The sequence below is a fragment of the Chenopodium quinoa genome, unplaced genomic scaffold (assembly GCF_001683475.1).
Source record: "Chenopodium quinoa cultivar QQ74 unplaced genomic scaffold, ASM168347v1, whole genome shotgun sequence".
Lineage (NCBI taxonomy): Eukaryota > Viridiplantae > Streptophyta > Magnoliopsida > Caryophyllales > Amaranthaceae > Chenopodium > Chenopodium quinoa.
Window position 1 is genome coordinate 1,478,085 of NW_018743373.1, and position 65,658 is coordinate 1,543,742.

The 65,658-nt window shown below is 35.3% G+C and overlaps 4 protein-coding genes across 5 annotated transcripts; all 4 read right to left on the minus strand.

The window, feature by feature from the left end:
• Nucleotides 1-26,199: 26,199 nt before the first annotated feature.
• On the minus strand, nucleotides 26,200-28,405 carry LOC110738175. The gene is made up of 5 exons (XM_021918551.1): nucleotides 27,950-28,405; nucleotides 27,170-27,860; nucleotides 26,902-27,077; nucleotides 26,422-26,778; nucleotides 26,200-26,340 (listed from the first exon to the last, which is right to left on the minus strand). Exons 1-5 carry the CDS (start codon nucleotides 28,403-28,405, stop codon nucleotides 26,200-26,202), a joined length of 1,821 nt encoding a protein of 606 aa, XP_021774243.1.
• A 4,766-nt stretch (nucleotides 28,406-33,171) lies between these two features.
• On the minus strand, nucleotides 33,172-42,296 carry LOC110738137. Its single transcript, XM_021918503.1, has 12 exons — nucleotides 41,415-42,296; nucleotides 39,715-39,941; nucleotides 38,877-38,944; nucleotides 38,320-38,373; nucleotides 37,883-38,238; nucleotides 37,667-37,735; nucleotides 37,495-37,583; nucleotides 34,722-36,833; nucleotides 34,486-34,563; nucleotides 34,251-34,356; nucleotides 33,694-33,744; nucleotides 33,172-33,606 (listed from the first exon to the last, which is right to left on the minus strand). The coding sequence occupies exons 1-12, from the start codon at nucleotides 41,769-41,771 to the stop codon at nucleotides 33,550-33,552; spliced, it is 3,624 nt and encodes a 1,207-aa protein (XP_021774195.1). The 5' UTR covers nucleotides 41,772-42,296; the 3' UTR covers nucleotides 33,172-33,549.
• Nucleotides 42,297-45,025: 2,729 nt separating this feature from the next.
• On the minus strand, nucleotides 45,026-49,980 carry LOC110738176. The gene is made up of 3 exons (XM_021918552.1): nucleotides 49,966-49,980; nucleotides 47,512-48,585; nucleotides 45,026-47,173 (listed from the first exon to the last, which is right to left on the minus strand). Exons 1-3 carry the CDS (start codon nucleotides 49,978-49,980, stop codon nucleotides 45,026-45,028), a joined length of 3,237 nt encoding a protein of 1,078 aa, XP_021774244.1.
• A 372-nt stretch (nucleotides 49,981-50,352) lies between these two features.
• LOC110738139 (LAG1 longevity assurance homolog 2-like) lies at nucleotides 50,353-60,323 on the minus strand. Of its 2 annotated transcripts, XM_021918504.1 has the most exons (8): nucleotides 60,058-60,323; nucleotides 59,500-59,601; nucleotides 58,931-59,177; nucleotides 57,309-57,523; nucleotides 55,795-55,950; nucleotides 51,671-51,856; nucleotides 51,408-51,586; nucleotides 50,353-50,745 (listed from the first exon to the last, which is right to left on the minus strand). In XM_021918504.1, exons 3-8 carry the CDS (start codon nucleotides 59,045-59,047, stop codon nucleotides 50,726-50,728), a joined length of 873 nt encoding a protein of 290 aa, XP_021774196.1. In that variant the 5' UTR covers nucleotides 59,048-59,177; nucleotides 59,500-59,601; nucleotides 60,058-60,323; the 3' UTR covers nucleotides 50,353-50,725. The 2 variants fall into 2 exon arrangements, with proteins under 2 accessions (XP_021774196.1, XP_021774197.1); XM_021918505.1 differs by lacking the exon at nucleotides 59,500-59,601.
• Nucleotides 60,324-65,658: the final 5,335 nt, after the last annotated feature.

The window sequence follows — 65,658 nt, forward strand, 5'->3', positions numbered from 1 at the left end:
CCTCTCCACCTCTCCTTCTTCCTCCCCTTTTGTAATGAATAGTTGCTTTCTCGCCTTCAACACACCATCGAGCTCCTCCACTTCCTTTATCCTTCCACGTCTCAGAGATGCTTTATTCCATCTTCCCCACCCCAAATTCTTCTTTTTATTCTCCTTCGATACCACATTGCAGTCACGTTCCGAATGGCCTATAACCCCACAAGCAAAACAAAAGAATGGGAGTCTCTCATAAGCATACTCTATCATTACTTCCCTTCCCCCCTTAGCACGAATTCTCTGGCACCTGCGCAAGGGTTTCGATACATCAAGCATTATCTTCACACGTCGAAATCTATCAAGCCCCAACAAATCTTCTTCAATCTCCACAATTTCACCCATATTAGCCACAATTTCTTTCACATAATTGTCGGATCGACAATTAAACGGAAGATTTTTTATCCTTACCCAAAAAGGTGAATGCATCAACGAAACCTGTTCAGGTTGCTCCTCTCCTACAACCTCTTTGAGCACTAGTTACATGTTATCAAAACACCAGGGTCTACCACTGAGAACCTTCTCCTTATCCCTCCAATGAAAGAACTAGAAAGCATACAGATTCGGTCCAAGAACCCTAATAACAAGTTTATCCGATAAAGACCAAGCCTTCGTCATAGTTGTTTTAAAAGCCTCAACATTATAAGGTCATTCGGTAACGATTCTCCCTATTAGCATTAGGTTAAATCGTTCATTGCTAGAAGAGTTAGAGGATTCCACAACACTTAGATCCACCAAATCCCCTTCATTTTCAGTGAGTCGCAAATTCGCATATCTGGAAACAATGTCGTTCGCCATAATCACCACCAAAACCGCCAGAAACGATAGTGCAAGCCTTCGAAACGGCAGGAAAACCCTAGGAGACTAGAGAGAGCGCACCCTTTCTTTCGAGGGAGTTTTCAAGTTTACTTAATGGGGTGTAATCTACATTACAAACTATTAAGTTTGGTGCAGAAAATGTCATAAATGACATCAAAAATAGTTTTTTTTTTTTTTTTTTTTTTTTTTTTTTTTAAATATTTTTTTTTACCAATTCTCACCCCCCTTTTTTTCCCCTAAATTATTTAGTTACTTTATAATACCTAGCATGTGCTCCCGAATTACTTTTCTTTAACATATTTTATATTCATGATGAATTGCAATAAATGGATTATGTTTGGCAAAATAAAATTTTCTAGTGTATGTAGGGAATAGTTTCAAGCCTTTAAAATCCCACTAACTTGAACCCCACTGTGATCATACATTAAAGTACGGTGGCGTCCAAAAGGGAAGAAGATAGAGCAAAAGATTCACCAACAAGTTTTTAAGGAACTTGTAAACCGTTCACGAGGTGAAGGTTACACCCCTTAACGATCCAAGAGATCGTCAACTCCATAAGGTCATGAACCAAATAAGGGTTCGGGGATGATGGTACAAATCCAACCTAAAAGAGATTGAACCTGCCCTAATAATAGGCCTCTACTTTATTCTGCTCGTATTCATGTGCGCTTTCTGATTAACATGCAATCAATAGGATTAACCCTAAACCTGTTTAATCTATGTTGGTTGAATATAAATGCACAAATAAACTATTATTGGCGATCACTTGAATTATAATCACATTACCTTAAACAAGATTATTAATTATCTTATTAAGCATGATTGCAAATACCAATTCCCTTTAACATGCAATAAAAGGTGATCAAGCAATAACATAAATATCAAGCAACATAATAAATAATCAATATCATGAATAATAATTATAATCATCATCAAAATAATAATAACAATAATATTCATAATCATCATAAATTATAACAATTATAATCATAATCATGTTCATGTTAATATTAAAGCATAATAAAAATAGCAAGATCCTAGGCATGATACTAACAAGATTAATAACAAACCCTAGCATGTCACTAAGCAATAAAAATCAAATCTTTAACCCTAACATGATACTAACATGAATTAATATTAGAAAGAACATAAAAGGCATCATAACAATCATATTTGATATTAAAGTTACCCTAGACATGATACTAGGAATTATAATAACAATCTAAACATGATGTCTACATCATAATATCGATTAATCAATTAAAGTACTTACTTGGATACCTCGTACCTCTTTCTAATAACAAAATACACACGTTAGTAACTTCAAGGAAAAATAATAATCAAAACAATTAAATTAAATAATTGAAAGAGAGATTTGGGACCAAACCCTCAGAAATTAAAACCTTTCACGTCTAGGGCGAAGGCAACTTCGAATATGGCTAGATGTTTCTAGATCTTGCGAATGCGGAATTTTGTATGTGAAAACAAAGTTTAGAAAAGAGAGAGAATAATCAAGAAAATCTTGATAAGAGTTGGTGAATTGAAATAAGAATTGATGAAATCTGGTTATCGAAAACGGAGTTTTAATACGTTATTTATAGAGAAAATCAGCCAAAAAGATAAAATTAACAAAACAGAGTCTGGCGCACGCAAAACGAGGTTGGCGCCAGACGCCAATGGCTAGCACCAGGCGCCAGGCGCCAATGCCTGGAGTCAGGCGCCAGGCCTGGTTCCAGGCGCCAATGCCTGGAGTCAGGCGCTAGGCCCGTTTTTAACGCGTTTTTGTTTTTATCATATCTTTTGATCCGGAAGTCCAAATCAGGAATATAATATGTCGTTGGAAAGATCTTAAAGTCTACTTTTCAACCCAATTAGAATCAGATTAAAATGTTTTGTAGATAAAAAGATATGGTCAAAATAGTGGAAGGATGTCAGTTTTGGATAATGTTTCATGTCTCATTCATATCTTTTTTGTTATAACTCGGATTTATTATTATAATATATCATGGGAAATATAATTTAAAGATCTATCCAACCATATAAAATTTGGATAAATATTATGAGGCACGAAAATAAAATCTGAATATATTCCACTTCGTACAAAACAAAGATTCTTAAAAGGAGTAGTTTTATTCAATTTCAAACTCTTTAAAACACAGTTATCAATCCTAACTCCATTAGGATTTAAAAGAACCTTCTAGAGTATTCTAGAAGACTATAATCAATCCTAATAGCTTTAGGAATGATAATTAATAATAGGCCCTCCTCTAGATCATTGGGCCGCATATTAGGCTCAAACCGGGCCCAGTTTGGTAAATTGGTCATAACTTCCTCAATATTCATCGAAATTGGGCTTATAATATATCGTTGGAAAGGTATTTGCAAGCCCCATCCAACTACACTACTATTGGACCCATATCATGGACCAACCAAACTGTATTGGCTGTTTTCTTAAAATAAGTTTTCAAAAACAGAGAGAAAAGAAAAGAAATTAAAACTATCCGCAACGCTAGACTTTCCACACTTTCACTTCATTCGATTATGATTCGACGCAAAAGGTACTCATCACTGGGTTTGGTTTTGGGGAGACACAAATGGGTGTCTACAGTGTCTTAAATCAAAATCTCATGAAACAAATTATACAAATTCATCCAAAAAACACATCAATTTTAACGAATCTTTATAATTCCAAAGAATACCCTAATTTCATAAAATTATGACAAAAAGAAGAATAGCTAAATGCATGTATTCAACACAAATGTAGAAATTGAGTTTCATAATATACCTAAGTACAATTTAAAGAATGACTTGTGCCAATTGATTGCCTAGAATTTAGGGATTGATGTTAGTCTTGTTCCTCAATTACGTTGGTGTAATTCAAGTAGAAGTATTAATTTTACTAATTGGGGGCAATAAGTGAATGGAAAAATGGAAATTAAAAATCTAAACTTTGCTCGGTCTTCTCTTAAAATCCAACCTTCAGTTAATCTCATAAAAATCCAACCTTTATACCAACCTTAGATTTGATCAAATATAAATCCTAGATTGTGAAATTGGTGTGATGATAACAACAACAAACAACTACTTTAGAAGCTGCTTCGATGGGTGATACAACAACGGAGAACGCTTCAATGAAATAAGGAAATAGGATTGGAGGCCTTAAAAAGCCATGACTCGCCATAGTTATAATATGGGTTAGATCCGTCTCATAAATAAATGGGACGGGTCTTTATATGATCATCTAATTATGAGACTTGTGGGCTTTATAAAGATTTTAAGTAAACATTTTTAAAATATTTTTAAATACTAGAGTGTACATTGAATGCACGGGATAGATTATTCCTGAAAGAAACATGATTTAAAGTTAAAGGTTGGTACTTGGTAGTTATTTGGCCCTTTTTGGTTTGGAGAAAATGGGAGGAAAAAAAAGGAGAAGAAAAATATGGCTTCCAATGTCTCTTGAATGCACGGGTCTTTGAAATGAAATGCATAGAATTTGAGTATTGGGGATTCGGGGGATTGTTTTGAAGTGTTGTAAAATTGACTGTGCAATCATATAAAAGATTTCCATACACTGAATTTTAAATCAATTCTTTGTAACTTTTTTAGATTTTAAAAAAAAAAGACCAACTGAAATTACATTAATAAGACCTTACACAATACCAATTAAGGTCATTAACGATGTTTACCAAGTGAGGACAACGTATATAAAGTTTGTCAATATACATTTTAAAAGTGGATGAAGTACATTAAAAAAAGGTGAGAAGTAGAATCATAGAATAAAGTTAGAGAGAGATGATGGGAAAAAAGTACAAAACATGTGCAAAATTCAAGGGTAAATTAGAAAGTACAATGAATAAAGTTAAAAAAGTGAGGGTATAATAGACTTTACATACTATCCAAAAATAGAAACAAGAACAACATTTTGAATCTCCAAAAGGAAAATAGGAACTATATTATGGGATGGAGGAAGTACTACTCTAATACTGAAATTTTTTCCATGGAGGCAGATGCACAATGCTCCGTGCATCCGTTTTCTTTTTTAAAAGGCGGAATGAACATTTAGTTGTTCAGTAAAGAACATATGGTTATTTTATAAAGAACATCTAGATGTTTTATAAAGAACATCACATATAGTTGAATTGTAATGAACATATAGTTGTTTTGTAAAGAACTAGAACAAACATCAAACTTTATATTCCTTATATATATTTAAAGAAAATCCGTAATATTAATAAAGAACGTGATTATGAGAGGTGGTCAACTTCAGCCCGACTCGAAAATACGGCGGGTTTGGTCAAGTCTAAAAATGCATTTTTTAGTTAAAAATCCAAACCCGACCCAAAAAAGCCCGCTATACTTTCCGGGTTTGGGCACGAGATATTATGTTAAGGTCAAGACCGGCCCGAATTTTTGATCACCTATAATGATAACTAGCATAGTGCCCGTGCGATGCACATTTTATAAATCAAATTATTAAACCCGTATAAAAAATAAAAATAAAAACAGAGGTAATTCATTTACAACTAAAGGACTTGGTTACTAATGGTCAATAAAAAAAAAAATTTAAAGGAACGTTATTTGAATAATATTTTATGTTATTTGAATTTCTTTTAATTTTTTATAATGTTATTCTATTAATTGAAAAATAATTGAATAATACTCCACATAGCTATATAAGAAGTGGACTAATTTATTTATATCTCCTGTTGAGAAAAAACTATAATTTTCTTATCATACCATCCGCATCAGTAGCTACAATCAATCTAATATATACATGTTTTATTTACCCGTTGCACTCATTAAATCTATGAACACAATAATAACCTTATATTTGACCTACCAGAACATATATTTTCCTAAGTTAACCATTGTGCCAAAAACTATATATTATATAATAGTCACATATATAACCAACAAGTCTGGTGTAACTGATTCTCTCTCTAGAATGAGCGCAAACCCTATGCATCCTACCCCCTCTGAAATGGTCGATCAGTTGAATCGATCAAACAAAAAGCCAAAAAGAAAAATTACACATATAATCTTTAATAGAAACAATAACTCTGAGGATTTGCAAGGAAATTCTGCTATGGAAGTTGAAAATGGTGGAGATACACAGAACCATTTAGGTCAATCGAATAACCTTTCCCCTGCTATTCACCAAGCGCTACAACTCCCTCCAAAGCCTGGGGTGAATGCTAAGTCCTTCAGAGATCTCCTTCGAGACACTCAACTGGAGGCTGCTGCTGGCATCGATAACCATATCGATTTAGATGACGATGATGTCTCTGATGATGATGAGATCCCTGAAGGTGTAGAGGATAGTGACAGGTGCCCTGTCATTTTACTCACCAAGGAGGAAAAACGTGCTATGCGTAAACCTTGGAGACACACCTTGATTATTCGAATGTTCGATGGTAGTCTTGGCTACATGGGACTAATGAAAAGATTAAAGAGGAAATGGAAATTAAAGGGAGAATTAATCTTGACGGACATTGGATGCAAGTATTTTATTGCGAGGTTTAATAATGTCGATGATTATAACTATGTCCTTACCCAAGGGCCTTGGTTAATCGATGACAAGTATCTTACCATTCGCAAATGGTCTCCTAATTTTATTCCTGAGGAAGCATTGATCAATGTCCTCACTGCGTGGCTACGCATACCAAATCTATCAGTGGAATACTTTGATAAAGAATTCCTAAAGAAGGTTGGGACAAAAATTGGTAGAGTGATTCGAGTGGACAAGTCCACAGCTTATGCTGAAAGAGGTCAGTTCACACGTTTGAGTGTGGAAATTGACCTCTCGAAACCTCTGTTAGCTAAGTTCTGGCTAAAAGGATGCATCTGGAGAATCCAATATGAAGGGATCAAAATGTTGTGCTATAGGTGTGGAAGACTTGGACATGTAGAAGATCAATGTGCTGCTCGAAATTCAACAGACACAATGATAATTGATCAAGTTAATGACCAATTTAAGGCTATCGAGGTCCATCAAAAAGCACCCCCTGCCAAACCAGTGGAAGTGGATAGCTATGGTAATTGGATGCTCGTCAAGAAACCGGGTCGTAAACGCAGCCCAAGGGTTGAGAAGATGGGTCCGAATCAAGCTAAGGATGCCCAAGAGCAAATTAAGGGGAAAGATCATAACCTTCCTAATCATCAAGCTAAATCTGCTGCGGGTATTGTGGGTACAAGCACAAGTTTTGAAATTCTTGCGGGGCGAGGTGAAGTAGCAAATATCCTCCTAGAAGATTCGATGACCAATGATATAATTCAAGGGGCTATAAATTTGGGAACAGAAGATTCGATAAAAGATTTTAACTTATCTTCACACTCTAGGGAGGTAAATATACCTACTATTAACTTAGGAGATAATTCCCAAAATAATTCCCAAAATATTTTTGGTAATTATCCAAAGGAAAAAGGCTTTAATTCTGGTAAATCTTCCCAAGATAAACGATTGGGGGGCAAGGCAAATATTAAGAAAAAAGATCTTTCCAAAGCTAACAAAACTGCCACACAAAATCACACGCCTCTAGCTCCTATTACAAACTTAGAAAGCTTAAAGGAAGCTACACAATTTTTTAATACCAAAAATAATTTAGGAAAAGAAAATTCGAGTGAAGTATTTGCGAAGACCACAACACAGATTACCAAAGAAGCCAATCGAGAAGTTACAATAGCAGCGCCACAAGATGAATTCTCAAAGGAGCTCACCCATATTTCCCCCACCATCGGATGTTGTCCAACTAAGGATACCAACGGACAAGATTCTTTGTGTGGGCCAACCGATGGAGCAACCATATTTGGGCATAGCCGACCCCCTGACGAATGTGTTGGAGGTGAGAATAGAGTCATGGATGGAACCTGTAAGGAATAATTTCAAGCCTTAAAATCCCACTAGCTTGAACCCCACTGTGATTATACACTAAAGTACGGTGGCGTCCAAAAAGGAAGAATATAGAGCAAAAAAGTCGCCAACAAGTTTTTTTAGGAACTTGTAAACCGTTCATAGGATGAAAGTTACACCCCTTAACGATCCAAGAGATCGTCAACTCCATAAGGTCATGAACCAAATAAGGGTTCGGGGATGAAGGTACAAATCCAACCTAAAAGAGATTGAACCTGCCCTAATAATAGGCCTCTACTTTATTCTGATCGTATTCATGTGCGCTTTCTGATTAACATGCAATCAATAGGTTAACCCTAAACCTGTTTAATCTATGTTGGTTGAATATAATGCACAAATAAACTATTATTGGAGATCACTTGAAATTATAATCATATTAACCCTAAACAAGATTATTAATTATCTTATTAAGCGTGATTACAAGTACCAATTCCCTTTAAACATGCAATAAAAGGTGTGATCAAGAAATAACAATGAATAACAAGCAACATAAATATCATGACAATAAAATTATAATAATAATAATCAAAATAATAATAATAATAATAATAATATTCATAATCATCATAAATTATAACAATTATAATCATAATCATAATCATGTCTATGTTAACATTAAAGCATAATAAAAATAGCAAGATCCTAGGCATGATACTAACAAGATTAATAACAAACCCTAGCATGTCACTAAGCAATAAAAATCAAATCTTTAATCCTAACATGATACTAACAATCACGAATATTAGGAAGAACATAAGAAGCATCATAGCAATCATATTTAATATTAAAATTACCCTAGACATGATACTAGGAATATCATAATAACAATGTAAACATGATGTCTACATCATAATATCAACTAATCAATTAAAGTACTTACTTTGATGCTTCGTACCTCTTTCTAATAACAAAATACACACGTTAGTAACTTCAAGGAAAATAATAATCAAAACAAATTAAATTAAATAATTGAAATAGAGATTTGGGACCAAACCCTCAGAAATTTAAAACCTTTCACGTCTAGGGCGAAGGTAACTTCGAATATGGCTAGGTGTTTCTAAATCTTGCGAATGCGGAATTTTGTATGAGAAAACCAAGTTTAGGAGGAGATGAATGAAAGAATTAAAAGAATGCTAATGAATGTTGAGAATGGTGAGAATTAATGAATCTTGATGAAAATTGGTGAATCTTGGTGCAATTTGGTGAATGAAAACGGAGTTTTTAATACGATATTTATAGAGAAAATCAGCCAAAAAAGATAAATTAACAACACAGAGTCTGACGCTCAGGAAACAGAGCTGGCGCCAGGTACCAGCACTAGCGCCAGGCGCCAATGGCTAGCGCCAGGCGCTAGGCTTGGTTCCAGGCGCCAAGGCCTGGGGTTGGACGCCAAGCTTGATTTTAACACGTTTTCGAAAATCCGATAAGTTTACCGTACTGGAGGATAAAATAATATAATTTCTTCGAAAATGCTATTTGATTTTAATTAAAACTCTAAAAAGTCAACAAAGTCAACTTGTCAATGCTAATTGAATTAGGAATGAAAAGAACCTTCTAGAAGAATCTAGAAAACCAAAACCATTCCTAATTGCATTAGGAATGATAAATCATATTAGGCCCTCCCCTAGATCATTGGGCCGCACATAAAGCTCAAACCGGGCCCAGTTTATTAAATTGGCCATAACTTCCTCAATATTCATCGTAATTGGGCTTATAATATATCGTTGGAAAGGTGTTTGCAAGCCCCATCCAACTACACTACTATTGGACCCATATCATGGACCAACCAAACTGGATTGGTTGTTTTCTTAAAATAAAGTTTTCAAAAACAGAGAGAAGAGAAAGGAAATAAAAACTTTCCGCAACACTAGACTTTCCACACTTTTGCTTCATTCGATTATGATTCGACGTGAAAGGTACTCATCACCGGGTTTGGTTTTGGGGAGACACAAATGGGTGTCTACATAACCGATTCCGGAACCAATGGAGCTAGTGGTGACTTTGACGATTCCCAATGAAGTCAATAGATTGATGAGACTCATCTCCGGAGCTTATGTAAGTTCTTTACCTACTATACCTCTTTTAATGGAAGATACTATCCCAAATTTAGTACCAAACTCCCAGTCTATTTCATGCATGGTATGGAATGTTCAAGGGGCAGGAAGTCGTGCTTTTATTAGTGCTTTACGTGAAGTAGTTAGAAATCATAAACCGAATGTGTTGACTCTAGTTGAAACTCATATGGGGGGTCAACAAGCTGAGCGTATTTCAAATATTCTTGGCTATAGGGGGCACACAAGAGTTGATGCACAAGGTTTTAGTGGTGGTATTTGGGTGTATTGGAAACCTGAATTAGTTACTGTTGAGCCGATTCACCAACATAAGCAGTTTATTACAATGAATATAAGAAGGGTGGGTGAAGAACCGTGGTATTTTACTGCGGTGTATGCAAGCCCAGACCCAGTAAAGTGTAGTGAACTTTGGCGAGAGCTACAAGATTTTGCAAAAACACATAATAAACCATGGATGGTGGCAGGGGATTTCAACGATACAAGATTTGTTCATGAGAGGAGCTCGAGTTGTTCTGACACAAATAGGCGTACTGCTAAATTCAATGAATGGGTTGAAGAGATGGATTTTCTTGAAATTGAGTTTTGTGGCCCAAATCATACTTGGGAAAGAGGTAATTCGATTGAGACTCGAGTTAGTGCACGTCTCAACAGGGCTTTTTGTAATGCTGAGTGGAATTTGCGCTTTGCTAATGCTGCTGGAAAGAACTTACCAGCAGTTCAATCGGACCATTGTCCTATTTTAATCTCACCCAATGGCTTTGCCCCTATAGCTTCGATCAACAAGCCTTTTAAGTTTCAGGCTGCGTGGCTTTCCCATGATCAATTCCGTGAGTTCATCGAAAATAAATGGGATAAAACATGTCCTCTAGTCCCATTATTGAAGAAAGTTGGTGAAGAGTTACAAGATTGGAACAGGGAGGTTTTTCATAATATTTTCAAGAAAAAAAAAATTTTACTTGCTAGAATTTCTGGAGTGCAACGAAACCTTGCTGAACAACGCTCGAGGGATCTGATTAATCTTGAGGCAAAACTTCGAAAGGATCTTGAAGATGTTCTTGAGCAAGAGGAACTCCTTTGGTACCAAAAGTCACGAGTTGAATGGATAAGAGATGGTGACCGGAACACGTCCTTCTTCCACCTGAGCACCATTGCTAGACGCTGGCGCAATAACATAACATCCATAAGAGACCTGGACAGTGGTGAATGGCTTTATGATAAGAATCAGGTTCAGCAGCAAATTGTATCCTATTTTCAAGACTTATTCACAGCAGATGAGCACGAAATTCTTGGACCATTACCATCAGGTATATTCCCAGAATTTTCATCAAGAGATTGGGATATGTTGTCGAAACCTTTTGTTCGATGTGAAGTGGAAAAAGTAGTATTTGAAATGGGGGCAATGAAGGCTCCGGGCCTGGATGGTTTTCAAGCCTTATTTTTTCAGAAACATTGGGATATAGTAGCTGAAAATGTCTACAAAGTTGCTCTTGATGCCTTAAATGGTAAAGGTTTATCGGAAAATTTAAATGAAACCTTTATTGTTCTCATCCCGAAAGTTGACACCCCAGAGCTAGCAACCCAATTTCGCCCAATTGGCTTATGTAATGTTACTTACAAAATAATTACAAAAGCAATTGTGAACAGGATTAAGCCCATGATGCCTCACTTGACTTCTTGTACGCAAACTAGCTTTGTGCCGGGAAGACAAATCATGGATAATATAGTTATTGTACAAGAAGTAATACACACTATGCGCCAAAAGAAAGGAGGGAAAGGTCTTATGGCGATTAAAATTGATTTTGAGAAAGCTTATGATCGGCTTCGTTGGGATTTCATTAGAGATACCTTATATGAAATTCTTTTTCCTCCTTTGATGATAGACCTTATTATGGAGTGCATTACAACTTCATCAATGAAGGTTTTATGGAATGGTGAACCCACGCAGGCTTTTAAACCGGGTCGAGGCATTAGACAAGGAGATCCGCTTTCACCATATATTTTTGTCTTGTGTATGGAACGACTTAATCAATTGATTGAGGAATCAATTATTGAAGATAGATGGAAACCTATATACGCAATCAGGAATGGTCCCAAACTGTCTAACTTGTGTTTTGCAGATGACATTATCTTGTTTGCGGAAGCTACAGTTAAACAAGCAACGGTGATACAGGAATGTCTGGCTCGTTTTTGCAGCGCTTCGGGTCAAAAAGTGAGTTATCCAAAATCGAGGGTTTATTTTTCTCAAAATATGCCTTCGGAAAAAATTATAGAAATATGTCATGCTTTAGGTATTGATGAAACGGATGATTTGGGAATGTATCTTGGTATGCCCACGCTTACTAGTAGGGTTACCCGAGATACTTTTGCATATTTGTGTGAGAAAATTGATCGAAGGCTTGCAGGGTGGAAATCGAAGTATATTTCGATGGCTGGAAGAATTACTTTGGCAAAATCAACTTTGACAACAATGAGCTCCTATGCAATGCAAACGGCTAAAATTCCAAGGTCCATTTGTGATGATATTGATAAAAAAAAGTTAGACGCTTTATTTGGGGAGGTGATGAAGAGCATCGGAAAATTCATTTACTTTCATGGTATTTTCTCCAAAATTCAAAAGATCAAGGAGGATTGGGTATAAGATCGACTCGTCAAACGAATGCAGCTTTCTTGAACAAATTGGGATGGCGTGTGTTGACCGAACCAAATGCTCTTTGGGCTCGGGTTCTTTGTGCAAAATATCGTAAAGGAAGGTGTGACATCGATATGTTTGAGCCAAAAGCTAATATGTCTAATGTGTGGAGAGGAATTTCTGAAAATTCCCCTTTTATCTCGGCTGGCTCAAGGGTGGCAGTAGGGAATGGTGCTTCAACGCTTTTCTGGGATCACAATTGGGCCATGCCCAAACCCCTAAGATCAGCTGCTATTGTTGAGATACCTGATCACGTAGACAGTGCAACAGTGGAGGAGCTTTGGGATGAAGAATCTGGCTGGAAGTGGGATTCCTTCGCTGACTTACTTCCTCGGGAAATTCTAAGGCTGATCGAGGCTCATGCCTTGCGCAAGGACAATGATATGGGTGACTTGCTGTATTGGGGAGGAGGTACGAAGGGTAAATTTTCAATTAAATCTGCCTTACGCATTATAAGGAGAGATGATGACTTGGGTGATGATGGAACTTGGAAACAAATTTGGAAACTTAAAGTTCAACAACGAGCCAAAGTATTTTTTTGGTTAGCAATGCATGACCGTTTAATGACTAATGCCAATCGGTTGAAACGTAATCTCACTACCTCTCCTTGGTGCAAAACTTGTAAAGACTATGAAGAAACCACTCTTCATGTCTTGCGTGATTGCCAAGCTGCTAAGGAAGTCTGGAGGCAGGTCGGGGGGCCCAGCTCTTGCTTCCAATTTCTTTCAAGGATGTTACAGCAATGGATTGGCAACAACATAAAACACCAGGTTCGAAATAATTTATCTACTGAAGTGTGGCCGACTTACTTTGCTATTACTATATGGTGGATATGGAGATGGAGAAATAATGTAGTTTTTGAAAGGACACAAGACATACCTTTCGATATCAATCAATTTTTGCTTGCAAGGTTTGAAGAGGTATGGCGTGTTTTAGGAGAGGACAACCATTCAGAGGTGCAGCACCGTCAACAAAGAAATGAAGTTTTGGTTAAATGGTTAGCTCCCCCACATGGCTGGCTAGCCTTGAACACTGATGGGGCAGCTAGAGGCTCACCAGGTCCAGCTGGAAGTGGAGGTCTTGTTCGAGATTCAACAGGAAGAATGCTCCATGCTTTTGCTCTAAAAATTGGAGATTGTGATGCCTTTATAGCCGAGTTAAAAGCTATCGAGTATGGTTTGGGATTGGCTAAAAGAATGCAAGTTGACAAGCTCCAAGTCCAAATCGATAGTCAACTAGTGGTTTCAGCATTGACGAGTGAAGCTATCAATCGAGGTCAAGGATACCATATTATCCGACACTACAAACATATTATAGATGACCCTAATTGGCAAGTTCAAATTATCCACATTTACCGAGAAGCAAACAAAGCAGCAGATTGGCTAGCGAATCAAGGGGTCACCCAGAACAACAATATCGAGTTGATTCAATTCCCTCCTATCGATTTAGGACGTATTCTCCATGATGATGTTGTTGGTGTGGCCTTGCCACGTTTAATTCCTGTTTAGTTTTCTTTAGTTTGTTTTATTTCCCGAGGCCTAGCCTCTCATTTGCACCAAAAAAAAAACATATATAACCATCAGCTGATTAAATATAGTATATACAACACAAATACTTCGTATATAGGTATGGATACTGATAATTTTATATAAATAAAATATACGGAGTATATATTACTAAGATTTATCCCTACCTTAATTATAAAAAGGTTAACAAAACTCTTATAATAGTGCATGGACATTTATATATCTAAAAATGTTCTTTTTACATATATTTTCCCCCATTTAATTTTAAAAGCCTTAAAATTGTCTCTTGATTTCGCTAAATTGATTTAAAAGGTTATGCTTATTTCAATATTTAAAACCATTTGCTATTTTCATTTCCTTTTGTTTTAACTTTTCTATTTAGAATTGAATTTATTAGACTATTAGGTTTCAAGATCGAAGTCAATATCTTTTTACCGTTCAGTCACTAAATCAAAGTCGCTCAACTAAAGTTTTAGACATTGCATAGCTACACAACATCCAACACATTTAATGATTACATGCAAATAATTTTAATAAAACTACGCATTCGATATAAGTTATTAAACAATTTAACTATATATATATTTTGATAGGTTTATATCTTTCATATTAACAAAAATTTACAAATTTTATTATTATATTTTGAAAAAAATTTAGACTTTGGAGTTTTGTATAAGATAGATAAAGGATAAGTTAATTCCCGTCATATATGCATTGAGTTTTGCGTGTTCTATCCGGTTCACCCTTTGGGTTAATCCAGATTTGAGGATCAGTTCTAAGTTATTAGGTTCCATTCCCCTTCCGATTGTTGTTGTAGGGGAGCGAACATAGGTCCTCCCTACCTAGTGTAGTCTCAGTCACCACTACACCAACAACCAATTGGTGTAGTGATGATTGGGACTACACTTGGTATGGAGGACACGTGTTATAAAATATTATATTATATACATATACTTTTTTATATTATAAAAAATATTATATTATATACACATACTATTATAGTTAAAAGTATTATTATGTATAAAACAACATAAATTATTGCACATGATTATTGTATATCTAGTATAGTATATGAGCAATGCATGATTTTTAAATTCATAAGTAATAACATTGTTATTACGAATATTACAATTTAAACACACAAGTAATAGTTATAATACATTTTATATCTGTCCCTTTTACGTCAAATGTCTAATTCAATTTAACTTTTATTCTTCTTGTTTAGATTGGTTATTGATTCAGTTTTTTTTTATGCAAGAAAAATAAAAGGTCATTGTAAAAGACGATGTATAGAAAATGAAAGGCCGATTAAAACTAAATTTATGTTCAAGATTATGTATTTTTTTTTTCCAAGACAACATTTCGGCTCAGCTTTCAGTATTTGTCAAGGAGTACAACAAACGATAAAAGTAATTTTTACACTATTTTGTATCTTTATCAAAAACTTTTGTATTCATCCGATTACTTGAATTGAATTGAATTTAAGGATAACTTGTAGACTATTTTGGGTAACTTTTATCAATAAAGCATAAATACTTTCATTCATTACATGGTAGATTTTATAATAGGTGCACAATATTTTATTGTACATTTGATTTTTTTAAAAATGTTTGTATTGATTTCATAATTGACGTCAAACTAAATTCTATCGATTTTATTTAATTTTCATAAAAAAAAATATTAGCCTTTCAAAATACGAAATATTTGTTCCTTAATGATGCCACTTTAATCGTATTGCTTCAAATTAGTTATTATTCTTTAAATTGACTATAAAAAATTAAATCAATATTTATGTTAGGAAATCATGAAAATCTTATGCATGTATAGAAACTTGCTTTTATTTTTTGAAGTTTAACAAAAATAACTATGCTTGAATATGTAAATAATAATTATATAGATATATTTTATACATAAGATAAGCCAATGAGAGAGTGACATTTGTCATCCTCACATTGAGGCGCTTGTCTTTTAGTATAATATATAGATAGATAGATTATTCTTTAAATTGACTATAAATAAAGATTGGAAAGACTTTATGGATTATTTGTAGTATTGGAAAGTATATATTTATTATAAAAAAAATTAAATCAATATTTATGTTAGGAAATCATGAAAATCTTATGGATGTATAGAAACTTGCTTTTATTGTTTGAAGTTTAACAAAAATAACCATGCTTGAATATGTAAACAATAATTATATAGATATATTTTATACATAAGATAAGCCAATGAGAGAGTGACATTTGTCATCCTCACATTGAGGCGCTTGTCTTTTAGTATAATATATAGATAGATAGATAGATAGATAGATAGATAGATAGATAGATAGATTGTATAGAACATAATTTTTATTCATCCACCATAATCTAAAGACAAAATTCAAATAACATTTCAAAATAAACAATTGTCACAAATAAAAGTACATTATACTGACAATCAAAGAACATGAAAATAAAGAACATTATTTAACATTCTATAACATGTTCCTTTTAGTTTAATTGAATGTTCTTTACATTTCTATACAATGTTCTTTATAATTTTATAACAAGTTCTTTTCACTTTAACTAAATGTTCTTTACATTTCTATACAATGTTCTTTCCAATTTTTTTTTAAAGGGATGCACCATGCGGATCGTGCATCCGCCTGCAGGAATCACGCATTGCTCTAATACTCCATATAATTTCTACTTCGTCCCTCGGTCCATATTTATGAAATTCCATTTTATTTTCATTGCGTAGTTCGATTGAAGTAAAAAAAAAAAAAAAAAAAAAAAAAAAAAAAAAAAAAAAAACTAGTGTATTAATGAGTCCGATAATAGATGAAAAAAATAATAGAGTGTAAAACATACACTTATAAGAAATAAATCATTTACAACACCATACGGTTGTCGAGCCCCAACGTTCTTTGACTGATATGCAAGGGACTTAAGACGTTGGCAATATGTAGAAGCATTCGGAAAACCCTCCATAAAAGTAGAAGAGAATTCTTGTTCAATAGCTTAAACTAAAGATTGAGGTACAAGAATATGTTTTAAACTCTATCAAAAAATTCTTGGGAATTTTTATGTGAGCCCCTAGACTATAATGCATAAAAGTGATAAAATATTCGTATTATTTAAAATATTGTTAAATTATACTACTAATATTATTATTAATCATCTTAAAATAACAATATACTATTACAGCTTACATAACATTAAACGAACTTATAGTCCAGAGATAAAGGGTGGGTATTTGTGATGGCGATTGATTGCATACAAGAAAATTAGGAGGGGATATAAGGGAATATACTTAAGGATTTAAATGTCCTACTTTGGATCGCACCTTACCAAGTTACGTACAAATTAATTTCCAAAATAGAATATTCTTTAGGCTTCTCCATGGAATTGAAGGAAGGTTCTTGCCATTTCATTGTTATCAATGACTATATACAAAAAGACATATCAGTAATGATACATGTCATCTTTTGGTGTGTCTTTAGTATATATATATTTTAAAACAGTGCGTCTTGTGTGTGGCCAGCCACATCATGTGGCCAATTATTAAAAAACAAAGTAACCCCTGTAACACTGACCCGGTAACCCCTTGTAATACTGACCAAGTAACCCCTATTATACTACCGAAGTAAACCTTGTATAACTTAACTAGTAACCCCTATAACACTGATAAAGTAACCCTCATAATGGATGGCCACATCGTGTGACCAACCACATATAAGACTTTGTGATTTACAAAAAAAAAAGAGTGGCCACATATAAGACTTTGTGTAAGAATTTATAGAAAGATATAGTTAGATATCTAAGTTGGCAAGTACATTTTATACCAATTTTTTTCCTTAGAAAATTTTTGAAGAAAATATTCTGTATACATTCTATATCATTTTATTCCAAATCCTATACAAGTAAATATTTTTAATGTATATAATTATTGTTTGTAATTAAAAAATCATAAATATATATCTTTCAACCTAACATAATCAGTGAATTATATGCCATCAGGAATTCAGAGTTCAAAATAGAAGAAATTTTGAATTAAAATATAATATGTAGTTATAAAAAATAAAAAATAAAAGTAGTATTTTAAGTTGCTTAATCTGGGATTAAATAAGAAATAGATTATGGATCAAATTATTTTTTATATTTAAATATAGTGTTAAATTACTAATTCGTAACAAAGAGTAAAAAACCGTGTATGACACGGGGCTAACCTAGTTTTAAGTTAGGTTATACTCCGTAGCTTTTTTGTGTGTTCTCACTATCACCAAAAGATTTATGCTCCTTTTGTTTTTGACAAAACAATATTCACACTTTCAATTTTAAACTTGAGGGGAACATTGTTTTATTCTTTGGCGTTTGGCCCTTTATATTTTTTTTGGGAATCATATAATGGATTTTGCTTCTTGTAGCAATGAAGCATATGCCAATAAGGTTTCCATTACTTTGAGGAAATAGCTATTGTTTGTTATTCCTTCATATCCCCATGTTTAATTGTATTAATTACATTATAATAAAGTACAAGTATAATGTATTTTAAAATTATTATATCACATTTTCAAAACGGTAGGTCTAATTTCACACAAGCTTATACTAAAAAAATAATAATAATAATAAAAAAACACTACTCCCTCCGTCCCTAAATTACATTCCTCTTTCTAGCATTTATTCCTCACATAATAGAGAGAAAGAGGGATGTAATTTAGGGACGGAGGGAGTAGTAAATTTTTCTAATAATAATAATAATAATAATAATAATAATAATAATAATAATCTAATGAGCAAAGAACCAAAATGAATTAGTGGGTGTACATTTTTGTACCAAATTTACCTTCTAACAAGTGCACTTAAGGAGTTAAGGAGATTCACTCATGGAATGATAGGGTAGGGATACATACGTGTTATGGGACATGGAGCATTATATTGGAGCATGGTGTTCTCGTGATTATATAGAATAATCTTTAATCTATTACACATTACTAAAGGTAAAACCAAAAGGATACTAGGCAATGTTTCATTAAAAAAATTTCCCTCAAAAAAAAATTAAATTATTATGTGTTATAACTATTAGGCGTTGTTCACTTCATCTTATTTTTGCTGAATTAAATTATTTTTACTGAATTGAAATTATTTTAATTGAACTGAAATTATTATTTTTACTAAGCTATAAACTTATTTTTGCTAAACTAAACTTATTTTTACTAAACTGAAATTATTTTTGCTGAAATGAAATTATTTTTATTGATTTTCTATTATATTTTCTCTTACAGTAACTGAATTTTTCTAAAACTGAACTTATTATTACTGAAATGAAATTATTTTTACTGAACTGAAATTATTTTTACTGAAATAAAATAATTTTACTTAATATTATTTTTTTCAGCTGAAGTGAACAGAGCCTCTGTTGTGGTTATTTTTTTTTAAAAAAAATATCATATTATTTAATAATTGATGTGTTATTGAGTCCTTAACTTTTGTATTGTTTTTATAATTTTATTGTCATAAAAGCATTGAACAACCATGCAAATGCACGGGGTTTAACCTAGTATATTACTATGATTATATTCTAGCTAAGACCCTGTTCATATTAACTTGTTTTTACTAAAATTAAATTATTTTACTGATTCTCTTTTATATTTCATCTTTAAAGTTAGGCTATGTTCAGTTCACCTTAAAAAATAATATTTAGTATAAGTAATTTCAGTTCAGGAAAAATAAGTTCAGTTCAGTAAAATTAATTTCAGTTAGTAAAAATAATTTTAATTTAGTAAAAATAAGTTCAGTTCAGCAAACATAATTTTAGTTCAAAACAAATATAATATAGAATCAATAAAAATAATTTCAGTTCTACAAAACTAATTTCAGTTCAGTTAAATTAATTTTAGTTTAGTAAAATTAATTTAAGTTCAACAAAAATAGTTTCATTAAAATTAATTTCAGCTCAACAAAAATAATGTGAAGTGAACGTGGCCTTATTGATTTTTATTGAACTATGATTATTTTTGTTGAACTCAACTTATTTGTATTAAATTAAATTATTTTTTTAAAATATTATTTTTTATAAGGTGAAGTGAACAAGGCCTAATTTGAAATCATTAAATGAATTAAAAAGTTGTTTATAAGCACTTAGGCCCCGTTCAATTCACGTTATTTTTTGCTGAACTGAAATTATTTTTACTGAATTTAAATTATTTTTACTGAATTGAATTAATTTTACTAAATTGAAATAACTAAAATTATTTTTACTGATTTTTATTATATTTTTTCTTTATATCTACTGAATTCTACTAAACTGGACTTATTTTTACTGAACTAAAATTATGTTTACTTTATATTATTTTGGTAAGGTGAAGTAGATAGGGCCTTAATTTAGTTACAACCGGATTCATATAAGATTTACAAAGATTTTATAACTAGTTGATTTAACTACTAGTATACCCAAGCAATTTTGGAAAAAATTTACCTCTTGGGATCCAAATTTCATATTTATATGAAACTTTACTTAAAAACTACTTTGTTCTTTTTTTTTTTTAATCCTACTGTTTGAACTTTTTTATTATTCACACATTTTCTTTTACCATCTATTGTGTTTTATATGTAAGAAATAAAAATTTAGTTATGTGAGATTTTTTATCAGTTTCATTTTAAATTATACTTTTCAAATATTATATTTTTTATAATGTTTACTATATTAATGTTTAAATTTTTACATTAAGTTTGAAATATCAAATTATGCAATTTTTTTTTAAGGAATAATTACTGATGAAATTCCGCAACATATTAGTGGAGATCATTTTGATCATGCTTATTCATTAAACACAAATTAAAGTAATCCATTGTAGGTTGCTTTTCCACATCAATTTTTTAGACACAACAGTTTTTAGCAGCAAAGTGTTCCAATGGTAAGCTACAACGAACATCTTGTAGTTTGAAAAAAACAAAATAAATAATTGTACACATGCTATAATATGAGTGAATTTCATTTAATTTGTCTTTTTTTTAATCAAACATGTATCTAAAATGTTGCTCAATTTTTTATTCTCCAATGGTAAGTATGTAGCTAGCTTAGGAACTTCATTTATATTGCAAGCAAGTCCTTATAATTGAACAATTGGAGATGCTCTTAAAGCTAAGGTGCCTAGCTTGTAAGTAAATACAATTTCATATTTTCATCTATTAAAATTTACCGTCAACTAATGAGAATACTTTTTTTTTTTTTTTTTGACGGAAGAGAAAACTTTTTAATAGAGCGGCATTATACTATAAAAATTATTTTTTTTTAATTTTTTGGTGGACATTGTAAAAGAAATTAATTGTAAAGCTCATTACAAATGCGAGTACATTAATCACTAAAAATTACATCTATTTTGCCATCTATTAATTGTTGCATATTTTTCGAGTTATTATTTATATTTCTTTAATTTATTAGTTTGTAATAATGCCATTTTATTAAAGGTTAATTAGTTTTTTGTGAGTTCTTTGGGTTTGTTTATCTGTGAGTTCTAATTGTTGATGAGTTTTCTCAACAACTCTGAATTCAACATAAATGATTATTTATTTTAATAACTAGTCTCTCTTTTTTTTTTTTTTCTTTCTAGATTAAGATAAAAATAAAATTATATTTATGTACGACAAATCTTATTGGAAAATGATGTGGCCCAAATCCATAATATAAGCTGTTACAATATTGTTTAACTTGTTGGTTTGCTGCTTCGTCATGGACACCCCCACACAATTCTAGGTGTTTGGTTAAGTGCAATGCTCTAACGTAACAATCTATAAACATAGTAATTATTTTAACAAATTAAAGAAGAAGAGCATGGTACGTTACAATAACAAAAGAATGATTGGTTGCTTGTATGGAGGATCTTGTCTAGATGATTTAAAATAAAGTTTATAAGAAGTTGAGATTTTGCCATAAATTAATCAATCATTTGTTAGAAACTTAGTAAAAGGTGTATTCTTGTGTCATAGACATAAATTATAGAGCTTTCTTACTAGATTCCAATTGTTTGACGAGTCATCCTACCTCCACCCCTTTTTTTGACATAGAAATGAGTCATCATTTTCGTAACTTTTTTTTTTTTTTTTTTTAATTTTTTAATTTTTTATTTATCTTATAATAATATTTGGGAAAAAGACTCGATTAAGCAAGAACAGAATGCCGCCTGTAAATAGTTAAGGTTTTAATTTTACAAAATCATTTGTGTTTTAGTGAAAAGTATACTTCCTACGTTTCTTTTTAAGTGCAATCTTTGACGTTGTGTATTATTGTGTTAGCTAGCTAATAATAATACTATTTAAAAATATTTGTTGTGGTTGAAACCAAGTGATCGAGTTGTTTTTATATTACTACCTCCGTTAAATGTTTTCTGCAACTTTTGCCATTTCGGGATGATCAGGGTTATGTGCAACTTTCTGTTTTATTTCTATTTTTGGTATACAAAAAACCTGGAAATTACAATTTTACCCTTACTTAACTTATTATTTTTTTCCATTAATTTATCCTTACTTTACTTTAATCCTAATTACTAACACATAATCTAAAATCAGTAAACTAACTACTCCATCCATATTAAATCAGAAACCCTCCCACCTCCCCTCATTTATTACTCATCCCAACCACCCAAAATTAATTGTGATGGTTGGGTTTCTCTATTTCATCTGGAGAATTCTTCAGAAGAACCCTTGTTCTTATTTTTTCTTCACTCTCTCTCTCTATTCCTGTTCATTTGTCTATTGCACATTCTCTCTCTAGATCTGTCCATTTTCTCTGAGAATTCGAGTCCCCCAAACATGGTGAACTTGGACCCCCTTTCACGATGCTTTCATGGTAACTACTGATGAGGCTGAAGGGAACTTGATCCTCTCCCTGATTCAATCCATAGAGACAAGGTCACCGTTTCCTCGTCACTTCTATGAATCCAGTTTTTCAGGCCCCTACTGCACTGATTACACCTATAAAGCTCTTGGTAAAGTACTTGAAAGTGTTGAGGAAAAGGAACGTCTGAAGCGAGAGGGTAAGGGTGTATCGAAAAGGAAGAAGTCGCTTGATTTCACTGAGATTGCTGTAGATCTCAAGGCGGAAAGTGGTGAAGGGAGTTCTGTACCCACCAAAAAGGGATAGATCTAAGAGGCCTCGACCTCCGACAAAACTCCGAGCACATAGAAAAGCAGCGGCAAGGGCACTCAGCAGGATTCGTGGGTTGCCTGACCATGAGCTGATCTTTTTGTTTTCTGATGAGGAATACGAGAAAGAGGAGGACGATACTCCTTCTTCCAAGAGATCTGCCCTCAGTGCTCCTCCCATGTCCAGATCTGAATACCCATGCCATGGTCACCAGCGCTCTGTGAGGCGGATGAACCCTAGGGTTCAACCCTCTGAGTGATCCCTTGCGTAACAATCACTAACCCTTCTCTTTTCTCTGATTTTATTCCATTTTCGTTTAATTTATTCATCAGTCCCTTTGCTTGGATTATTATGCATTTGGTCTTCGATTACGTTCTTCTTTGATGGATTAGTTGAAATATGTTGCTCTGTGATAGGATGGATGTCTTGGATTATTATGCTTTGGTTGGGTTACTTTTACTAATATTGGATTGTGTTGGATTTGTTGGTTGATTATGGATACCTACTGTTGGATAATGTTGCTCTGTGATAGGATGGTTGTGTTGTATTATTATGCTTTTGTTGTATTACTTTTAATGATATTGGTTTATGTTGGATTTCTTGGATGATTATGGACTATTATTATTCTGTGATGGATGAGTTGGATTATGGGGTTGGACTGGTTTGATTGTGGTTGTGGACCTATATGCATTTTCTAGTGAATTATGATATTGGTGATATTGTTGGTTATAGTTGACTGGTTTGGTAGATTATGGATTATTTTGATATTGTGGACTCCCTTTGACATTGTTGTTGGCGATGGATATGTTATGTTATTTTGTTGTTGGATATATGTTGGACTGTTGGTGGATATAAGTTGGATGCTTGTTGAGCTTATGGAGTCTGTAAGGGTTCAATTATGTTGTATGCCCTTTTATTAAAAAACAAAAGCACAGAAGGGATTATGATTTATGAATGATGACAGTACATCATGGTTTGGTGTATTGGAATGGATGTTTGGTTTTTGTTAAGTCCTCAGTGATCATTTGATGTAGAGAACTATGGCTGCCCTTATGAGTATGTGTAACTTTACATATCTGTTCATTAACGAGTCCCTCTTTTGTGTTATGTGTAACAATGAAGTTGTGGGGTCCCACTTCTTGTTTACAGAACTGTGCATGTGTAGGATTATTGGTCCATATGATGAAGGGGACTCCATTGAATTTCACTTGAAACATGAGTTTTGCTCCCACATTTTGTTGTATGAGATTGTTGTTGAGGTAACAATGTTTTGGAGTGTAGTATTCAACAAAATTTTATGACCTTCTGATGGATATTTGTTCTTTTTCATTGCAATCAAAATTTGTTCTTTTTATTGCAATCAGACTCATGTTCATACAACCCATAATCCTCCAAGTTTTCTGCCATGTGTTGTGCTTACCTTCTTTTTTTCAGCTCAGGGTTGATGACACAGGGGTGGCAGGTAGCTTATTTTTGTAGTGATTAAGCTCCCCTGTGGGTTTGTTAGGATGATTGAGGTCTCAAGCCGTGAAGCGTCTGTTTTTGTGCAGCACTAATTGTAGTTAGGCTAATTTTTTGGGTACTGATGGGGTAATTATGTAGCGTTAGTGCTAACTTTTGGAAAACTTTGTTAACATTTGAATGTTTTCATGGCTTGTACTTTTGAATTAAACATTGAATCCTTGTAGTAAAAAGAGGCGAGATTTATAAGCCTCGTAAATGAAGGAAGTCACTTGTTGCAAACAAGTGAGAAAAAGGATGGCTTTTTTTTTTTTTGGAAAAATACAGTTTAATAATCCCAACTATTTCTCATTTACCTAGAATAGTCCTAACTAACGTTTATTCTGTAATAATCCTAACTATTCATCCTAATTTCCTCCAGCAGTCCCAGCATGTCACTTACCTGCTAGTGCAGGTTAAAAGCCTTTGTGGCATTTGTTTTTCCTTTTTTTTTAAATTTCTTGTTGTTAGCTTGTTATTAATAAGGTGAGTCAGCCTTAACTTTTTTTTTTTGCCCGTTATTTCTTCTTCTCTCTTCTCTCCTCATCTCCCCTGTTTGTAGTGTGATTAATTTTTTTTTGAATCTTCTTTTGAATTATCAATGGCTGCAAGAAGGAATAAGTTAGGTGGGTCCCCAGCATCATCTTCAAGCTCTAGGGGAGGGTTGTATGCCACGACTAGATGCAGTTGTGGGCTAAAGGCGGTTGTGCGTACGGTGAAGAAGGGCCCTAATATTGGTTGCAAGTTCTTTGGTTGTCCTAAATGGCCTGCAAGTTAATTGGTTGTTTATTTATTGAATTGTTGTTGTTGTTGTGGGTAAATTATTTGTTGTAATGTTGAAGTGAGTAGTTGCAATTTGATTGAAATTAGGCTTTTTGTAAAATTTGTACAGGATACAGAGTGCAATTTCATGAAGTGGGTTGATTGTGGCAATGGAGATGACTTGCGGTTTCAGATCTTTGAAAGGGAAACAACTATAGCTGAGTTAGAGATGTAGAAGTGTATGTTGGAAGACAAAGTGAAGAGGTTGCAAGGAAAGAAGGGAAATTTTGAGGATGAATTGTTAGAAATGAAAGCTGAAGTAAGCCAACTAAGGATTGAGCTGATGAGGTCTTCAAGGACTGAATATAATTTGACAATGGCTCTGTTTTGTTCATGGTTGTTCTTTGGCATTTTGGTGTTGATGTTCAAGTAGTATTGTTTAGAGTAAATTAATGATTAGTGACAATTATGTAAGTAGCTTAGTCTTTGGACTTTGAATTAAGGAAATTAGTGTTGTTGTAGGCGTGAACTTTGTTGCTTGTAACCTGTGCCTATTTATGCAATATGAAATAAAATTTGGATTCAAAACATAAGTCATTTAATACTTCATACCTTACTTAAGTTGTATGTCATAATAAGTTCTCAAAATCCAAAATAAGTAGCCAAATATACAAGCTACTCCTACTACCCCAAAATATTAGTAGCTAATTTTTAACACAAAATAAGTTAGGCTTAATTGTTTCATACAAACAACTCCTAAAACTACTGAGTTTGATGAGGCTGGTTTGATTGTTGGCTTGAGCTCAATCCACCAATGTAATTTGTTGGTTGCTGACTCATAGCCTTCCTGCTCCTCATAGTTGTTGTTGTTCCTGCAACCTCCCTTGAAGATTTTCCTCGAACCTGAAACAAGATTGCATTAATTATGAATTATACTTAACACTCTCATAAAACCATGATATAGTTACAGTGCTGTTAACTTACATTGGTAAGGACAGATCCATCATCACCAAAAAGAACTCCAACACCCCTAGGAGCTCCTTTTCCTCTAGTTGTTTGGCCTCTTCCTGCACCTCTTCTACCTCTTCCTGCACCCCTTCCCTGAGCTCTGCCAGTGCTAGATGCCTGAGTTCCCACCTGTGTTATATCTGATGGCCCTGCAGATTGAGACATCCCTGCACCTGAAGCAGAAGATGGTGGTAGGGATCTTCCTGTCTGAGGTTGTTGTCCACCTCTTGCTCCTCTTCCTCTCAAAATAGTCCTTCCACCTCTTCCAAGCTGTGTGGGCTGGGCACTAATGTCATGGTGTGCTGGTGCATTCACTACATCAGAGACTTGGGCCTGAGGAGTTTCCCCATCTTTTCTAGGTCTACCCCTAGGCTTTTTTTATGGTGGTTCACTGGGTTCCTCAACAGATGGCTTGTTAGGGCATTTCCTCTTGTTGTGTGAAGTTGACTTGCACACAGAACAGGACATTTGAATTCCATTTTTGGATAAAGAACCTGGTTTTTTGGGGTTCTCAAATGGGTCCTTAATTCTGTTTTTTCTTGACCTCCCTGGTCCTATCTTAATGGGAGGTGGTGCAAGAGGGCAAGAGACTTTTGGCCAATATCTTTCTCCTTCTATAGGAGGAATAGATCCTATCAAACAAGACACACAAGCTACTTTAGTTAAAAATAACAGGTGGCATGTCTATCAACATTTGATGAATGAAAGCAATATGAAATTGTACCTGCATATGCCTTCAAATAGTTCTCCCTTGTATAGCATGGATCCACAAAGTCCTCTACTTCTTGGTTTAGGAAAAAGATGCAGGCACATGCATGACAGTAGGGAATGCCAAGCATATCCCATTTCCTGCAACTGCATCTTCTGTCTTCCAAATTAACGACAAGTTGGTCCATGTTGTGAGAGACATTGAACAAAGTCTCAGAAGAGGGATACACATTACAATATGCAGCCTTGTCTTTCTCCTTATTCAACTTATTCTGAATTCTAGGGCATAAGGCAGTTGTGCACTTAGTCATTTCTTGCCTTTTCTTCACAAGCATTTGCATTAGCCCAATTCTTATTTCTTCAAGCATATAGAGAAGATGCTTTGTTCTTGCCAGTATTATGTAACCGTTGAAGGTTTCTGCTATGTTGCTGGTTATGGCATCTGTCTTCATTGAAGTCTTCATGAAAGCTCTACAGAAGCTAGGAGGGTTATATTTCTTGAATGCCTCAGCTGCATCAGTGCTTATTTCAGCAAGTTCACTCAGTGCTTGATCATAATCTGCCATGCTGTAAGACTTTGCAATTTTCCAAAATTGCAGCTTGAATTCATCACCTCTGTATGTCTTGTTCCAGTGAGCATAGATATGTCTGGCACAATGTCTATGCTCAGCTTTGGGCAAGACATTTGACACAGCATTGAGTATTTCCTAACAAAAAAAGACAAACCAAAAAGTCAGAATGCAAGACTTTATATGATTTTTAACAAAACATATCACTACTAAGGTAATAGACTTACTTGGTGTTCATCTGAGATGATAGCAACTTCATCTCCTTCACCCAAGTCAAGAAAGGTCTGAATATGTGTGAAAAACCACTCCCAGCTCAAATTGTTTTCTCCTTCTGTAACAGCCCAGGCCACTGGGTACATCTGGTCATTTGCATCCCTACCAACTGCACAAAGGAGCTGACCACCTAGAAAGGTCTTCAAAAAACAACCATCAACTGCTAGAACTTTCCTACACCCTTCTTTCCACCCTTTTGCTAGACCCTCAAAACACATAAAGAGCCTTTGGAATACTGGTGTAGGCAACTTTGACTCAACTGTCACTAACTGAATGTGGCTACCAGGACTGCTCTTCTGAACAGCAGCTAAGTATCCCCCCACCTTTTGGTAATGGTCATGCATATATCCATGCAGAAGCTTGTGTGCTGCATACTTGACTTTGTATGCAAAGACCCTATTCACTATCATCTTGTATGCCCTCTTTATACATTCCACTATCTCTTTGGCTGGCTAGTGAGGTCTTGTTTTAAACACCTCTAGGAATTGCTGTGCAACCCATTTGGCCTTCAACTGTCTGTTTTTCTTCATGTTCCTCTGACAGGTGTGCTTATTGCACACTCTCTTTATCAAAATTGCTGCCTTTCCAGTATGTCAGGAACCATAAACTCTAAATGGACAGCCCTTAATACACCTTGCTTCAATCCTTTGACCCCTGTTCTTGTTGCTATTGGTAATTACTAAGTTTTTCCCTTGAAATACAGCATACTTAGAAACTGCCTCCCTAAAGTCATCTCTTTTTACAAACCTCAAACCAACTCTCCAGGTGAAATGTGAAAAGTCAGTGTCTGGGCTAACTAGCAAAGCAGATCTCTTTGTCCTGCAACCCTCATTCCCTTCATCATCAGTTGGAGGTGGGGAGTTCTCTTCCTCCTCAGTATCTTCATACTCACTTTCATGCTCAGACTCATTATCTTGCTCTTCATGCACCACAGTGCTCTTTCCCTTAATTGCTTCTTTAGCCAACTGTGCTGCAGCCTGTACTAGTTGTGTGGTGCAGCTCTTAACTCTCTCTCTATCTTGGCTGTATTCCTCATCACTTATATCAGAATCAAAATTGTCCCTTTCATCCAAAATGGCCTCATTATACTCATCCTCTAATTCTGCATCTAATCCTTCCAAACCAGTGAGGACATTTTCATTTTCCAACTCCAAATCAAATCCATCATCCTCCTCATCCTCAGTGCATACTCCTTCAAAAAAGGGTTCTACAGCCCCCTTCCCTTTGTCACTACACTCTGCTAAAACACCTTTGCCTTTATCTGTCAGAGGATTATATGTTGGGTCTGCATCATCACTTCCACCACTAAAGTAACCTTCACACAACTAATCTAACCTAAGTGAACTATCTGGCCTGTCATCAAGCCAGTCATACTCATCATCAGTAACAGGTTGAGAGGTGTGTGGTGGACTGGTTGTATTTCTGGGTGATGTTGTTTGTGGAGGGGAAGTTTGTTTCAGAAAACCTAGATCTAAAGTATTAAAAGCATTATAGGTAAGGTTGGGGGAAGTTGGGGCATCTGTTGTTTCTTTGAGGGAGTTGGAAGATGCTTTTTTGGGCAGCCCTTTTGGAATTAATGGTGGGGCAGGTGCTTTTTTAGTCCTTGGACTTGTCCTAACTTGAGTCAACACAGTTGGTGGGCCCCTTTTAGGTGTCTTTTTCTTTTTTTTAAAGTTTGGATGGTTTTGGAGAAGATTGAGAAGCTTGTGTCAGTGGTTGGAAGTGTCTTACAACTAGTGGTTCTTCAATTGGCTCAAGCTCTGGTGACTCATCTCTATGCTTTACATACAGCTCCACACACCTATACTTCACACCTAGCTTAGCAACCTCCATTACATCAGCATCATCATGCACTTTCCTAAGTCCATTTTTCATACTTAGCCCAGGAACCAAGTAATACAGACCAACAACAGTTTTCCCCTCACTGCAACACTCCTTAGCTAACTCCAGTATGTCAAAGAAACTTAACAAATCTGGGTCAATTTGCTTAGATTTACCTCTCCCCCCCCCCCTCATAAACCAATTCACCATTATTGACATGCTTGAAGTACCCACTATGCCAAAACTTCAGAGAAATATACTCACACATTTCAACCTAACAACTACAACAATAATTCACAATTACTAACACACCCACACAAATAATCAACAACAAACCCTAACATAAGGAATACAGTAAACCACAACAAACAACAATTCAATTAAAATTGATTATAATTCACAAATTAACAAAACCCAGAAAATCTGAAAATCTAACCATATGCAAATATAACACACCCACAAACTAATTATAATTCTCAATAATCTCAGTAAATCGAATCAATTAAACACATAAATCAACAATCTTTGCGAAATTTAGCAAAACTAGGGTTTACCTGAACAAAGCTTCACTACACTTCTTCAATGGCGTCGCGAAAGCTATCCCACCACCGTCGCACCGTATTTCCTTTAAATGGAAACTCAATTTCGCTAGATGTTTTCCAATTTAGGAAACTGAAATTTAGGTGGAGAAGTTAATTCGCAGGAGAGACTGTTAATGGCGGGATTTAATTTTTTTGCAGAAGGTGGTTGAGGGTGATGACGTGGCGTCTACTTTGGGTAGGAAATGATTTGAGGAAAAAATTAGGGAGGTCAACTACAGTTTTTGTCCAACTCAGCAATCCATATGGAAAAAAAAGATAAAAAAAAATATTTGGGAAAAGGTTAACTTGGAAAACCGGTTTCCAGTCAACTAGGACTGCTGGAGGAAAATAGGATGAATAGTTGAGATTATTACAGAATAAACGTTAGATGGGACTATTCTAGGTAAATGAGCAATAGTTGGGATTATTAAACTGTATTTTTCCCTTTTTTTTTACACAGGCGGGAAGCTTTAAACTTCCAAAATTTCAAACTTTTTAAATATTTGGTGATAAATTTAGAAGGAAATGGAATTCCCTCCTTACTTGACAGATTTTCCCACTAAAATGCAAGTGGAGGGGGGGGGGGGTCTACATTCTCTCTCCTTAAAAATTTAATCATTCCCTTAACTTTCTCTAATCTTTGCCCCTTAAATTTTGTATCGTGAACCGCAAACCCTTCCATAGTTGCAGAAAACATTTAACGGAGGTAGTATTTGTCATGTACTTGTAGCGTTGTAGATATATTTGTTCATCTCCAAAATCCATATTGAATTTTAGTTATGTATCACATAGTGTATACATGACAGGCCCTAGCACAATAAACTGATTGCCAAAGATATCACAACCTTTTAAGTTGCATTGGACAAAATATAAAGACATAGATTTGACACACTCACAAGTCACATCAAGCTAAGTTAGACTTGTTTACCTCAAACACCACTAAGGCTATGTTTGGATAACAAAAAATGGAAGGAAAGGAAGGGAAGGGAAAGGGAGGGAGACAAACTTCTTTGTTTGGATAACATGTTGGGGGAGGGAAGGGGAGAGGGAGGGAGGGATCCATTTTCCCTTCTCCTTTAGTAAAGACCATCCCTTCAAAATTGGAGAGATTTGGAGGGAAAATGGAGCTCATCATTTCCTCCACTTTCCCTTCCTTCCCCTTCCTCCTATTTCCCTCCCTTCCATTTCCCTTCTAATTTGTTATCCAAACATAGCATAAATTTATATAATAGCCTTAAAACTTAATAGCTTTCGACGACAACCTTCATTATTTTAATTTTTTTATTTATTTATTTTTTCAAAATAGTCAAAGCTACATGCATTTTAACAACCATTCGAGCCTCATGCATATATACAATCAATGGCTCATTGTTTGAAGATCTAATACTTGTTCCCTTGGGATCGATAAACCCTAAGAAAGTTTCTCTAATTGCATCAAAAAAATTTAAAGCAGCAAAACTGACTATTAGTAGAGAGTTGTTAATTTGGGTTTGGGTCGGGTCAATGTAGGTCAGGTCAGATTCAGGTCGGGTCATGCCAGGTTGATGGACTCATTTATGTCAGTCAGATTAGGATTGGGTCATGCATCTTATCGGTTTTAGGTCGTATTAAATTCAGGTATAATTCATTCGAGTTCATGTCAAATCACTCCACGTTACCCCCAACATCTAATTCAAGAAACCCTTATTCCAAAAAAAAAAAAAAAAAAAAAAAAGTAACCTAAATCTAAAAAACTAGAAAATCTACCGAAAGAATGTCCAATCAAATAAAGGACACACAAGGCTAAATTTCTTCAAAGCATTTTGAACCCTCCGATTTCAACACCGCCGAAGACTATGCCGTCGTTGAAGAGGTCACCGCCGAGTTTGAGTTGGTGATGACTCTTTACTGTCATTCGGTGGAATCCCCAAGGATAATCAACTTATAAATTGGTGTTTCAACAGAAACCAACAATGACATGACTTAATTGGGGATATATATGTAAATTGGTCTAACTGAGTTGGAGTACATGCCACAATGAATCAATGACAAACGACGTTACTTGGATCTGTGAGACTCATGAGAACTTTTATTAGTAACCTAACTATTCATCCTACCAACAATAACTTCACTAAAAAGACTAGAACTCGCATAAACAACTTTAGACCAGCTTCCCAATCTCTTACTATATATTATTTGCAAAATAATGTTCTCTTTAAATTCGGCAGCAAAGTCGTTAGAATAAGGTTGTAAACATGGTGGTGATGTGGTTTGTTCTTCTTTCCTCCTCGTCTATGATTTTAAGGTTTTCATGACGGAATTAATGGTGGTTGAACATGGAGCCTTTTCGCGGAGGTCGAGAAGATTGACTGAGGGATGATGGTAGTGGTTGTGATGATATATTTCAAATCTTTTTCCGGTGGTTGATCAGGAAGTTGATGATCAAAAGAAATGATTTCTGCTTCCTCTCAATGATGTTAACATCCATGGATAGACATTATGTAGCATCTTTACCCCGATCTGACTCATTGAAAATATTAGCTAATGTAGTGAATATGAGTTGTGCTGTGCATTGACAAACATGTCAACTAACTTGTTGCACTATAAATATAAAAAATAAAATAAAAAAGGCTTTCCCTAAAATCTCTTATTTTTGGCGGAAATTGACTTACTTTAATACATTTCTCGGCCACTGGTTTCAAAAAAAAAAAAACAAAAAAAAAAAACAAAAGAAAAGGTAACTATAGAGAAATGCAAAAATGATGCAGTAATTGAACTCCAAAATACAAGTATAATTATCTAACTAAAAGGGCTATACTTATTTCCATTAAGAACAAAAAATGGGGGCAAAATGAGAGCTTCTCTCCAAAAAATCAGTAATTTTTGTTCATCCTATTACATATATTCTACATTTACAGCTTTAATCCTTACAAGCTTCCTCTCCTCTCACACAATGACGCAAAACCCACAATTGAACAGCTCAGGTCATCCCCAATCATGTACCCCAGTTCTAAGGCTCCGGTGCCCCAACAACATTGCTATTATGTTCATGAAATTAATCTACTAAAAATTACAGGCTGCACAATTAAGGCAACAGACCTTATAAATTCACGACCTTAATTTATGAAGCTTTCCGGGTCTGAACATGGAAACTTGATAAATGATCTTAGTAGTCAAACTCTACCCTTATTGTAGTCTAAATAAAAGTCCTCAATCATCTGCCGAAGATGCTGCAATGACAAAATAGTACATATAGAAGTTAATGCACAAAGCTCATCATGAATAAGAAGGGAAGGGGGAAAATGAGAAATAATTACCTTCATTTCATCATGAAGCACAAGAAATATTTTCTTCAGTCGTTTATAACGCTGCAGAGTAACAACCAATTGAAGATTTAATCAGAAGCTTGTACAGTTGTATGTAGCAATATTTACATATTAAAAAAATAATAATAAAATAAAAAATACTACCAAACATCAAGACAGTCTTGATAATGGTAGGAGTGTAGGACAAGGTCATAAAAGGGTTGAGCTTGTGCTGCAACAGCATTACTATGGCTCCACGTCTATTAACTGATTATAGGTAGATAACTATCACATGAAATATACAACCCTTATAGGAACAAAAACATGAAGGCTTGATAGTTAACCGCTCCTTTATACAAATACACTGACCTAATGAACTTGTTGAAACACAAACATGAAGGCTTGAAAACCAAAAATTGAGGCAGTTTATTGTGGTTTTGCAATTGTCACAGTATTTTAATCAGTTAAATTTCTATCAGCATTTTTTTTTTTTTGTCATATATCAGAAACTTTTCAAGCAGAGGAAGAATTCAACCGACTAGGCCAGGCCAACACACACATAAGCATACCATTTCACACCGGCGATAGCTTTCTCTTATTTGTGCCAAAATTTCGTCATATCTTTCAGTACCTTTTGCACGTTCAAGTTCCATCCCCAACTTCTGAAAATCAATCCTTCAAAATAAAGAGCCAAATGAAAACAGAGACCTTTATAAACATGAAAATAATTTGATGACATATAACTCACTTTACAGGGAGACTAGGGGCCTGAGAGGAGGAAATAATCACAGCAAAATATCATACCTGTATCTCTCCAAGATTTTGATCAGGGAAGAGTAAGGTTCATACTTCTCACAATACTCTTGCACATATTCATTATACCTATGGACACAGATTGAAGGGGCATCAATAAAGAGATATTCTAGGCATTAACAGTTTACCTATAACTATTATTACAACTAAACGTACAGGCACCATAAAGCTTTCAGAAATAACCACACCATTCATGAAAACAAGTAAGAAGCTTGAAAACTACTTACTGTAAGAAGTTTTTAACCGGCTCCTTTAGCTCTGGCTCATCCTTTTCATACTTAGAGAATGAATCATCTGAAAAGGACTCACTCCTTTTGCGCTTATTAATACCACCTTGAGTATTTGACACGTCTCTTTTTCTGTCGCTAGCATCTTTTTTCTTTTTGGTCAGATCACTAGCATCTTTTTTCTTTTTGGTCAAATCACTTGCAGATCTTATTGTGTTAGATTTTCTTGACTTATTTCCTTTCCCCTTGCGTGAACCCATTTCTTGTCGGGAGTCTTCACGTTGTGAATGAACGTGAGATTTTTTGTGTGTTTCTCCATAACCTACATCTTCTGTTTCTTGATTAGCAACATCCGCACCATGCCCCAATCTGCTATGATCCACGGCTTTGTTGGAAACAGGCCCAACTTCAGCATGACCACTCCTTGATTGTTGTAGCTGAGATTGCAAATCCCCATGAGGACGGGAACCATCTTCAACATAAGGTTCTGGAGATTTTATCTTTGACAAACTGTCAGAATTATTTGGAGCTCCTCTTGCATTTGGGAAGGAGGTGTTACCGGACTCTATGACTGGCTTGCCTATAGATTTGCTTCTCAAATCTGGATTCTGAGAACCTGAGGTACCTGATTTCATCTCGGACTTCTTGAAGGAGCTTACTCTATCAAACTGCCGTTTACTCCCTTCTGATTCCTCTGGCAAGGAATCACGAAGTTCACCCAACTCCAGGTCTGATAGTTCTCTTTGGAGCAATCTTTTGCCACCAGGAGACCTGTCAAACTCAGCCTTACCATTTTCCTTCAGAGAGAATCCCGTGTGTAACCTCGAAGAAGTTCCTAATGATTGTGCCTTATTATCCCATTCACTATGCTTTCTGTGGTGGGGCTCCGGGCATACTGAGCTCTTCTGAGCAAGAGGATTTTCTTTAAACTTACCATTTGCTTTCTCATTTGAACTATCTTCCTCATACTGTACCTCTCGGTAACCCTTGTCGTATTTTGAAAAACATTCTTGTGTTAGTTGTGTATATTCATTTGTCCTCTGTAGTTTTGAATCTACCCCCAAACGTCCAGCAGGCCCTCGACCAGAATGTAATGACTCTACAGCAGATTTTCCAGGAATAACATAGTTATACCCACTCTGCACACCTAGATGTGTGTTAGCACCCTCATCCCTGCTGAACTGATTTGACTTTTGCACGTTATGGGTCTCATGAATGTCTTCACTCATTAAGCCAGCGGAGTGATTTGGCGAACTCCCCAAGGTATGTGATTCAATATGCCCAGAAACTGTAGGCTGTGTCGGATTTGTTTTAAATCTTTTGACATGATCACCATCATGCTCAAACTGAATGTCACTGGATCCTCTTTTAGATTTACCCCCAGACTTAACAAAGTCATGATTCTCAGGTTGGATATCATCTATAACATCTTGCTCAGTAACCACATCGGCCCTCTTACATGGTTGAGTTTGATCATGATCAGAAGCTATCATTTTCTCAGTAGTTATACCAAGATTTTGAGGGACTGTTGCCAGCTGAGATTCATTATCATCAAGAAAATCCGACCCAATGTCAACATCCTCAGATACATAGCCATCTTGATCTATATTTCTTCCATCTTGTTGGGGCAAAGCATTAGGCATACCCCATGGAACTCCTGTTGTAGATAGCACATGTTCAGTAACTTGTAAATTCTTGGGTTCTTTGTCATCATCACTTATTATATCAACATCCACATCAGATGCTGAAGAAGAATCATCACCTTCACTATCACTGCTACTAGCACTCCCACTACCTGCAGGGCTTCTACTTCGGCTTGCACTATCACTGCCACTGTCACTACTTCCACTATCACTATCACTGTCACTTTTACTGTCATTAGATCTCACAGTTTGACCTTCATTGTTTACAGGGGGTTCATCATCACCAAATAAATCGGAAAAGTGTTGTGATGCATCAATTTTTTCAACCATATTTGACTCTTCATCAAAAGTTTGCACCTGTTCCTCCACATCCATAGCTGGTGACTTCTCTGCAAATCTTAAGCCTGGAGCTGGTACTTCAACAAGGTTATCTTCTGGAACAAACTTCTGATTATTGTCTTCAGGAGAACTGAAATGCAACAACATCAGAAAGTGAATGATGATCACCTAAATAAAGGTTATGCAGCTGAACTCTGCGGTAATTTAATATAATACTTCCGTTCCCCTAATATTGCAACAAGGGGGGAAGACACGGGAATTTAAGACAAGGAGAGAGATAGAAAGGAATAAAGATAGGGACCCATGTGGGGAGGATAGAGGTAGAGAGAAAGCATGTACATATATGGTAATTTTGCAATAGATGTGAAACTTCCTAAAATGGTAATTGTTGCAATATATGTTGCAATTAAAGGAAGTTTACCGATATAGTATGCATAACAAGATAATTGGTCATGGCCATTTCCAATTACGGCAATTAATCTATAAAACCAATTTCATCTTCTGAAAAGTTACAATGAAAATTATCTGAAAGAGAAATTTGAAATATATCTAGACAGCAAACAATCGTATGCGAATATTAGATACTCAAAAGATAGCAACAACATCTTTACTCGTGAAACGCCAGCAGAACACTGAACGAACAAATTACATTTTGTTGACTGGAAAAGGAAAATTTTCCACTATATCAAATTTTATTGGCTTCAACATTCTCAAACTAGCTCTACAGACTACAGCTGATTGATAACATTAGAAGAACAAATTACTTTCAGGAACATAAGAACAGGGGTTACCTTCCATTATCAAAATACGACTTCTTCAAGCTTTCCTGCTCCACAGCCGACTTCAAAACATATCTTCCAGGAGGTTCATAAGTTGCAATCTAAGGCAGCAGATCTCATCAGAAAACATTACACTACACATAAGAACTATTACTGACAAAAAATAGATATGTTTTACACTCACTTTCTTAAGAATGGGCTCAATTTTGCGAACAGAGATGGAAGTTGTATCTCCAACAGCTTTCTCCAATGCCTGGAAATCATCAAAGATACACAAGTCTAAGAATTCTAGTTGTAGCCAATGTACAAGAAAAAATTCGGATTGCTTGACCCAAAAAAAAATCAGGCGGTAAGACTGTAAAACCTTCAAGAGGGGGGGGGGGATCCAACTTTTTTCTACCTTTATGCTCATCCCCTTTGGATTCTCTCTCAGCAATGTTACTAGGTAGTTCTGTAGATCCAATATTCCAGCTCCTTGATTCTCTTTGTGCACTACTGATTCAGGCACCCTACCAGAAACTAGGGCAGGGGCATCATTCACAGAGCTGACAGCATTTTCCTGTTCCCTAGCTTGGTTAGGTATTGAATTCTCTGCAACAATTTGACTTTCAGTAGCATTTCCTCTATTAAAAGAAGATGCCACAGAAACAGGCTGGTTATGAGGTGATAGCAGAGGTGAAGTTGAATGCCTTCCCTTTGCAGAAAAAGTTAAGGAGGATCCAGTAGTTGACTTCACAGGTTTAGGAGGTCCACCAACTAAAACATAAGAAAACAGCAAACATCAAAAAAGAGAAGACTGAGGAAGAATATATATAATCAACATAGAGGTAACTTCACCTTGTGATGGCTCAGATAATCTCCTGTTTTTGGGTTTAAACTTCCTTGGATTAACTACAAAAGAATGAGATCAGAAATATTAGCAATTACCCATAGCTGAGATAATTCTAGATTAACTCAAAGTTAAGATTATAATGGGAAAAATGATAATATTTGGGAAATTGGTACTACTCTAAGTTTTTCCTAATAAAAACACTTTCAAAATTTGGGGACGGCCCTAATGTTGTGTTGGCTTTGCCAACTTCTTGGGTTGCGGGCGCTTAAGCGGACGTGCGGTGGCTTTTTTCAAGCTGAGGAAGGGCACGAAAGCAGAAGGAATCCAGACACCGGCCAGAAAGATTCCTCACAGATAGTGACTATTTTCCATAATCCTCCACCCTCTTTCCACCACCCCAAAAGGAAATAGAAAAAACACAACAAGGAGTAACAGATTCATGGCTCTGATCTCTAATTAATTAGTGGCAATGAAATATACTCATGCACAATAGACAATATATGATACACCCATCACATGTTAAATCACAGAGGGAATAATAATTTAAAAGAGCTGAGCTTACCCTCTGCAGCAGCAAATGCTTGCATTTGACTCTTCATAGGGGGATTGCATTGGTCCAAGACAATAGCCCTATCAAGATCAACATGTGAGCTGTAAGAAAATAGTGGGAGAAGTAACACGGCAAGCATAATCTCTTTGTTCTTTAAAGCCAATAAATGAATAACAGAGTTCAATTTCTTGTCATGGATCATGACATATAAAAGTACACCCAACCCAAATACCTTCCTCAAAATATGCATCATGACTAACAATACCCCATCTATCTCAATATTCCCCAAACACATAACTGAACTGCTGCTGCCCTTCCATAACACAAGAAATGGCTAAATAATGGATCTAGGAAGATGATTTTCAACAAATCAAATAACATAAAGCCACTAAATCAGCAACTAAATTGTATAAGTGACAAGAAATGCCTACATGGAGAAAATAAATCTGTATTCAGTAAAATATGTAAGACCACCAACATTTAAACATTAATCATACACCACAACAAGTAAAAGCAGAAGAGACAAGCACCTGAACAGCAATTATATAATTGTCAGATACATGAACTAAATTCCACATTTGACAGCAAGATTCTTAAAGCGATTAGACTAAGGAAGACCCTTAAAACATCTTGATAATACCTTCTAAACAATATCATGTTGTAAATGCATAATGATGTAAAACATTAAATCCTGTAGCACAAGAAGATTATTGACAGCACATAGGTGGACAGACATTTAATACAGAAATATTTTCTCAGCAACGAAGATTAATGAAAGAAGAGTATAGATATATATAAATATGCATATACAATTTTATGGGTGTGTGCACTGTACAAGTGTACAACATACTTGCGTGATTTGAGTTTCTGCTCATATTCTTCTGATCTCTTCTTAACCTGCTTCTTAGTGGACTCGTCTAAGACACGCTGCACATTCACCTTGCGCCATACACAACCAGATTCAACAAGTAAACCATTACCGTCTTCACCACTCTGGCGTTCTTCATAGATGTCACAAAGGCCACCCATTTCATGTGCCCACATAAATCGATATTCTTTGCCACCCACATCAATAACCTGAAAGATGATAATGACAATTATACGACAAGTAGAAAGAGCCGACATGGAAAATCATGCCAGTGACAATACTAAGATCATCAGGGTCCATATAAGATATAATATGGGGTTGAACAACAAAAAAATTCCCGTCTAGGAAAGCACCGCAAATACGCATTACCCCTACAAAACTTTGTTTTAGTGGATTTTTGTTTTCAGAAATCTGCTTCAAATAGAAGCACACCGAATCCCTTAGACTTCTGACCAAAGACTTGGCTAGAGTCAATTAAGTAACCAATTTGAATATACATGCTGCTAGTAGCTTCTTCAAGAGCTTTATCTAAGCTTGTCTACTAGCATAATTTTCATGGGAAGGGCATAGCAATGAGCACCAAATACTAAACACTATGCATAGAGATATAAATGATAAAATGAAAATTCCTATCAGTTTTGACCAAACAATAATAAAACACTTATTCTTTTAATCTTGTTCTGATCCCTTCTCTTTTCTTCCTACCGCTCCATTTCATTCTAATCAACCATAATAAAAAGACATTGGGAAATTTAGGAATATGAGTAAAACTGTTTGATTCTTTGATATTCCAACAATCATTTGATTAATATTCTTCCTTCATTCACCTTTATAAAAGTATAAATCAAAGAATTTATCTCCAACAATCATTGATCAAGTCACAATGATCAGCTTCCTTCATTCACTTTTATCAAGTTTTATATGCTCCTGCAAACCCAAAAACCCAAATCTTCGATCATTCAACTCCATCCAAGTCATCTTCAGCCTCCCTGAAATTCTTCTATAAGTGCATTTTCTACCCAAACCAACAAGGCTCATGCTCATGGACGCGACTATATTTGATTGTATAATGTCATAAGTAAAGTAAGCAACATATTTTTCTAATAGTTAGAAAAGGAAAATTGCAAATGTAACTAGAATTTTCATTTGATTAATATTCTTCCTTATTCAATAGTTTTTTCCATACTGAGAAAACTAACGGAATTTTCATTTGAATGAAGGAAGCATGTGTTTTGGTGTTTCCACCTGGTTCACCCTTTGGGCTAATCCAGATTCAAGGCTCGTTCTTGGGTGGTCAGTAGGTTCCAGTCCCCTCCCAATTGTTGTTGTGGGAGATCAAACACGCGGTTCTCCCTACCAAGTGCGGCCCCAATCACCACTTCACTAACAATCAATTGGACTAACAGACCATAAGTAACTAAACGGTTTTCACATATTCCCAATTAAATTTTTACATAGCTTCCCTTTGGAATCATAGTTTCTGCTTAGTTTTCCACACTTCTACTAACATTACTAGTTCAAATCACACTACGAACACGACAAAATTTCCGAATACACAAACTAAAATCATAAACATTCCAACCCAAAAACAACCAAAATTCAAATTAATCCAAATCCAACCAAACATAAAAAAACAACAATAACTTGAAACAATCAACAACAAAAAAACCAAAATTACTCACATTGCCAAGAGGATTACTAAGGTTAGAATCAAATTTAATCCGAGCAGCACCACCTTGAGACTCAACACGCTTGATCTCATCAACGAGGTCAGGAGCAAGACGAATGGTTGCGGCGAAGGAGGGAGGATTGCCGGGAACAAGGGTGAAGGATTCCTCAGATTGAGGCGGCGCCGTCGTCGCCGGAGCAGGAGACGCCGACGACGATGACGGAGGCGGCGGTTTGCGGGAGGAGTGAGAAGGTCGGGCGGCGGAGGAAGGGCGTTGAGGAGGTGGTGGAGGGAAGGAGTTGCGCTTGGAAGCGGAAGCGCCGCCGCGACCGCCGCCGCCTCGGCCGAATTTATGGGACCCGCCGTACATCCCTAAGTTTAAGTCTCGCTTTCTCTCTGTCTTCTTCTTCTTCTTCCCTGTATTCTTGTTGTTTCGGTTATGTTTAATTATTTTATTAATTTATTTTTTTTTATTTTTACTTTGTTTTAGTCAAAAACAAAAGGGTCTAGGGCCTGGAGGAGGTGGAGGTTTGGGTTGAGTAGAGATATCAATACATGTTTATGGGTCGAATTCAGTCCAGGTTAAGTCAGATATTGGGTCATATTTTCATGTCAGGTCAATCTAGCTTTCATATTAAGTTTAACCTCGGGTTGGTTTAAGTTTCAAGTTAGGTCGGGTCGATTATCATTTTGAGTGTAGGGTTGAGTTTGGTTCAATTCAAATTCGGATTGGTTTTAATTTCGGGTTCAATTTGTGTTGAGTGGAGTTTGGAGCGAGTTTACGGCTTGTAAATTTAGGATCGGGTCATGTTTTGGTCGTATGATTGTCAATTTGGATAATTGATGTATAAAAGAATGATTCAATGGAATAAATTTAAGCCTAAGGATAAGAATCATTGATAGATTGAAATGACACGCCAATATTGATGTGTTTTATAATAACTAGCATTTTGACCTCACACAATGCATGGGCTGCTAATATTATTAGGAAATCAAAACAAATATGTATCTATGTGTGTGTGTTTTTTTTAAATATGTTTTTCTCTTGTGAAAAATGAAGAGTTTATAAGGAATGAATCAATTCATTAAAAATTAAATATGTATAGTGACTTAAGAATAATTAGCCTTCTGGCCCGTTCCATGCACGGGTTATTACGTAGAATATTTTCTTTGTAATGTGTTGCTTATTTGTGTTACATGAGTCAGCATTGTTTTATTGTACTTTATATATATATATATATATATATATATATATATATATATATATATATATATATATATAACGTGAACTGATTAGCTCAACTTTTTTTTTTTACTATTACTTTATTGTAAGTGTAGGAGATGAAAAGACTACGACTTTATTTTGGTGTAGTTGAAACACTTAATTTCCTTACTTAAATTGCAAGTTACAGAATGCATAAAGACATGAACTTTATTTTTTGATAAAGAAGGTGGCATGTGGCATATGAGTGATTTGTGGTAACATGTGGCATATGAGTAATATGTGGTTTGTGTTTTTAAATACTAAGTATAGATATAGATATAGATTCATTGACTTTCGTGGAAAAAGTTGTGCAAATCGAAAAATGAGGGTGGTTTGGGATTTCGAGATCCTAAGTTGTTTAATTAGGCATTACTTGCTAAGCAAGCGTGGAGGTTAATGTTGAGGTCAGGTTCTCTTCTTGAGCAAGTATCAAAAGGGAAGTATTACCCCGATTCTTCTTTCATGGATGCTAGTGTGGGCACCAATCCAAGTTACATGTGGCGAGGCATAGCGGAGGCTCGTTGGGTTGTGAAAAGAGGAATGAGATGGAGGGTCAGAAATGGGGAGAATAACAGTGTGTGGACTGATTAGTGGCTGTCAGGTACGCAATCCCTCAGAGTGATTTCCCCACGGGGTAACTCCATTGCAGATATGAAGATCAACAACCTTATTGATTCAAGTTCTTGCTGCTGGAATAATGAGCTTGTTACTTGGACTTTTCTCTCTTTTGAAGTTGAGATAGTCCTTAGTATCCCAATAAGCAAGTGATTACCCTATGATACATTGTGCTGGGATCTTAATAAAAAGGGGAATTATATTGTCAGATCAACTTATCGTGCTCTTTTTCATGATGAGTGGAAAAGGGAAGAAGAGGCTCTTACGATTGTTTGCTCTATTTGGAAGAAGATATGGCAGCTTCAGGCGCTCCCAAAAGTAAAGGTTTTTGCATGGAGGGCCTGCCAAAACACTCGCCCTACTCGGTGTGGAATTCAATCCTGAATTCGTGATTATGACCCTGAATGTGAAATTTGTGGCGGAGGTTTTGAGTCAATGGTTCATGCACTAAAAGATTGTAAATTGGAAATGGCGATTTGGGATTTGAGTGAGTATTGTTTTGTGGGAGAGATGGCGGAGTGGCATATTTAAGATTGGTGGGAATCGTGTTTCTTGGAACTGGGCGAAAATTATGTTGCTAACATAAATACATTGTGTTGGGCAATTTGGAGTGCTAAGAACTCGATGGTGGTGGAGGGAGTTGCCAAGGAGCCCGGTGACGTACAGACGTAGAGCGATATGCGCGAAAAATAGGTGACGATGTTTTGGAGGCGGGAGAGAAGGGGATCAAGGTGTGTGGGAGGAGGGATGGAGATAGTGGGTTGCCTTCTGTTTAGGTTCCACCAGGTGAGGGGGTTTTGAAGATTAATGTTGATGCAGATTTTGTGGAGAGCTAGGATGTGGTTTGGGGCAGTGGTGAGGGACGAGGGTGGGACTGTGAGGGCAGCTGGTGTTTCTAAGAGTAGAGAGAAGTGGGAGGTGAAGGTGGCTAAGGTGAAGGCAGTTGCGTGGGGGGTTTGCGGGTTGCTACACAGTTGGGAGCTCGAAATGTAGTGGTGGAGGGAGATTCTCTTCAGTTCATACATGCTTTGAAGCAGGAAGAGCAAGGTTCCAATGAGTTTTCACCTAATGCTTGAGGATATCTATCATCTTTGTAATAATTTTAGTAATGTTTCTTGATTGTTTGTTAAGAGAGGAGAGAATAGAGTGGCGCACGAGTTGGCTCGCTTACAGCCATGGGAGTTTGGCCAACGTGTGTGGTTAGATAGTTTTCTGACTCGTATCCTCGATGTAGCTATGCTTAATTTATCTAATTAATTCTCCACATTGTGGATTTTCTCACAAAAAATAAATAAAAAAATTATAAAAAAAAAGGCTATTTTTTCTCATTGAAAAAAGGAAGGGGGACACATGACACTTATAGTTTGTGTTACTATAGACTAGCTAATACGCATATAAAGATAGTTATTTATTTAATTAAGTTACTTCAATTCATCAATGGTGTACTCAACTTCTTACACCATATTAACGCATTTTTTCACACTAGTCAATACAATCCTCCAAATATAACGAGGACACATAAGTTTTGATACATATATTTATTATAATACTAATTTTAAAAAAAAATTGTAGTAAATAAAACCATTTTGTGAATTTCTTCATCACAAGACGTTGTCCACCTTTTTATATTTTTTTTTTTGACAAAGGTCAACTCAAAAAACTTAAAATAAATAGCTAATTAACTGACGCTTCCTAGATAAAGTAGCTAACTGGTGAGCAGGAAGAACCGCACTTCTAGGAACCTTCTAAACAAAACAAACTTCAAACAAAGAAAGGATATCTCGGAGCTGCTGCTGAATCCAAATAGTAGTCATATCCTGCGACGACCTGTGAAGGATAGAAACCAATAATAAACAGTCAGTGCGAAGAAGGATATGAGAATACCCACGGTGGAGAGCCATCTTAAGACCAAAAAAACAGGCTTGAAGTTCCGTCTGGAAAGCTGAAAGAGAAAAACACGCACGAGCCGCACCACCCAAACTGCTGGATGTATCTATCGAATAAAAACACCAACCCGTGCCAGCTTGACAATCCGAAGAATCCCAGGCTCCATCCACTATAAGAATAACAGTAGGAGAAATATTAGGATTCCCCGCAAGAAAGGAGGAGTGATTCAGGGAGCCAAAACCAGGGGGAATGGAGTAATCAAAGGAAGATGAACTCCTAGCTGCCTGACTCCGAGTAGTCCATTCCTGAGCAATCTGGAAAATCATGGGCAGAGAGCAGGTGGCTTGTCGAAACCGAATGTGATTATGATGAATCCAAATGGCCCAAGCAAAAGATAATATAGAATCCAGACCATCCCAATTCTTTATAGATATGACAGAGAGGAGTAAAGAGCTAAACCACTGATGGAAGGAGCTGTTAAAACATGGAAGCCGAATACCTAGAGGACCACAATGCCATAATCTCCTGATAAACGAACATCGAAGGAATAAATGCTCGGTAGTCTCAGAAGCTTGAAAACAAAAAGAACAAACAGGATCTACAGGACAACCCTTAGTTCTCAAAGTATCCGCAACAGGAAGAGCATTGTGAAAAATTTTCCAAATAAAGAGCTTCCATTTGGATAAAATAGGAAGAGCCCAAATTTTACTCCAAGGAATAGGAGGAATTGAAGAAGAACCTTCAGGAAGCTGATTCGACAAAGCGATCAGCTTTGCATAAGCCGATTTAGAAGAAAATCTGTCGTCTCTCGAGTATTTCCAATAAACATAATCATCCATTAGCTGAGGAGGACGCTCGAGACTCAGAATCTTGGAGGCAATAGTGGACGAAAACAAAGCATGAATTAAAGTAGGATCCCAATCATTTGAAATAGGATCCAAAAGAGAAGACACCAGAGTCGGCTGAACCGATCCAGCTAGAGAATTCTTAAAGTAAACTGGAGAACCAGGCACCCAAGAGTCCTGAAGAATATGAACCTTAGAACCATTGTCAATTTTCCAAGCAAGACCAATCTTTAAGGTCTGTATTCCATGAAGAACACTTCGACAACCCCAGGATGGATTAGAAAGACGACCTTGTGACCGGAAACACATAAGGGAAGGATACTTGGCCTGAAAAACCCGAGAAATCAGAAGTTGCGAATTCTGCCTAATACGCCAAGATTGACGAGCAAGAAAAGCAGAATTAAATAAACCCAAATGCCGAATACCTAGACCACCCAAACCCTTTGGGGTAAACAAGACAGAAGGTGGAGTTAAAGCCAAACTCTTGGAGTGATTCCCTGTTTTCCACCAAAATCTGACGAATAGATTGTTAATTCTGTCAGAGATCGAAGAAGGAATCTTAAAAACAGATAAGATATGGTTAAGAGAAGCAATCAACACCGAGTTGATCACAACTAATTTGGCCGCAGGTGAGAGATGCAAGGAAGCAAAACTCATCAACCGAGAAGTAATCTTGTCCACAAGAGGTTGATAAGCTGTGCGTTTACTTCTACCCATATCCATCGGAAGTCCCAAATAGGTACCAAGTGAAGGAAGACTCTTTAGCTGTAAGGAATTGGCTAAAGACTCCCGATAGTTCTCTGGAACATTAGGGCTAAAACGAACAAAGGATTTTTGTAAATTTAACATCTGACCTGAAATATCATAGAACTGCTGAACAACTCCAAGAACATTGGAACAGGCCTGAGGAGAGGGCTGGAAAAAAAGAAGAGAGTCATCTGCAAAAAACAGATGTGATATTGAAGGAGCATAACGAGATACTTTAACTCCTTTAAAAAGACCGGTGCTCTCCGCTTGATTAATCATAGCTGAAAAGATTTCCATACAAAGAACAAACAAGTATGATGACAGAGGATCTCCTTGGCGAAGACCACACGAGAGTCTAAAAACCTTAATCGGATTTCCATTAACAAGTAACTGATAAGAGACTGTCGAAACGCACTGTTGAATAATATGTATCTAATACGGGGGAAAACCAAACTTCTGAAGAACTTGTCGTAAAAATTGCCAATTAACTCTATCATAAGCTTTATTCATATCAAGCTTGAGAGCAACTGACATAGTACGACCCCGCAAGTGATTCATATAAGTGAGAATTTCATGGGCAAGTAAACCATTATCCGACATGAGACGACCCGGAACAAAAGCGGTCTAACAGTCTGAAATGAGAGAAGGAAGAATCATCCGAAGTCGAGCAGCAAACACTTGGTAATACATTTATTGAGAACATTGCATAACCCAATAGGTCTAAATTGTGAAGGTTTTTGAGGATGATCTACCTTCGGAATGAGGACAATGAAAGTACGATTCCATTCCTTAAGCAAGTGACCATGCAAAAAGAAATACTGAATAGCTTCAATAACTGAGGATCCAACAACAGACCAATGAGACTTAAAAAAAGCAGACGTAAACCCATCTGGTCTAGGAGACTTAGCGTCATCTATACTAAACATAGCCGCTTTAATTTCCGAGGCAGAAAAAGGAACCATAAGATTAGACTTTTGAACCTCCGATAAATAGGGTAAATTCAAGGTGGACCAATCAAACTCAGGAATTTGTTGAAGAGGTTGATTACTTCTATAAATTGAGGAGAAATAATCAAAGACAATAGAACGAATCTGATCCTGATCATGAGTCCAATCTCCTGAAGAGGTCTGTAAACCTTGAATTGTATTCTTTCGACGGCGGTTCTGAACATAAGAAAAAAGAAGATGTGAGTGAGAGTCACCTAACACATCCCATTTAACCTTAGCCCGCTGCTTCCAGTAAAGGTAGGCTGCCTGAGAATGTCTGACTTTTTCTTCTCTTAACGAAAGAAAAAGATGTCTATGAAGTTTGGATTCCAAATTCTGAGCTAATGGGGATATGGAATCATGTAATTCTTTCCAATTGATGCCCCAAAGCTTCCTATGAGTAACACACCATCTAAGTAATTTTGAACGTAAATCCTCCAATCTCCGAGAAATAGAAAACATAGGGGCGCCCAAAATATCCAACTTCCTAGAGAAAGAAACAATAGAAGCTACTTCCTTTGAGAGAAGACACCAGTTGTCTACTCTATATGGTTTGCGACCCTCCAAAACTCGGTGTTCCCGAAGAATAATTGCAGCATGATCCGAAAATAGAATCGGCTGATGCAAGATAGAAGTATCAGGATACTTAATAAGCCAATCATTTGTAGCATAGGCCTTATCAAGACGTTCAAATGTAGGATTACCATTATGATGTCCATTGGTCCAAGTAAATGTGGGTCCTGAGAAAGGGATATCTAACAACCTTGAGTCAAACTTCCAGTCCTGAAAATCCGTTTGACCAACTATATTTGGAGAACCACCCACCTTATCTGAACTATACTGGAAGCAGATAAACAATCCCAAAGAACTATCAATGACTTTGAAACCAAGAGTTGGAAAAAAAAATCTCGTTTATTAGCATGAATTTTTTTTTTAGGTGTGTCGGTTAGCTGTTGATAAGAAGCTTTAGGGTTTGTTCACTTTAGCTTATTTTCAATTCAACTCCAATCAGTTCAGTTCAGCTCCTAATTTCCTTCTCTCAAAAAATATTCATTTCAGCTCAGTTCAGTTTAGTTCGGCTCCAATCAGTTCAGTTCAGTTCAGCTCATTTCAGTAAATGTGAACAGGCCCTTAGTTATTAGAAGTGTTAGATCTTGCTTCTATATAAAGTTGACGAATGGATAAGTATTCAATTAAAATTAGATTTAGTTTTGTTTTCACTTTTATTTTCTACATTGAACCATAATGACATGTATGTTTACTAAGGGTCATGAATACGTAGGGTTAGCAAAACTATCCGAAAAACCAAAAGTCCGATCCACAACTATTCCGAAAATTAGGGTACCCGATCCGATAATCATAACATTTTGGGTACCCGTTCCGATAATTCGTTATTGGGTATCATTTTAAAATTAACGATTACCCATTCCGATCCGATAAGCATTTTATTGTTTTTTTTCATACTTGAATTTTTTTTTTAAAAAAAAAATCTGAACTCTTACTTTATTTCATAATCACTTTATAATATCAATGATTAGTAATATTATTATCCAATGGTATTGTTGTTAATTACTCTTATATGATACCATAATAACTACATTATTAAGTTTAATTATCATTATTAGATATCTTATTGGGTACCTGATAACCAATCCGAAAATCCGGGGAACCAAAGTCTAGATATCCGAACTTATCGATTCGGTTTATAGATATCACTTTTAGTGATATTGGTTAGTGAGTACTCAAATCGTTAGTACTAACGGTACGAATACTCATTCCATGCTCACCCCATTGTATACAAATATACAAAGTTAACACAACACGATACAATACGTACAGCACATTTGATAAGCAGCTCAAGTTATAAGGTTTTGATTGGGGTTGTGACACTGCTCAGTTAATAATATTCGCTATCATCTAATCGGCGTATTATTGTGAAATTTTCTACTCTTCTAGTTCATCAGGCTCTACATTTGCTTAATTCGACAAATGGGTCGAAGACAAAAGGGTTGTTTGCGTGAAGTTGTCAGCAGGTAAAGGAGCCATTAAGCTGGTTGTCTTCTTTGATAACATTAATAAAGATAAGCTGACCTATTCATAAGTTTCAAAGCATCTGTTCTTGCTGAAGAAATCTCTCCTCCCTCGACCGCTTCCATTGCTAGCTCTCTGATGATATCAATATCCGACTCAGTAGCTACTAGCTAAGTAGCTAGTGAGTACAGTACAGCTTCCCATAGTATAAAGAAGAAACTAGACATGAAAGGTTCAAATAAGCAAATTTGGATGCCCGTAGGATCGTTATTGAACCAAATCTGCTGTGGTCAAATTCAGTTGGTCCGGATTGAAAGTTCCATACATTCTGGCATTATGTGCTCAAACATACAAACCATATAAGCTGGCGTTTTATTAGAGATATTGTAGTCCAGGTGACATCAATATGCTTCGTATATAGCTAAAAAGTCAAGCCACATAACCAGAACCCCAGCTGAACGGATAAGGTTGATACGAAGGAGAAAATCCCAATCCAGCAAGCAATTAGTATGATATCTTCGATGTTGAACTGTTGATAATTGTAGTACCAACTACAAAAAGGCCAAAACTTGTCCAGGATTAATGAGTTTTCATAAACGAAAACATTCAAATTTTTCATTAATCACGTACTATCTGACAGTATGTAGCTCTAACTGCACCTTAACCAGCTACCGAGTACGGAGGCAGTTATAATGGAAAATGAATCGCTGCACTTTACAATATATGGTTTCTAATTCTGAGTAAAGGATGTGACGCTTGAGATAACAATCATACAACATGCTATTTATACAGCAAAAATTTTAATCCAATGGAAGCACTTCATCTCATACCATATCCAAGCTGGGAGCCGATTCAAGAGCAATATGAGATGTGCTACATTTTTCCAAATGCTCTGTATGCTGAAATTTCAAGATCTAAATTGAATTAACTGAAAACCAAAATTTTCCACCTATTCATCATCCTCTGAATCTGCAGTTGAAAAAGAGATCATGTTACACAGAGCCTACCAATGATTTAAAAGGTATGCCAGAAAATATGATACAACATACAAGTGAAAGAATTTTACGTAGTATTAGAAAACATTATGTCCATAAATAGAAACACAAAATTCAATATACTAATACACATCTGAAACTACTTATTGGGGACTTCCCTATAAAATACTCCCTCTGTTCATCAATCTACAAAGTTTCTGCATGTTAGTTGAAGGTAAATTATAGGTAAACTGGGTTAAATAGTTGGATCTATGCAATCGAGGAAAAGAAAAGGAAAGAGTGTCACGACCACCAAAAGATGAGAGCGTAGAAGTCTTTAATAGAGGAGAAGATTACCCTAGAAGGAAAGTGGAACAACTGATATAATTACAATCCATATGGAAAGTGGAACAGCTATTAAAATACGTAAAGTCACACCTGAAAAATATGTTGCTAAGAACTAAAAAAAATTGAAATCATAAAGTTGCAGTCAGCACTAATGACCATCGCTACTACAATGTAATCATTTCAGACTACAACTTTAATTGTTCTTTTGTTCCCAATTAACAGCATACTGATAAGCAAGAGCATAATTTACTGAGCTCTGGGGTCCATAATATAAATTGTTCAAGGGATAGGGGAGAAAGAGAGGGTTACCAGATCTTATATCTTCCCCAACTTTTCCTTTATTTTTCAGCTGCCGCATTATCATGGAACATATGAGTATCCACCAGTACACATGGAAAATAAGCAGCATAATCAACATGGTATTGTAGCCATAGTACCGAACTTTATCAAAGGGCTCTGAAAGGTTCAAGACCGTACAGAGATCAATGCTGAAAAGATCAGACAACGAGTAAACAAAATGACAATATATTTACCAAGACACTTAGATCAGGGAAATTGACAAAGGAACAGACCTGGTAGCTCTTATTGCCCAGAAAGGAAAGAATATTAGCCGTAACATAAGCCATGACAGAGCGAATAAACCAAAGAACACGCTTGCTGCAAGCTCTTTGTCAGAATATTTGGAAATTTTAGCAGCTTCCATGAAAACATCACTTGCATCATGCAGAACTAAGATAATTGACCCAATCCTGAAAAAGCTGCACAATAAACAAAAATCTACTAAATTCAGGAAATTGTTGGTATACTACTATTTCAAACACTAAGTTGACAGATTCCATCCAAATATAGCAGTTTTATGGACTACCAGTTTACTTTAGATGCCATAATTACAATTAAGTAATCAATGGTAAGGACAAACTAGAAACAACGCCTGCCTTTGAACAGGACTCTGCCATAGACAAGGAATCATAATTGGAGATGGGTTTTTACCACTCAAATTTCCTAAGAGCAGAAATTAATATCTTGGGTACCCTCTAATAAACTTTGAACATTACAATTTCTAAAAGGACGCCAGAATTAGGAGCCTAGAGCTCAAGACAAAGCTAAGACTTTAAAAGAAACTATTAAACTCAGCAATGCCGCTTGGATAGAAAGCAGCCAAGTACTATAAAACATTGACACAAAATGGAATTTAAATTCTCTTTTACCGGGATATTAAATGGTAAAACTTGAGCTAACAATATCAGTAACCAATACTCATCTTGAATAAGTAATTCTAAGACATGAATCAGAGACTCGAGATGCAGCTTGAGCACTTCATAGAGACATGTGAACATAATGGCCTAATAATAAACAGCAAATGCCGTGTGTTACTAAATTGCAGCATTAAGAAGGAAAAATATATATCTCTGGGCCTCTGGGCTATGGGGAGCACAAGTAGTAAGTTACAACTCTTACAAGTTACAATATCAGATATACTCCTGGTGAGACTAATGACAGGCAACAGAATCAATATAAATGACTCCAAGATCAGTGCTTGGGTGTTTATTGTCTCATTACCTCCCTCACATAGTTACTGTCATTGACCTGTTTTATTGAGGGTCCACAAGAGTACAAGCCTAAAGGTCAAGGCCCATCAGCTTCACTTACCCTAATACCCTAAGAACCAAGGTTAAAAAATCTCAGAATCTCTCTACCCCCTACACATTACTTAACTACAAACTCCTACAGGTACTAACTGGAGCATTGGTGGCACCACCTTGAGACTTGGAGTTCATGTGTTTCATAAGAAAACACTGAGTATCCTTTATTTGATCCCAAAACTAAGACCCGGATCCAAGACCCATTACCATCAACTCCTCCCAAAACTAGGTATCATGTTTTTCAAATGGTAAAACTGAGAATTAGTTGTGGGGCATCTTAAGATATAGGCATCTAACAAGGAAGGTACACATTATTGGTATAAGCAGTATCATCAGATCCTTTTAAGATTTCTTTAACCACAATCTAAGGTATGCATATCAAATATGTCCTTTTTACTCAAGCTAACCTACAGTAACTGAAGCATATAATGCTATACCAACAAATCTAATGCAACAAATAACTATACAATGATGCTCCTTTTTCTGTCTATGTAATGACATAATACCCAGTGGAAACCACTCCCAGTCCATGTGCATTTTCCCAGAGATATTATTTAATCGATTTCAAGAAAAGAATAGGATGATAGCTCAAAAGAAACATATAATATTGAAGATAATAGCTGATAGCCTCTGAGTTTTCCCCTATAATCTTCCCCTCATTCTAGATTATATCTTACCAACCCAAGTGCTTGAGCTAAGACAACCTTTTGTATACATCAACATTTAATCAAACACGTTTCTTCCTTTTGTTAGGTAATAACCTTAAAAGTTAATAAATACAAGTTCTATAGCAATGATCAGACCCCCAAACTACCTATCCACAAAAATAAGAAAAGGCAAGTCACTACAGCACATGGCAGGTACAAGATTTTCTTGCATACTCTCGCCTTTTCAAAGCCCCTTGCAATTTTACTTCATCATTCTTATCCACTATTGTCCACCTCAGATTGCAACATAAGCAACTTACTAGTTGTAGGAAGTCAAACAATAAAAAGAGATAATCCAAGAGAGAAAAGGTACAATTAAATTAATGGCATGTGCAATATAGACAAAAACAGACTAGAAGTGAAGAGTATTAAATACTTTCTGATCAAATATCAACTGAAAGCTCTTAGAGTTTGTATCAAGCAAGGCACTAGTAACACCACAGAGCCTGCCTTTGGTTACGGAAGACCCAAATATCTCCCCACCTAAATATACAAACCCATCCTTTAACAATAATACGTCTCTCTTGGGGGGAAAAAAGCTTCAATTGACATAATCGTGAACCACGCTATCACCAAAAGACATAATAGAGCTAGATTATGTGTGCCAAGAATAGGCTTGATACCAAGAGATGCCCCAATCATGTGATACAAGCAAAGCACAGATGCAAAAGACATAGTGGAAGACCTAGTTCTCTAGGTGGCTTAAACATAAACAAACCTCTTCCAAAGGATTATCCTAGTAATATGTTTTTATATAAAACTAGGTTAGTTCCCGTGCCATGCACGGTAATTTCAATATTTATCATTAATTTAATACAATTATTTTACTGTAAAAAATAATATCAAATTGCAAAATAGGATGAAAGTTCTGTAATTACGATTTTTTTAAATCATTAAAGAAAACGGAAGAAGAAATGCATGCACGACTAATGAAAATAACTATGGATTACATTACAAAGTTATAGATAAGATTACATTATTGTATTATATGCCTTTGTTCCCGTCATAAAATAAATAAATAAATAAATCTTTGTTGAATGTGTAAAAATGAATATACTTGCCAAATAGAAAAGAAATAGTATTGTAAAGTAAGTATTAAATTAAATACTTCTCTAAGAAGCTTTGGGAAAAAAAATAAAATAAAATAAAAAAACATCTTTTGGAGGGAAAATTTTTAACCAGGTTATGACAAGTGTCATTTCTGGTTTTGCCTTTAGTATAGGTATATTGATCACAAAGTGCCAAAAAATAGTCGATCAAAAGAGGGAATACGGAACATTGATTTCCTAACAAACCTAAACCTTAAAAACAATGTTACTGTCATAAAGTCACCATTAAACTTATGCCATCATCCTTCCAGCATACCAGAAAAATGATTCCAAACCATCCTCAATCCTGAGCACCAGAATTCAGGCAAACAATCTAATCAATATTTTATCTTCCCAATGCCTTCCAAGACTTCGTTGTGGAAGAAAAGGCATAAGAGGCAACTTCAAGAATAAACCATCACTTATCCCAAAAAAGGCATGGAAACCAATCCACACCCCAAAAAAAATTAGGTAAAATCAGGTACGAGAAGGCCAAAATACTCTAAACCTAACTTGAAAAGGGGGGGGGGGGGGGGGGGAGGATCTCTAAGGACTAGTATAAATCACATGAAATACCAGAATTAGCAACCTATCAGTACATCTTCACTTCAAATAATCAATGCCAATTCCTAATATCTAGTTAAAACTTAATCACACTCAAAATCCTTTTCAGTAGCACAGTTGTGCCTAAAAGCCCTTCCTACACACCAGAAGATGACTCGAGATCAATTCGCAATCCTCAATGCAAAAAATTTAGTAACCACACTAATCAACTATTTTGTTTTTAAAGCCCTCCTACTGTCCCACACACCCACCCCCCCACCCCCTCCCCCCCCCCCACACACACACACACAATATCTCTCTCTCTCTCTCTCTCTCTCACAAACACACACACACACAAACACATAGATCGAGAGAAAATTTGAGAGACTTGTAATGGCCAAACTGAGACGCAAAATACAATGACACTAGCATGGACGCATATTTAACAAAACTATCCTCACGGTAAAGACAATCAACGAGATCAAGTAGCTTCTTTTTCCAGATTTTTTTTTTTCCAAGTAACTTCACATTCCTGAATCTTTCCAAAAAAGATAAGAACAAGGATGTGCAGAACTGCATTTTTTAAAATGATTCTCCAAAAAGATATTATGCTTCTCAAATAAGCTATGATTGAACCATCACATCTGCAAAAAAGGATACATCTAAATATAATATAGCATTAAACAAAATTAGTGAAAAATATTTGAGTCAATACCTTGTCATATATGAGCAGCTTATAAGAAGAACAGTGATTATATGATGAGACATCATTACTGCAAAATCCTTCCTTCGAGTTTCCCATGTAAGAAGGGCAGCAATGCTATAGATGTAGAAGCCGCATTGGCACATATAGAATAGTTTCAAAGAAATCCTGGAGCAAACAATAAAACCAAGTGAGCCAACCAAATTTAAAAGAGTGAGATAAATCATGCGAATTGCATCAAAATGATAACAACAATCACACAAAGACCCCAAAGCCTAGAGCAACTTGATCCATCTATGCAATCAAACCCTCGTATCAAAGCATTCCCTTATAAAAGTGCAAGCCAACAAATACATGCATCAATCAAATTCCAAGCATTTTATTGATGCTGCAAATAAATAACCCCAAAATACTGATTCTCATTCCTTAAGATTTTAAGTATAACAAACAGACAATGTCACCCTGAACAAAAATAATTGTATCACAAGAGATGGGCCAAATTTAATTTACATTGGAGTATTGTCAAGTACAAGGCAGTATCATAGGAGCAAACTATATTATTCATGAATATTGAACTATTTAGGACAAAAATGCCTCATAAAGTAATTACCAACCTCTCAACAAAAGACACTTGTTGCTGGTAGAGGTGAGAATCGAGTTGTTATGATTGATTTGATCAGTAATATTCAGCTGATGAATTATTCAATTTAGTTTCGGATGGGCTTAGGCATGTTCGGGGCAGATCATATTCAAGTTTATCGTCAATTAGCTTATAATGATAAATTAATCAATATAAGGCATATTAATTTTTGGATCATCTTTGCTTTAGTTAATGCAGCTTCAGATTCTGTTCGGATGTGGGTCAGGTAACCAAGTACGGTGGACAAATGTAGTAAGATACCAAAACTGTAGAATACTCAGGAACTACTTCAACACTAATCTGTATAACATAGCTATGTAACTTTAAAACATTACTAAGGAAATTTTACCCAGAAAAAGACACAGCCAGCCACTTCAGAATAGAATAAATCTCCCAAGGCATAGTTAGCATGCTCAGGGTCTTGATCCTGTGCAATAAGAATATACGTGTTCTACCTATTATCCGATCCAAACTGATATTGCCATATATGAAAACATGTTTTTTCAACTAATCCACTAAAATAACTGGAAAAGAAATACACACAACAAATATGCCCTCTTCTCCTCAAATCGTCAAAGCTTATATCATGAGCGATAAAAACATTGTGTTGCCTTGTCTAAAAGATGAAGAAAAAAAAAGAGATTAAATCCTAGATATCACATATTCACAAAGTTGTATACTCTTCAAGTTGGCAAATGGGAGTCACAGTCACAATCATAATACACTAGTAGCCACAGATACAAACTTCTCATGAATTTGTCTTAGTAATGTGAAAAGAAATAATATAAAAACGTAAAGAAGACATTATCCACTTATTTTACAACTTTTAAATGCAAGTATGTCAAAGCAGATATAGGTTACTGCTCAATAAAAAGTATTTACTCACTTGAGCTCTTGATTTGGCCAATCTTTGAAATACTCCTTTGAATCTCTGAACCATGGTTCATAATAGATAATGCAAAGAATTGATGCCTCCATTGTGGCATAGTAAGTCAGCTTCCATAATGACTCAGAGCACTTTGCGATTTTTGCTTTGGTAGCCTCGTCAAACTTCAATGGAGCAGCTCTCTTACTCAAACTCAATAACCATATGGATAGCCTCTAAAATATTTATATATAAAAAAAAAAAGTTACAAAATGATGTCAAACACTCTTTAAGTGAATTGGAATACCTATTATTGCAATCCCAGAATAGTCAAAGAAATTAAGACGACATGAATCAAATAGCTTGAAGATTCTAATTTTGGCTGAGAAAATGAAGATTGAAGTACTTTACACCAAACAAGGAAGCTTTAGATTTTATTATTATTCCTTTTACATCTATTAATTCTAAGCAACCAATCAAACCATTTTTTTATTGCTATAATCAAACAAAATTTTCCTTGCTGTTATGTGAAAAGAATTTCCTCATGTATTGTTTAGAAATACAATTCATACAAGTATTCTCAACTCTCATGTTCTCTTTCTTTTGTTAAATATCTGTCCCACGAAATACTTCTCATTACTCCTTTGGGATGAGTCCACTTAATGTAAATCCTTTCGTTTTATTCTGATACTCTTTCAAAACATTATGGTCCCCAGTAATGAAAAACAATAAGTGAAGAAAAAAAAAAACCACTATTTTTTGTTCATTTGTACTCGATAAAATTTCACCACCTGTACTCTCCTATACTATGTACTGAAGAGATTTGATCACGCTATCATTTATTCATTACAAGACATGGCTTCTACCGCAAAAACTGCTAAATGCTACATACTTCAAGATGGTCAAAGAGAACTCATAACTCATACAGTAATAATTACAAATGCCTAGGTCTCTTCCTAGTTGATAATCTGATACTATATCTACAACCATAAACATCTCATATTGTACCACAGAGCATCAAGAATATATACACCTGTTATCTTAGGTCCCTTTCAAGGTGGTAGACTCGGTTATCTTAGTACATCCCACGTAATTTATATTAGAAGTTGAATCAATAAAAAACATGGAATAATAGGTAGCCAAACATCAAAACATGACCATTCAGTTGATAGTCAATTTGTTATACAATAAGAAAATTTTTTGATGGATTTCTATGGATAAAAAGGATCTGCACCACATCTCCTAAAATTACAAGCATGTTGGAGACTCCAACATCTCCTAACAGGTATTCATTATGAAATTCATAATTAATTTCATGTAACCTCAGTGAGGTAAGTCACACCTCTGAGTGGTAATATAGGCAAGTCAAAGCATAACATTCCAGCTCATTCTAAGTCAAAGCAAACAACTACAGAGCAATAAGCATACTCTTCAGATGTTCAATTTCAGTCTTACAGACAGAACACTGTTGCGTTTAACAAATAAGATACTGAAATTAATAACATAAAAAAATTATAAGAGAAAATGCATCACCCATCTTAAAATTAGTACTAAGAAAGAAAGCAATTAAGTAACAACATAAGAAAGAAAAATGCAGAGGTGTATTCAATGGAATAATAGAAAGGAAACTGAGAGATACTTACCCGGAAAATGAATTTGTCTAAGAAGAATCTTGCACCAACGAAGAAAACAGCGAAATATATTGCTACAATGATATGCCATGCCTCAGGAATACCACTGGATTTCAAGAAAGGTTCCATGGAAGAATCAGAAGCTTTGAAATGTTATCACTCTCACAAGTCAACCAAAGTAATCAAATGAATGCTATTGGCATTCTATCACATCATGTACAAAATTTATACATATGAAGATCCAATCAGTCTTTGCTACCTGAAAGAAAAATGCCAAGGGCGTATCCACAAATTTCAGAAGGGTGGAGAAAAAACAAAATTGATGAAAATGTCAACAGTAAGTAATTTAATTCAAAATTACAACTTATTGTTAAGATTTCCATTGCTCAGATTCCAAATTATATCTAATAAGCACACATTTTATTTACACACCCAAGCTTATCAGATCCTCAATTCAATGATTATATTAACTAATATTTCATATTCAAATTTGTCAACCCCGGTATCAAGATATCACTATAAGATTGCTAAAACGAAACAAGTGATACGAAGTATAATACTAGATTTAAAAGAGAATTTACTGTTTCAAAATACTTCTGGAGGAACACTTCACACTAGAAAGATGTAAATCAAAATGCCAAAGTCGATTGTCGTTCGCTTAAACAACTCAGCACATTATACCCCTACAAAAATCAGTACAATCCCTTAGTTCTCAAAAAACCCTAACAGCAAAAACTAATCTATATCCATCAAAAATCCAAGATTTTAACCATTGAATCCAGCAGTTTTCTTTTCTAACCCATCAATCACATTACATTGAAATTTTAAATCAACAATCGAGAAAATTGACATACATTTACATTTCATCACAGATATAATTGAATGAAAAACGATTTGCAACATTAATCACGTCAAATTCTTCACGCTTTAAGAAAATGAACTGCAAATTCCTTAGCAACAAAATCGATCGTCATAATAATCATTCAAAACTTAAGTACATCAGTAATTATAACAAATAGTTCAATAATCTAACTAAGCAGAACTCAAGAACCCTAAATTAACTATTAATGACAATTACATTAACGACTAACACTAGATTGTGAAAATGAAATCCGATGATTAATGTGAAAACATGTTACCTTAGAAGCTGCTTCAATGGAGGAGAGAAAGCTCGGAAGGTGCTTCAATGGAGGATTCAGAGTACGCTTCAATGGAGGAGAGAGAGAGGGTGCAGCGATCCAGCGCTAACGTGAGAAAGGCTTCAAAGAGGGTAAAAAAAAAACATAAAACAAAACAAAATGTTTTTTTTTTTTTGTGTTCCATCCGGTTCACCGTTTGGGCTCAAAATGTAAACATAAGAGGAATATTTTTTATTTTTTTTTTCCCGTAATATACTAGCTCCATTTTTATTTAATTGACACGTTTTGACTTTAGCATTATTAACACACCTCCCTTTGACCGTGTTTTGAGTTTTATACGTAATGAAAAATATAGTCTATGTGAGATCTTGTTAGATTCGTTACGTTATATACTTTCAAAATATCAACTTTTCATAATTTTTGCTTATCGATAATTAAAGATATTAATGATTGAATAAGTACATTGGCAAACGTGACTAAAAAACGTGTCAACTAAAAAGAAACGAAGGAAGTACTTATATAATGTCAAGTACACTTTACCTCCCGTTCCCGTCAAAAAATTAACACACCTCCTATTGAATATTAACCAAAAAAAATTTTGTAAAAAAAAAAAACCATAGAAAAAAATTAACATTTTATGGTCTTTATAATAGCACAAGGACATTAAAATGTTGTAAGTAGGTTTATTTGCTGCTATGGGTGGCTTGGGTTTTGTATCTAAACTTTATAGTCTAATATTGTGCTAATATCTTTTGTGTTATGTTACTTGTCCTATGTAAAGTAGTGTTAATAATCAGAAGTAATACAACAAAATCTGCTAGTATAATGTTGTCTGAAATTGTTTGAAGCATATAAGTAATAATGACAAACTAATGAAAAAGCGAGTACCATAATAAACTTATTTTATATATCATTGTAGTCTGAAATAACAATTCAGTACAGGAGTTCAGATTTCATACTAAGGCAATATATGCCATTACTGCTATGTACATTAGATAGTTGCTAAGCTAGACTATCTTCTTACTTTGTGCCCAAAATACTAATTTAGCAGCATCTAAGCTTAGAATTACATACTACCATGCATATGAGCATTGCTATATACAATATTGGTGTTTATAGGGAACAATTTTTATGGCCTATGTTCCTTTTAAACACCCAAAAGATTTATGCCTTTTAATAAGTAAGGCAATATTTAGATTAGAAATCGCTGGATCATACTTACTACTGAGATCAGGTCATTAGGATATACTGCCTATGTACAATGTGGGCTTCCTTGGAGTTCATTCTTTGTCAAGAGTGCTAGTAGGTGAAACGATCATGTTCCATAGGTGCAGTAGTTAGTTCTGAAGTAGTGTCAGTGGATGCTTTGTCCTTGCTGATGTTTCATTTACGGAAATGTTGTGCCCATGTTGGCAACATTCTCACTGAATCGGGTTGTTCAAAGCTTTCTGGTTCCTTGATTTGAAGGGGCTTGAACATCAGTTGTTATGGTACTGGGTTGTTAGCAGTGTTGGTGTACTCTTCAACTTAAACAAGCTTAGCAAATGCGGCATCATCAATTGCATCAGGATCTTGGCCGAAACCAGGTGTTGTTTCATACTCACTAAGAAAAGGTTGCTTACCATGTGCTTTCACTTCTAGATTAAGTTCATGCTGAACTTTTTCCAGATTTTTAATTGAGGTTGCTTCTTCATTTGTGGAACGAACAGCAGATATTGTATGTGCAGTTGTAGGTTGTGCAGATTCATCTTCAACTTCAATTGCTTTCAAAATCCATATGAGCACATTGTTTGATGACAGTTCATTTGCTAGGCCCACTTTAATGAAGAAAGGTTTTGTTGAAATAAGTGCTGCTATCTCTCCAAAAGCAATTAAGTTTTCCTGTATGTAATGGATTATAAAGGTATGTAAGTGCCAAAAGATTTGTAGTGAATTTATTTATAATCTAAACTGAAAGTTAATGTAGCTAATTGAAAATAATTTATGGTAAAGGTAAATCAAATTGCAAAAGTAATTTTAGAATTTATCTAATTGATGAATTCTTAAGTGTTCTTAATGCTGCATATTTCAATTGATGGCCTTCTGAAGAGTCTTTCTGTGTCGTTGTTGAAAGAAGTGAAATGCCATTGTACCAGTGTCATCTTTTGCTTCAAACTTGAAAGTTACTATGGTTATGGTAGATAGCATTAGTGTATAAGCAAGTTAAAGACTACAATTAAAATGGATTAGAGGTTAGGCCTATTACCTATAAGCGGAGTAACTTTCTCCTTTCTTGCAAGAAGCACAAGGAAAAGGCGTGCCTATACGAAGATGAGTTCGTTTACCGCAATTGACACAACCAGCATATGCATAAACTTTGCTCAAGTCAGGTTCTGGAATAGTCACTTTAATCCAGAATGTTTCATCTTGTTCAACATTTTTGGGCTGTAAATGTGTTTAAGCATTAACCTTGGTTAGTAAGGTATAGTGATATTTGTAGCACGATATAAAAAGACAATCAAAGCCATTGCATCATTCTATAGCTACAATAAGAGTGTTATGGAAAAAACAAAACCCTCATTGAACACCCTGGCACAAAGGCTATGTGAATTAGTATATTTCCCTGCATTTATATAGTCTTTGGACCATATAATGGAGGAGATAGCATTTATGAACTACAAGTATTTAACTGATGATGTATGAGTACGTCTTAACTCTTTCCTATAATCATAAAGTATAAGCTTTTCCTAGGGTAAAAATCGAGCCAATGACACAGTAACTAAAGCAAAATAAATCTCCAAACAATCTCTTAATCAAAAGCATAAGACTATAGTACCTCATATGTAAGACATAACTGCTACATTCCGCAGAAGACTCATCAAATGAGTTGCTTTGTTTGACTCCCTATAAACACAACTAAAAGAGATTATATCAAAAGTATTACTTTTTTTTTGGTTTATTATTTTAATGGTATCCAAGCATTACACTTTACACTCCACCACCACGAAGGTACCATTATTGCATTCATCCGTCAACTCCACCAATCTTGAGTTTTCCCCAACTCTAACTGGATACGGGCGTCTCCGAATAGTATGCTTATTCACCTCTTCGTATAACATAAACAAATAAATTGCACAAACTTTACATTTCCTTTAGTATAAAAAAACAACCAGCAGGGTCATTATCCTTATAGAATTATCGCGGTGGTGGGTGGTGACCGGGGGAATGGAAACTGACATGTTAGCAGTATTTTCCAGCAACCAGAAAAGGAGTTCGTGAGAAAAGAGGAAATTGAGAAATGAGGATTTTTTGGCCTTTTCGATGGAATGATAAGAAGGACGATAAACAAAAGAAATAGAGGACAAAAATACGAAAGGTTAAATACTTAAATGCATTAAAATTAATTTTAATTGGGGGTAAATATGTCAATTAACTTTTTTAAGGGTATAATAGTCTTGACACTATTCATAAGAGTATTTTCCCACTTTTTATAAGGTAGGGAAGAGCTTGACCAATTGTATGTTGAAAAATTACAATTTTTGGGCTATGATTGATGATACAAAACCCCTGGTTTCCCATTTCTTCATGAAGCCTAAACCCCCTAAATAGCCCACTGCTCTTCCTTACTCTCAAAATTGCCCAACCCCTCCTAGCAGCTCAAATGCGCGCCATCATCAACCTGCTAGGCAGAGCTGCAGAGGACACCGCTGGCAAGCCATATGGCTATGGCTTGTCTACCCACGCCACTCCTGCCGCGGATAGGGGTGACAATATCATCCAAACCCAATGGATAACCATCCACCCGATCCAAATATATGGATGAAAACCCGAACTTAAGCGGATGATGGATGGATGATGGATGGATCGGGTAGGATACGGATGATGATACATCCAACCCATCACCCGACCCATCCATCCACCCGTTAAATTTATATATATATAAAATAAAAATAAATATATTTTTTTAATAATTTAATGTCTATTGTAGTGTTAGGAATTGACATTTGTTTTAATTTAGTTAAAAGGAACAAGTATTAATTATAAAGATGTATCAAAGTTTTAATAAAATTGATCAATTTTTTTTTGTCAAATCTTGATTTTAATTATGAAAATGAAAAGTTATATTTATATATTAATTTCACCCGAATTATCATCCGATCCACCCGATTCATCCATGGATGACGGATGGATCGGATGTGGATGAAAAAAAATTAGGTGATGGATGGGTCGGGTGATGGATGGATCGTTGGTGGATGGAGGCGGATGAAGCATCACCCGACCCCGATCCATTTCCATCTCTACCCGCGGACCTCACTGCCTCCACCTCCTGCGCACAACCCCTCCACTGTCCACTCTTACCTTGTATACACCCCGTCTCATGCTCGTGGTGTCCCCCCGCTGTAGACACCAAATTTTGATCCCCTACTTTCCATAATTTTTTTTACATTCAATTAACTAATAAATTTTGTAATTTCATAATTATAATAACAAAATTTAATTTTGCTAACGACAACCGCAATAATTAGACATAAGAGACAAGTTCAAGTAGTGTTTACTCATAATTTTGGAGTATACAAAACCCTTACAATTTGTACTCCTAATTTACGAACAAAACACGAGGCTAATTTGTAGCATAACTCGAACCTTGTACACTCCGTGCCGGAAACTTCAAATCGTCATTTATTCATGATTATGAAAATCATTAACGCCATTAGTAGCACCACTAACGCCATAATCAAAGCTAAATATAAATTTAGCACTCGAAAATGCTCGTCGAACGGAGACGGAGCTTGATGGTTTTTGTTGCCAGGATCCATGGAAACCGAAGAGGAAAAGGCAAGGGGTGTGTTTTTTAAGTAAAGGGTGATTTCGGATAAGGGAAATCTCCCTTTTATAAGGGATAAATCTTATCCGTATTTTTGTCATATCCCAATTGTGTAATCGTTTAGTCTAATAATAGTAGTAAGTTTATCTTTTAAAAATAATATAAAATAAAAACAATGTTGTTACCAGTGACATATGTAATAATCATGTTGTTTGACATATCCTTGTCAATAGTATCAAATTTTGACCCTTTAATCTGTACATTTTCAAAACCGTGATCGTTTCTAAAGTATCACTTTCTAACCCCGGATAAAAGTTTAGTACTAACTGATTTGATGTATCCTATTGCTATTATTATTATTCTAATATTTTCAATTTTTAATTTTTTAAAAAAAAAGTAAATACAAAGCACAAAAGACGATTTACTGATTTAGCATATTTTGGTAAGTGGAAAAACATGCATTCATGCATGCATACAAACCAATTCCAATGCATTGCATGCATTGTAATACGGCTACTCCTCCATACTTGCATTTTTTTTGTTTTTTGTTTTTATTATTTTTTATCTTTGTTTAACCCCTTAATTCAACTTGTTAATTTCCACCTTGTTTTGTTAAGACCGTACTACTACTTCATTTATTTGATCTCTTTCCTTCCTTTCAACTTCCCACCAAAATACCATTACCACTATACCTTCATGAGTCATCTTTTCTCTGTTTCATACACTCAGAAATAACAAGTGTAAGTATGCATGTTATTTCTCTTCCGGGTTATTACAATGACGACAATATTTGACAG

What these genes read in the sequence shown, in the direction of transcription:
- LOC110738175 (XM_021918551.1), bottom strand. Translation starts at nt 28,405, where the DNA reads ATGATAGTGAATAGGGTCTTTGCATACAAAGTCAAGTATGCAGCACAC. An exon ending in CTATTTGAAGGCATATGCAG is followed by an intron (nt 27,078 to 27,169) that starts GTACAATTTCAT and finishes CTTGTTTGATAG; the next exon opens with GATCTATTCCTCCTATAGAA. An exon ending in GAATTCAAATGTCCTGTTCT is followed by an intron (nt 26,779 to 26,901) that starts GTGTGCAAGTCA and finishes GAAACTCCTCAG; the next exon opens with GCCCAAGTCTCTGATGTAGT.
- LOC110738137 (XM_021918503.1), bottom strand. Translation starts at nt 41,771, where the DNA reads ATGTACGGCGGGTCCCATAAATTCGGCCGAGGCGGCGGCGGTCGCGGC. An exon ending in CAGAAACTCAAATCACGCAA is followed by an intron (nt 38,945 to 39,714) that starts GTATGTTGTACA and finishes TGATCTTGATAG; the next exon opens with GGCTATTGTCTTGGACCAAT. An exon ending in ATTATCTGAGCCATCACAAG is followed by an intron (nt 38,239 to 38,319) that starts GTGAAGTTACCT and finishes CTTATGTTTTAG; the next exon opens with TTGGTGGACCTCCTAAACCT.
- LOC110738176 (XM_021918552.1), bottom strand. An exon ending in TCATTGTCCTCATTCCGAAG is followed by an intron (nt 47,174 to 47,511) that starts GTAGATCATCCT and finishes ATTATTCAACAG; the next exon opens with TGCGTTTCGACAGTCTCTTA.
- LOC110738139 (XM_021918505.1), bottom strand. Translation starts at nt 59,047, where the DNA reads ATGGAACCTTTCTTGAAATCCAGTGGTATTCCTGAGGCATGGCATATC. An exon ending in TGGCCAAATCAAGAGCTCAA is followed by an intron (nt 55,951 to 57,308) that starts GTGAGTAAATAC and finishes TGTTTGCTCCAG; the next exon opens with GATTTCTTTGAAACTATTCT. An exon ending in TGGGCAATAAGAGCTACCAG is followed by an intron (nt 51,587 to 51,670) that starts GTCTGTTCCTTT and finishes TGATCTTTTCAG; the next exon opens with CATTGATCTCTGTACGGTCT.